Raw genomic sequence first — 72089 nt, 5'->3', positions numbered from 1 at the left:
CACCCAGCAGCATCTGTCCCCCCCCATCCTTCAGACCCATCCACCTCTGCCTCTCACATACCTACACAACATACACGCAAACGCCACCGGTCAGACACACCCGGCACACCCACACACCAGAAGAGACTCAAAGCTCCACGCACACAATCTCAAGGGGATGTAGGCACACCCACAGGGAGAGGGGACACAGCTCACACACGCATCCACACACCCAGAAGAACAGACTCACAGCCCTCTACCTCCACCCCCAATGTGTCCCCGGGTTCAGGTGGTAGTTTTTCCGCACTGGCTGAGGTGTGCAGCCAGGTATTTGAAGCTACTTTCGGCGATGCACCAACCAGTGTGGATGGATTTACTACACCTGCACCCACTCCACCTCTCATTCCCTCTCCTGTCCCTGCGGTGCCGGAGGATTCCACAGATGGTGCCCCCATAGTTTCCACAGCGGATTAAACTCCATGTGCAGGCAAGTTTGGGTGTGAGCACACCCATGGAGGCACAAACTGTTGATCAGACTTTTTGGGACTGGCCATTGGCCTTTTCTGATAAGGACTCTTATTTGCTTTTTCTATTTTGAACAAGCTGAATAAAGCTATTTATTTCTTTTTCTGAACATTAGTTTGTGTTGTGATGTCTGTGACTGCTGTGTGCCTGGGAGCTGGTGTGATGTTCACATTTGGGTATGTTAACATGTGTCTATCTCATGATGGTAATGAGGTTAACAATGGTATGTTTCTGATTTAACGGCTGGTCACCGGCGGGCACTGGTGGGGGTCTTAGCCACACACACACTGTAATGCTGGGCACTACTGGGCAGTGGTGGGGGTCTTAGCCACACACACACTCTAATGCTGGGCACTGCTGGGCACTGCTGGGCATTGGTGCGGGTCTTAGCCACACACACGATCTAATGCTGGGCACTGCTGGGGGTCTTAGCCACATGCACACTCTAATGCTGGGCACTGCTGGGCACTGATGGCCAGTGGTGGGGGTCTTAGCCACACACACACTCTAATGCTGGGCATTGGTGGGCACTGCTGGGCAGTGGTGGGGGTCTTAGCCACACAAACACTCTAATGCTGGGCACTGGTGGGCACTCCTGGGCACTGGTGGGGGTCTTAGCCACACACACACTCTAATGCTGGGCACTGCTGGGCAGTGGTGGGGGTCTTAGCCACACACACACTCTAATGCTGGGCACTTCTGGGCATTGGTGCGGGTCTTAGCCACACATACACTCTAATGCTGGGCACTGCTGGGCATTGGTGGGGGTCTTAGCCACACACACACTCTAATGCTGGGCACTGGTGGGCAGTGGTGGGGGTCTTAGCCACACACACACTGTAATGCTGGGCACTGGTGGGCACTGCTGGGCACTGGTGGGGGTCTTAGCCACACACACACACTCTAATGCTGGGCACTGCTGGGCACTGGTGGGGGTCTTAGCCACACACACACTCTAATGCTGGGCACTGCTGGGCAGTGGTGGGGGTCTTAGCCACACACACACTCTAATGCTGGGCACTGCTGGGCACTGGTGGGCAGTGGTGGGGGTCTTAGCCACACACACACTCTAATGCTGGGCACTGGTGGGCACTGGTGGGCAGTGGTGGCGGTCTTAGCCACACACACACTCTAATGCTGGGCAGTGGTGGGGGTCTTAGCCACACACACACTCTAATGCTGGGCACTGGTGGGCACTGGTGGGGGTCTTAGCCACACACACACTCTAATGCTGGGCACTGCTGGGTGTGTTTTCTACACACCTCTTACACTTACATAGCAGACGTATGTCGCACACGTCTATTACACTGTTGTTGTGCGGTGACTTACCGTACCCCGAGGGCGATGACGTAGGTGCGGCACGTCCCCGTATTACACTGGTGTTGTGCGGTGACGTACCGTACCCCGAGGGCGATGATATAGGTGCGGAACGTCCCCGTATTACACTGGTGTTGTGCGGTGACGTACCGTACCCCGAGGGCGATGACGTAGGTGCGGCACGTCCCCGTATTACACTGGTGTTGTGCGGTGACATAGCGTAACCCGAGGGCGATGACGTAGGTGCGGCACGTCTCTGTATTACACTGGTGTTGTGCGGTGACGTACCGTACCCCAAGGGCGATGACGTAGGTGCGGCACGTCCCCGTATTACACTGGTGTTGTGCGGTGACGTACCGTACCCCGAGGGCGATGACGTAGGTGCGGCACGTCTCCGTATTGCACTGGTGTTGTGCGGTGACGTACCGTACCCCGAGGGCGATGACGTAGGTGCGGCACGTCTCCGTATTGCACTGGTGTTGTGCGGCGACGTACCATACCCCGAGTGCGATGACGTAGGTGTGGCACGTCTCCGTATTGCAGTGGTGTTGTGCGGTTACGTACCGTACCCACAGGGCGATGACGTAGGTGCGGCACGTCTCCATATTACACTGGTGATGTGCGGGAGTGTGTGGCGCAACGTACCCAGACATTACAGTCGTGCAACGGAGATGTGCGCATGTGGCAACACGTACAGGTATGTTGGACTTCGTTGTACTCACCTTCTGCGCCATTGTCGGTTTCTAAGTACGAGGTGGTGGCCGTACAGGATTGGGATGAGACGGACGATGGCATTCATGTCCTGCTTGTCGCGTACCGGTGTGCGGTTCGTGCCGGACTGTGGTTTTACGGTAGTTTTGAGCTCTCGTAGAAAAAGAGCCGTACGGAGTGTGTTCAACATGGATCGTACTTCCTGGTTCGAAAGTCGCGGTCTATTTACGTTCGGACGTAGCGTTGAGCGTCAGCCGGCAGCAATTAGTATGGACTTCCGATTTGTACAGCGTTGTTGACGAGGACGCTTACGGGTACGATTCGTACGGGGAAAAACACTCCGAACGGCAATTCGGAGCGCTTTTTTCCGGATCGGAATCGACGCCATATTGTCACTCACATTTGCTGGATGTTTATTCATCAGCTTGTGTAAGCTTTACTTCCTTTTCTTGTGTTTGACCAACCTCTGGAGCATGGACACATTACTTGTGTCCTTCCACTGCTCACTTTTGAAGGACTACTTTTTTCTTTTTGGTTTGAGTGAATTGATTTCTAGTTGTCTGCTTCTTGTACTGCTCTTGCCCCTGCCTCCTTGCTCATCATTGATCGCTCTTGTCCGTGTGCTTCTCTTCCACGATGTGTTATGCCCGACCTTGTGTGCTTTACCCGTGTTGTGTTCTCACCCCTGTGGTTTTCTTTCCCCCGCACACTCCGCATTCCTCTTTCACCCATGTTGCTTCCCCCCATTTCCTTGATGCTTTCTCCCCATGGTTCTATGCTCGCGTTGCTTCGCCCCTTGCATTACTTGCTTCCCCACTTGTGATCACTGTGCTGCTTACCCCACCTCCAAAATAAATGTAAAATGCTTCTTTTAACTACTGTTTTTGCATTTTTTATTTACCAATCCATCTCTCATCAGTAGATAAAAAGACAAAACGTATTTTGTCATTTTGTAGGCGCGCCACTCTGTGTTGCGTGCGTCTACAAAATGTCATGAAAGAAGGCGCCATTGTGCTTTTTTTTGTTTATTCATTAGCCATGCCGCACAACATTGGGGAAGCTGTACAGAATAGCTAGAAACTACCAGCCCATAGAAGAGAGACCTATCGGCTTTGCCAATGCTTGCTTTCTTTTGGGCAGTCAAATGTTAAACAGCCCAGTGAGTGACAGGGCTCCGAAAGCCTTTCAAATGCAAATGTGAATCATTAACACTCCTTGAAGAAACAAAGGGCTACTTCACCAAACCAAAAAAGTTGTAGCTACTGAACATGTTCTAAGCAGGGGCAGCAAGTGCTGTGGCACTGGGGCATAGAGGCTTGATTAGTGCTTCTTTTTAGAGTTCAAATAGCGGCCAGGAGCACAATTCCTAGGCAAGTGGAAGCCCAGTGGCACCACTGAGCTTGTGTATCCATCAGTGAATTCTTCAGTAAACATGCCACCCCCTCCTATAGGTCCTAGGGGCTCTGTCCGACCACCGCAAAAGGTTATCAAAGATTGCATCCACTAAGACTCATTGTAGAGGGAACCATGAGCTGCATTAGTGAAACCTCACAGGAGTATAATGTCTTACACATGCTACCATTTACAGCAGCAGGTCACAGGTACGCACACCAAGTGAGCTGTACCATAGGAGACCACCTAAAACCCTCTCACAGCTCACTGATTGTGAATTGCAATCTTCTGCCCTGTCAAGAGACCACAGTTTGAGGTCTGGCTGTCAGCAAGGTTTCTTTCAGAACCTGTTCTCGAAATAAAAGATGTCCGACCAGTTCCCTTTAGAGGAGAGCTGGTACATCACTATGAGTTAGTTGCAACTTTTCTTGCCAATGCTGCACCACAAGCACACACGCAGTGTTGTAAAAAGTAACCCGTAACAGACCATCCATCAGTGGCAGCTCCTCCACTAAAGCGGAGGAGCCTCTCCCCACTGCTTTGCAGAAGTGAGATAAAGGAAAAATAAAATGATAATAACTCGAGGTTATTATCATTTTATTTTGTCCTGTTGTGGCAGCTTTGCAGGTCGGGCGGGGCTGCTCTCACCACAGGAGCAGGTAGAGTGATGAGCACACTTTCAAAGTACACATGACTGTTTGGCGGCCGTCTCGGGCCGGCCAAATATTCATGCGCACTTTGCATGTTCCACCACCCAGGCTGCATTACAGCTTGGGTGGAGAACATGCCCAGGCTCTCATTCCCTGGTTGAGCGCCGAACCATGGCGCTTAGACCAATCACACCCTGCATCGCAGCATGTTGATTGGCTCAGAGGAGCATGGATGTGCTTCCTATTCCGGCAGTGCGGAGGGACGAGGAGGAGAGACGTAGGAGAAAGCAGTGGTAAGCACATTTTTTTTCTTATTTTAGATCCCCTTACCCTCCAAACCACCCTGCAACCCTGATCCATGCCGGCCACCACTGCCACTCATGTCTTACCGGACAAGGTACTCAAATTTAGGACAATCCGTGAAAAATGCAGACAGGTGGTAACCCTAGTGTAAAAATGTCTCAAATGCTACCCTAAGACGTCCATGAGTTTAGAGTCCTCAAAATGTAGCATTCTATGGTTTCCTCTCTGTCACCCCCTTCTACCTATACTTTGTCTAGGGCCAGGATAACCTATCCCGTTGAGTGGGTCTGTGAAAACCTCATGGCCGGCAACTTAGTATATTTAGGATCATGACAGAGGCAGAACTGCATGCGTGTTATTTGGAATGTTTCATGCAATGTACGTAAGTTTATAGATTTGTTTATAGCTATTTCCTTTCAGATCATCACTACCAATTGGAAAGACACTTCAAAAATATCATATATTGCCTGGTGGAATTTGTTATGCCATCATCATAGACTTGACCGTACTTATGCCACCTCTGTACCTCTATTAATCAAAACGGATTTGTTATGGTTACCACTGACTGATTTTCTCTCCAGACATGTTGTTTGAATGTTCTGCCCTTTTTCTTTATTTGCTCACAGCAGTTGTTACCATTTAACTTTTTTTTACCATGATGTTCTTTACAAGTACCTCATATTGATTGTATATGATATGTTGCTCTCTTTCTTCTTCTCTTTCTCTTTTTCTTTTTCTTTCTTTTTTCTCTTTTCCTTTCCTTCTTAAAAACGAAAAAAACCACGCAAAAGCTTTTTGTACTTGGTATAGCTTTTATTTTCTCTTTAAGGATTCAACTTATATTCAAATTTATCACAACTATGTTAGAATTTTCTTCTGTATTGATGTTTTACTATGTATAGCATATTCAAGAAAGCTTTCTAAACTAAAAAAGATCCGCATGCGTGGTTGGAGATAATGGAAAAACCTTGGTGACAACACAAAAACAAAGTGTTCCCGTTTTTGACAACTTTTTATGCGCAGTTACAAACTCACTCACCCCATCAAGTGCCTAGTTTGTAAAAGAAAAGGTGTAGAGGCCCAAAGGTTTACTTAGGAGCTTGTCGCTGGTGCTGACGATTGCTGGAATTGTCGAATTCTAAGGCTGCCTAGCCTTTAATCAGCCTCATGCTTTTTTTCTACCACCTTACACTTCTAATCAGTTTCTCTCTCTCTCTTGCAGATTCTTTTTCATACCTATCTTCTCTCTTTGTCACTGTTTTCTGTCTTTCTCTTCCTCCTTTCTTCCTTTTCTGACTTTCTTTCACTTGCATTGGGTTCAAGTTTCAAGACTAAAAACCTAGCTATTCCCATGACCAGACTGGCAACAGAAACCAGCTCTGGCAATTCCGTCCGACCGGCTGGGGGGTGGGGGATGTACTACAGAAAAGCACCCGCTGACGGGGGACGTGGGGGGGTGTTAGTGTCAAGCATCGCTGCCGCTTTTGTTACTGTGTGCGATATTGCATCACTGCTGCAGAACCAGCAACAAAACTGGCCCCATGGGTCAAAAATTGCCCACCACCCTTCCGGCCCATCAGGGAAACGTCTGGTGGTCATTTGGCTAGTCTGGTCTTGGCTGTTCCCAAAATAGAGTGCTGGTGCCTACCACCTGCAACCACCAGCATAAATTAAGCATTGCCCCTAGTTCTGGGGTGAAAGATCATCTTATTGTAAAGATCTGCAATTTCTTTGTTTGTCCCTCATCCAAGAGAAACTTTCATACAAGGTCAGGCACCACAAAAGTGATCAAGAAATTTTCTGTGTCTTTGAGTACCTACAGCTTGAAATCCAGCAAGAACTAGAAAAAAAGAGGCTTGTGAACAATCAATGATTGAAATTGTATGTGTATGAACAGACACTAGAAAATAAAAAATTGAGTACATAAAAGATTTCCTCAAAAGAACACAAAACTGTTTTGAATTCAAAAACCTTTGGAGAACTAATAATGCAGTTCAGGGATGAAATCGGCCTCCTTTAGTTTATCGTGTGTTAAAATGTTCTGATTCAAAGACAGGATCTTCATGCAAGAGTCGTGAGCCACTCATGAGGACTCAGGGGCATATTATCAAGGACCGGTGTTAAAATTATCGCTGTTTTATAGGCAGGAAACTGCCGATAAAATGGGGATAATGGGCTTGATAATACACCCTTGTTAATTCCTAAACAGCTCTAATTATACATCTTTATGAGCTACTGGGAATTTTTCAGCGCCAAGACGCCCTTGGGCATTCGCGCGCTATATAAATAGAAAAATCAAATCAAATCAAATTCCCATAGAAGCCCATGTTCTGATGTTAACATGGGCTTCTATGGGAATTAACAAGGGCGTTTTATCAAGCCCATTATCGCCGTTTTATCGGCAGTTTTCTGCCGATAAAACGGCGATAATTTTAACGCCGGTCCTTGCTAATATGCCCCTCAGTTCTTTATTTCATGTTAGGCCTTAGGCGACAGCCACATCCTGACAAGTCCCGTTTAACTCTGAGTGAAATTTGTGTAAAGCCTGTGTAATTAACATAATTTCTCATTGTATATTTTAAGCAAAATTCCGAATTTATGCTATTGCACCACATCACGTAATTACATGCTGTCCTGGTAAGAATGTACCGTGAATGTGCTGTTCCGCAAAATATTTACCATGAACGCAAATGACGGGGCGCATGCAACTGTTGTTCGTTGTGCTTTTGTCTTTTTGCACTATTTTTCTTAGCACAAATTGTATCTTTCCACCCAAAGTGGAGCATATGCAAGGACGCAATTCATGCAAAAAAAAAAAAAAAAAGATACGGTGGGCGTGGCCAAGGCAACAACCAACATGGCCGCACGGCATTAAAGCTTCGGCAGATGGTGCACTAATTCGCACTGAAATGAGCTCCATATACCCATCCAACCCCATCCGAGCCGCGGGCTTGAGGGCCATGGGCATACATTTGCTATTCTGGTGGTGAGATTTTCAACCAGATGGGGAAGCGGAATCCTGGTGTGGTGTGTGACCTGGCCTTCCTCGGAGGCCCCCGCTGATGTTGACATGGGCGAGCCTGAGGTGCAAAGACCATTCGGCCTCGCTGGGTTTCCGGAACAACACCTGCGCCAAACAACACTGCTACATGCCAAGACTGTTCATCTGGGGAATCTACCACATACCGCACAACCCTTTTGGCTGCATCTGCCCGCATGGGCCACAGTGGAGATGTTTCATCCCAGCTGTTGGAGGTGCTGGGCAGCGCTGGGCGAGTCCACTACATTCACCCTGACAAAGTCTTCTCAGGGTGCTGTAGCGGCATTGGTGACCTCCCTGCCTGCCTGTGCTGTTGCGGCAGGGCTCAGTCGCGCTACGGGGACATGCGGAGAGCGGTGGGGGTGGTGCAAGAGTGAGCCTCCAGATTCACACAAGGTAACGGTTGGCCCTGATACTCTTCAGAGGCTTTGCTGCAACAAGGGCTCCGGGTGAGCCTGGGGAACCTCGGCCACCGGGCAGCGCTGGGTCACCTCCATTACTTACGCCATCTCCATCGCCTTCTCTCCTTCGTTCCTCCCCTGACTGCCTCGCAGATTGCTACGGTGATGTCCCATCTGCGGTGCGCTGCAGTGCTCCAAACATTATCGTGGTCACTGCTTGCAGTAGATACATACCAGAAAACACCCTCTATCCTGCTTGGGCTTGATTGCTGTGCCCCACCATCAAGCTTGTTATTGCAACTGGCTAGCACCATTAACTGACTGTTCGGAGTCTGCTGGGGAAGACTTTGTTCCCAGAGCTACCTCTGCTCCTGAACTAATATTCATTATTTGAACCTCACTTACCACTCCAGGTGCCCATGGCCACATGCCTGCAGTTCACTGCCTTCCGATCAAGCTGCACCAGGTGTCATTAGCCCTCCTGCAGGGAAATTGTTTCCTTCCTAAGCCTGTTCTCCGTCCTTACCCATTGGTTCCCTGGCTGCCTATCCCAAGGTCCTCCTTCTCTGCCTCACCCTTTGGACTGTATGTTGGCCTTCGCCTCTCCCTGCACCTCCTTCTTAGCCCCTCAACAGTGACGCCTAGGATCCTGTGGCGGAGGTCACGCTGGGGAGTTATCCCTCCCCTTCAAGGTCCAGACGCCACTCATAAGTCTGATCAAATGATTCAGCCCCTGGAAGCAGGGCCGGCTCTAGGCTCATGGTGGCCCTGTGCAGGGAGCGTAGGCGGGGGCCCCGGCAGATGACGGTAAAGGACATGATGGGCAGTGGCGTCACTAGGGTTGGTGTCACCCAGTGCGAGTAAGTCATGGTGTCACCCCCTCATGACTTTTAGCACCACACAAACTTCTAGGTGTCAAGAGGCAAAATATGATTGCCGGAGAATCACCTTGGTGGGACTCTGCCATCATGTGGGCGGTCCAAGAGCCCACATGACATGATCAGCTGACCTGCCCATGTGGTGGGGCCACACACTTGTCAACTGATTCCAGCAGTGTCGCACTGTCTTTAAAAGACCAGCGTTTGAAGATCTGACAGACTCCTCTGCAGCCTCCATTGATGACCATAGACTGTCGTCGCAGAGGGCACCAGTCAGTGCACTCTCCCCTGAGACCCAGGCCAAGTCTTGAGAGGAGCCCCTGCTACCTACTTAGACGCTAGCAGCAGAGCTCCATTAACTGAAGCCTCAAATGGGTACTCCAAGCTCTGCAATGACAACTCAAACTCTAGACAATACTTGCAGTAGCCCAAAACTATCAGAGCCTAGGACCCTACCTACAGTGCAATGCAAGAGCACAGCAAGCATCGCTAAGTCACCACGCAAGTCCTGTCATTTGAGACCTATGCGTTATCAAAAGAGGATACCCCAGCCCTTATGGGAAGTTACTGCCTAATACGTTCATGTCATTTGTAGCACTTTCTGTGGATAACTTTTTATCCTTGAACACGTTTATTGCGATGGGACATGTAGTTTTCTTTTATACGTCATACAGAATGGGCACAATACAAATCCAGAGCAAACACAAGGAGAGGATGGACGGAGAACTGAAACTTTTCAGACACCCCCACTCACAGATCTGGGTTGAATCCATCATCATTCTTTAGCTCACTTAGCCACCTCAGTTCAGACCCAATTATACGCAAATTAGTCTTGACCCTGTGCCTCATGGGAACAATCCAGCCTTAACTGCCGAGGAAGGTCGTCCCTGAACCGGATACAAGCATCCTGGCCGCCACCTGGAAATGCCACTTGTGCTCAGGGTTGCTCTAAGACGTTTTAAAAGACTTGTTTCTTGGTTTATTTTGAGAGAACATTTCATCAGTTCCTAGCATCAGGTGGAACATTTTGAACTGAATACCTTTCCGTAACTTGATTACAAAAAATTTGATTGTCGACTGTTTTGAATTCCAACATGTTAACGCAAACCGCTGTAGAAAACCATAAAGGAAACCAATAAAACAAGAGCACTTCTTGTTAGATTTACGAAGAAACTGAAAATGTAGGAGTGAAATGACTAAACTAAGGAAAATGCACTCTGGCTGCCCAAGGAGGAGGAGGGAAGAGGCCGAGGATTTAAGACATCTGAGAAAACACGCTTTTAATGAACTAAGAAAGAACCTGGCACGTGTGTGGGGCTAAATATGAATGTATTGTGGACACCTTGCCTACTAAATTCTACTTTCTATTGTTTTAAAACAGAAGTACACAACTACTGCGCGCGACCCTGACTCGTGTGCTGCCAAACATGCGTACAAGTAATCTCTATAGTGAACCAAATACTAGTTGTAACTTGGATGCAGCGCGCAGTGCTGAAGAATTTATCATACAATATAACTCAATTGCTCTATAAAATTGTTCAACACATTAGTCATTTAATCTCTGTTATAAACACCGAGCTTATTTTTCAATGCTATGCACCGGTCTTTATTTGTATAGGGAAGTGTGTGCCCAGTTGAGCTGCATCCCCGATTTGTGTCAGTGGCCCTATATTTTAACATCACCTTGTTGGAGAGCCTGGGAGCGGATGGGGTGTGAGTGACAGGGGGGGGCTCACAGAGCCTTACACCGCGGAACCAGGCTGGGCTTCCGTGTGAGTCACTCCTAATGCATGCAATTACATTTTGAAACCTGAGGCCGCAGCCCCGCTCCCAGGCAGGGTCACTCATGCTTTCTGCAGACCGGACAGACCCACGGCCAGACCAACCCACCGGATATTGAGTTATTCAGTGGCCCCCCTCGTCACGGCAGGGTCTGCTCGTGCAGACTGGTCGCTCTTGTTTATTTCATCACGGTCACGGACACGCTTCCAGCTGGTTCTCAAGGAGGCGGGAATCTCGGCGCAGGTATCTCCCTGTCAGTGGCCCTCGGCACACGCCACGAGGAGGAGGCGCTGCCTTCAATTTTGGTAGGCACGGGGAGATTAAAGATTTGCAGAATCACAGAGCGTGGAGTCGTCCCGAGGCTCGAACCTTGGTGTCCCAGCTCCAAAGTCTGCAGTCTAGCCCTGAGACCACATGCATGCACCTGGGGACCCGTATGCATACACATGCACAGAGTGCACGCAGTCTGGATTTCAAGACATGGGGCGGTTTATGCGTACAAGCAGTGTGGAGCCGACTGCATATTCTTGGAGAGCCCCGTTCTCTGTTCATGTGTCCCCCCTCCCCTCCAAATCTTGCACAGAGACCTTTCTACCCCTTTTAACCGGGTCTATTTTTATCGGGAGTGCCTTATGTCACTAAGGGTTCTCTACTAGACTGGGCACTGTTTATGGGGCCTGCTGGGAAAAGTTGGGTTCGGTGTATACTACGCATTGCGGCAAAACTCGTCCCGGGACCCGGCGGCTGCAGTATTGGCTAAACGGAAACCTATCTTCATTAATCGCTTGCTTGCCAATGCCACATGTGACGCGGTGATTACTGTACCCACAAGCACTGCTGCTGCAGAAAATAAATATCATCATTGAGAGATCACGGAGAATGGATCTGCCCTTACCCGGCAGGTGGGTTCTTCTTCACTTTATTCTCTCTCAGTCACTAGTCTGAGCTCACTCAGGCTCAGCTTTTGTCCGACAGACTCGACGACCACCAAATAATGGCTGGCAGCGGCTGCAGAGAGAGAGTCCTACGTCGAGGAGCTGGAGTACTAGTGTACGACATACGCCACGCCACCACAAGTTACGCACGTCGCGGGGAAGCAGGGTTAGGTTGAGTCTGCGCAGCCGCGCAGATCACTCTATCCTGGCTGGTTTCCGGCGTCTGTGCGTGCCAGCTGAGCCAGCCGGGTGACAGTCATGATTTGAAACACCCCGGCGGCCTGCTGCCCAATCAGGAACGTCGAACGAGGTCGGTGCGGGCAGAGCCGCCAGGGAAGTTAAAGGGACTCGGGAGAAGGGGGGTGACTCGTCCTGACTGTCAGGGCTTGGATTGGATTTGGAACTACTCATGTCGTCGTCGGAACTTAGTATTGGAAGCCGGGAGGCCGCCAAATCCTGCCAGGGGGGCCGCCAGTGCCACGAGATCATTGATCCTCCTCGTCGTGGATCCGATCCGATCCTTGTCGTGGCGGCCCCTGGGGTTTGGCGGCCCTGTGCAGTTGCACAGTTTGCACATGCCTAGGGCCGGCCCTGCTGGAAGATAACCACTGACACCAGCTGAGCCATTAATCTTCATTTACTTCTCAGGAGGCCTCAATCTGTACATATTTTGTCTACACCTGTCGGCTTTGCAGCAGTTTTGCAAATAGATTATTTTCATATTGACCTCTTCCTGGTCCAGTCATGACAACTTGCAAGCCTCGCATGTCTTGGGGTAGTTCTCTCCCCTCTCCATTTCGTAGCATAAGGTTCATGGAGACCCAAAACAGAGATGCCTTACCTTTGAGAAACCGAAGCAACCAGACGCTGAACAACCTGTACCTATGCCGGAGGGTAGGTTCAAAGGAAGCTCGGGCCCAGAACAACTAACGGGCCCTGACGCTATAATGTCTTTATTAGAGCAGGCTTCTGAGCCATTGACAGTAGATTTGACACCCTGAGGGGACGGTGACAGACATGGAGGATGGGGCTGCGCAAACCATGAAGCGATTAGAGAGAGTGTGAAAATTGCTAAAATCTGTGGCCATCAAGAATGAAGACCTGGAGGTGAGAGGTAGGTGAAATAACCTGCGCTTTTTGCAGAATTTACCAATACAGGACGCCTTGATCAGTTTGTTCAGAGACTAATGACAGACATGTTGGGCAGACAACACTTCACTTCCACCTTCGTGGTGGAACATGCACATCGTTCGCTGGGCCCGCGCTCCAACCCTGTCTGTTCCCCGAGAGTTATAATAGCACGCCTGCTGAATTTCAGAGACCATGATGTGGTTTGCAGCTAGGTCTGGTACAGTGGCAGGGCTCCACCATCTCCCTGTTCCCTGTCTTTACCATAGTGGTACAAGAGGCACGTCAAAAATTCGCAGATGTCAAATCAACATTGCGAAAAATGGGGTAGCGTTATGGCACGCTATATCCAGTACCCCTAAGAGTTGATGTAAACGGCGAAACCAATTTCTTTGACACACCGCAGTAGCGCACAGGCAATTTGCAAATAACACTCTGGTGAACTTCTGCCATCCCAACATTTTACTCTGGACAGATCCCCCGGACCTTCACTCCTGCACCAGTGCCGATCTATTTTGTACAGGTTAATGTCTCCACATCTTACCTGCCTCCAGTCCATGCCACGCATTGGCCCGTGGCCCTTGTTCTCCAAGTCTATACTAATATGTCTGTTCAAGCCTACAGACATGTGTCCTTCAGACCTAGTGGAACTCGTTTCATCCCTCTCCATAGGATCCTCATGTAATCGGGTGTCCGCCGTAACATTACCACCCCCAGTACACACTTATGGTTAATGTTTTGCTGTTTTGTAGAAATGGGGTCATTTATTTGAGGTATTGTTGGTCTGTCATTTGCCTGGTGTGGGTGGGGGGAGGTGAGGGGTCAAAGTGAATGTTTGATTTCATGTTTGCTGTTTTCCTTGATACTCCATTGTTCACTCTAGTCGTAAGCCATATTCACTTTCTAGATCTCTTAGACACAACTCATGGTCTGGTCTGTACATGCCCTTTTGAGCCAGGCTCTATTAACCTAAGGCTCATGTCTTGGAATATCAGGCGTCTCAATAATCAGCGTAAAGGCAAACAAGTTCTGCAATACACAACACACCACGGTGCACAGATCGCTTTTCTTCAAGAAATGCACCTCTCTCCTGGGAGATCACACACATTTGCGTCCACATGGGGCCCACACCATATTTTTTCCAACTACAGCACTTATTCAGAGGGTTTTGTACCCTAATTCATAAAAAATGTGCCATTTTGCCCCACAAACTCCATCATAGATGATAACGCCAGGTATGTACTAGTCGTGGGTACGCTGGCAGGCCACTCTATACTGTTAGCCAACATCTATGCCCCTAATATGGACTCTGCAGAATTCTTCCTGATGCCATATACTACGATTGGGGCCACGGAATTTGATCATCTCATCATGAGCAGAGATTTTAAACTTCTAATAAATCCTACCCTTGATAGTACTGCGTCTTCTCTGGCCAGTAGGCAGGGACCACTCCACATACAAGGAGACATTTATGGTACTCACACATTAAGAGATGCCTGGTGACTGAAAGGTACAGTAGCATGTGTGTTCACCCACTATTCTGTCCCCCACAATACATGTTCACGTATTGACTATTGCCTTCTGTCTGTGACCCTCTGCCTGTGGTTGGACTCAACCCAACACCTAACTTACACACTTTCCAACCACTCCCATCTATAAGTAATGTGCAGTGTCCCTTTTGGTGGTTGCCAGGACAGACAATGGCACTTTCCCACACTGGCGTTACAGGATGAGCTAGTCCGTGTCGTACTGCATATAGTTTTTTTGTTTTTTGGACTATTTTCATCTCAACGGGGGTTCAGTGGATTCCCACGCTACCCTCTTGGAGATGTTTCAATCTTACAGCAGGGGCATTTGCATATCCAAGCACTCTAGAGTGTTGAGTGACATACGCAGAGGATTCCAACACCTTGAGAAAGAACTGACCGACCTGGATTTGCATACTGCACATCACCTTGGTGAACCACATCCGCATACCCAAGCCTAACTACTGACTGAATACATGGGACTTGGATGAATGCGAGGTCCTTTTTCTAGGTAGACATGCTAGAGCACATAGATATGGAGAGGGTGAACGCCCCGGGCACACTCTGGCCTGACTTCTTCGCACCCCAAAAGGTACCTCATACATATCCAAACTAAGAGTGGATGTAGGCATGAAGATCACCTCCAATGATGAAATATTAGACACCCTACTTCAATACTAAACATACCTCTACAATACCTGACTCTCTGGAGATGCTACTTCCCTAAACTGTGTACCTTGATGAGGTGACAATGGTATGACTCTCCAATCCACAACGCCAGTTTGTCAGCGAACCTTAATATAGTGAGGAAATCATACAAGTCATTGATTCCTCGAATGGCTCCCAGGCCCCTGGCCTTGATGGTTACACTATTGAATTCTGTAAGTATTTCAAACATCTCCTTGCACCGGGTTTGCTTGCTATCTATGAGGAATACCTCTGAACTGGCATTCTGACACCCACCCTAAGCGAGGCCATAATAACTCTTTATTAAACCTGGCAAGGACCCCAACACTGCAGATCCTATAGGCCCCTTTCGCTTTTAAATTTGGATAATAAAATGTTAGCAAAGGCACTTTTCGACCATCTTGCGCTACTATTGGAGCAGATCATTTTCCATACGCAATCGGGGTTAGTTCCACATCGCTCTACATCTCGGAATCTCCGTGCAGTCTTTTCCGTACTCCATAGAATCTCCCCAGATGTCCCTGCCACAATAGCTTTATTAGACGCTGAGAAGACATTCGACTCCCTGGAGGGGCCTTTCCTCCATTGCTGCTTTGCAAATTGGGTATCCCCCTTGGATTCTCTTCGCTGATAAATCTCTTGTATACACAATCTATGGCTCATATCAGGGTTAACATCTCAAACACCGCTCCGTTTCCTACTATGAGGGATGCCTGCCAGGACTGCCTCCTATTTTTTATAATAGCAATGGACGGTCTAGCCAGACATTTTTATATGTGCCACATCCATCCTCCAATTCAAACCTGGCTCTCTTCTTATCTCACTCTATGCGGTCGAAATTTTGCTATTCGTTAGACACCAAGAAGATAACTTAGCCTCGATTATCCATGAAATTAAACGATTTGGGAGCCATTCTGGCCTTTAGATTAACTTGGTCCAAATCTAAACTCTTTCTCATTACTCCTGCCACAAAACATAACCAGAGCGACTTTCCATTAACCTGGTGTGAATGGGCAGTTGCATAACTCGGCATACTGCTCTACCAAGACAGGGAAAAGGTGGTGTGGCTAAACTATGGCCCTACTTTCGATATGTTATCAACACAAGTAGACCGATGAATCCGCTTACTGCTATCTATGGCTGGCATGATTGTGATAATAAAAATGGCAGTTCTTCACTGGTTCCTTTATTTATTCCTCAATATTCCTCTACCACTCACCAACTTATTCTTTATTACGTTATGTGGCTTACTCCTCAAACTCGTTTGGCTGGCAAGTGACCTCGCATCAGCTGGGACACATGGGTGCTCTCATACGACAGAGGTGGATTTGGAGTGCCCCACCTCCACCTATACTATCAGGCTGAGCAATGTCAATACGCTCATCATTAGTACCATGCGGATGCCAGACTGATGTACACCAAAGCTGAGGTAGATCTGGTTGCACATTCTCTGCTTGTTTCCATACTTTCTAATAGGATTCCTCTTGATCCCAAGGACATCCAAACCATCTCCACCACATGCTGGGCATGGTGGAAAATTCAGAAAATTCTGGGTGCTATCCTCCTTTACTCTCCTACCTTAAACCTAGTAGACAACCCTTGGCTCCCCATAACCTGCAAAACCCTGGTCAAGCGAATCTTGTTGCGATATGGCCTGCATACCTTTGGAGACCTCTTCCCAGAGGGTCATGCACTAACGCACTCCACAGACACACGCTTTGCTACAGCTCCACTTATGGACTGTTTCATTCTACACTGCGTAAACAATGCATTGAGAGCTAACATATTGAAGTATTCAGTAGTGCCAGACGAGTTTCCCCCATAGCATTATTAATTAACGACCCAGATGGAAGACAATTAGGGATATATTTACAAGCCCCTAACACCACCGGAGCGTCACTTTTTCTGACGCTCTGGTGGCATTGCTCTCTACCTCATATTAATGCCACCTTCAAAATATGCCCCTTACCGCAGCAGTCCACGGTGGCAAAGGGGTGGCCAATGGGTGTTGCTGTGGGTGTTCCACCGCAACACCCATTGCTTTTTGATGCTGCCCCAGTTTACAAAGTAAAACCTGGATTTGGAATGGCAATATGAGGAAAAAGTATTAATTTCTCCTCATATTTTGCTCTTTCTATATAGAAACAGTAAATAGCCTTTGAAGATTGTTTATGTGCAGGAAGATGGCTCTTCCTGCACATAAACAATCGCCCCTGCAACATGGTGCAAGGGTGCCTGCGCTGGCGCTAGGCTGCTTTTTTTAGTGCCAGCGCTAGCGGAAACGCAAGGGTGCACCCTAATTTTGTAAATATGGTGCACCCCTGCATTTAAAAAATGTCAGAGCACAGCTTTACCAATATTGGAGTAGCACCGCGCTGCGACATTGTATTGCAAATATCCCCCTCAGTAGCCAAATTGTATCATGACAGCATAGCCCTGCTCCCGTCCCAAGATGCAAAACTCAGAACCTATTGGGAAAAAGACCTAGGAAGACCCATAGCAGATAAGATGTGGGTCGCATGCTGTGCACAAACCCTGATGGTTTTGCCTAACCATTGTCACAAACGTATTCACTTCAAATTGGTGCAGCAAGCCTACATCTCTTCTAATGACCAACAAAAATATGACCACTCGCGATCATTGGAATTTCCTAAATGTCGCATCTCTGGTGCGGATTGTTTGCACTTCACATGGACATGCAGGCATATTGCACTCTACTGGTGTGAGTTCTTTGCCCGATTAATGCAAATGATAGGGATTGACCCTGACGCTCTACTCATCCTGCTGGGTTATGTATAAGACCTCCCAAAAAGTACCAGATGGTTCACTGCAATGGCCCTGCTGCTGGCCAAAGGTGAAGAAGCCTTGCATTGGGGTAAACATCTGCCCCCCACCATAAAAAAACTGCCTCACTAGCATGATGTACTGTAACACTACTAGCGAGCTTTACACTTCTCTCCCGCCCCCAAATTCAAGACCAAAGGAAATCTTGCAACCCTTGTACAACTATCTACTCGCAACCACTGACATGTCCCAAGATGGCCGCACCGCCATGTCGGAGCATACCTTTCATGACCAATCACCTAGTTCATTGACACCACTCCCTTCCTGCACTTACTCTGGCTCTCCACGGACAACACATACATGATTGCGCCCCAGGCTCCCCTGACATAAGCCTTCACTTCCCCCCTCCTTACCCCCCCCTTCAACTCCTTCCCTGTCTCTTCCCGCCCCAGACCGGAACACCGACTCGAACGCTTCTTTTATCAAAACGCAACTGTATGGATTATACGGGTCCCTGTATATGCTATAGATCACAATGCATACACTGGTTATAGTTTACCTGAATGCGGCCATTTTTGTTTTTGCAGTATTTATCCACAGTCTCCAATCACTCTCCTAACTTCACAATAATGTTCTTACATGATGAATAAGATATTGCGTCTCTTTTCACCATTGTATGCTATTACATGATTAACACTGGTTGATGCTTTTTTGCATGTATGCTCACTCTATGTTGGTAATTTTCAAACTTAATAAAAACAGTTAAAAATAAATAAATAACCAGATACCAGTTTTGCATGTTGCATAATTATGTTCAATTATGCAATTTTTTTCCTAAATATTACGCTATAATGTAAAACAAAATCATGCAAATTTCACACACACCACTCGTCGTGTTAGAGCTCCTTCATCCCTCCGAAAGTCCATACCTGCTAGCCTTCACCCAACACACAGACCCCCAAATTTTCTGTGTTGTCACACTCCCAAAATCTGTACTTAAAATGTTGCATGTCCACTTTGTGTATGCATACACAGCACTACATGTCACTACATCACCCCCTTACACAGAGTTCAAATGAGACCCGGCCGGCATGTCACTATACCATACTCTTTCCTTGCTCACAAGACAAACAGTACACACCATCTCCATCTTCCACAAGCATCGCACACATGCTCACAAGGACAGCGCACTCCATCACATTCTCTTGTATGCTCACTAAAGACCACATTCGCACTTCACTATGCCCCACACGCAGTCACACAAGCAGGCCAAACCAGCAGCACCACGTGCCAGGTGGAAGAAGGCATCCGAGTCTGCACTCAGCACCACGCCCTCTGAATCCTGAGCAAACATTAGAAATTATGTCTCCATATGCAATGATGACAGCCTCCAATACGAGCAGACTGACACTTCTGGAAAAGAGCATCCAATCACCGGGGCATTCCAGTATTTCCACCTCAACGCCAGTCCATGTGATCACACCGGACCAACACCCTACGGTGCCAGGAAAGGGTAGGGTCCACGTACTACACCCTGCATTTACACCCTCTAAAGGTAAAGCAGACCCTCCCATCCAGGCGTAATCATGACTGACTGCACTTCAAGCAAGCTGAATCACAGGCTCGAACCAGACTTCACCAATGCACTCTGCCCCTATACCGCACAATGTCAATTCTTCACATTGCTCTGAAATGATGACCTGTTCCAGAGCACATATAGGTCAAACGAAAACGAAAACTTAGAAGACATCAAATGCACACACGACACCTCACACTGATGTACTCTGCCTCCAGTACCAGGCACCTGCAGATAATTCTAATTCATTACAGTGACAACTGGTGCCAGGCCACACTCAGGCAGGACACATCGCTACACTTCTCTTGTGACAGGGTACTACTCTTTCCCGGTGCAGAGACAGAATATCGAGTAAAAAATATCAAATTGCACAAATATTGTGTAAAAAATATTGTGGGTCAAGAATATCGACGGACAAGTTCTTGTGGTCAAGAATTTAAATTTTAGGTAAGTAATATCGATTTAAAAAATATTGAAGTGTTTAATATAGTTTGCAAAAATATAGATGTTAAAAATATCGATTTTTGATTAATGTTAAGTATTTCAGTATATATTTTATATGTGTGTGGTGTATGTATTTTTTTGTATAAGAATTGTTTGTATTTTTATTATATATATGGTAAAATGTTAGTAGTTATTTTTTTTATTTGAATTTTGCATTTTTAATTCCGTAGTGGGTTGTGGGTTTAGAGGGGAATAGGGTGGGAAGTAATTTAATTATATAAAATGTATCAATAGTTTTCAGTATTTATAAAAAAAGATTTATTCAAATTTTGCGCATTTATCTCCGTAGCGGGTTGTGGGTTTATGGGGGAATAGGGTGGGAAATAATTTAATTATAATAAAATTATTGAATAATTTGTATTTATTAATATTTGTTGAATTGAGGTGTTATAGAGTTAAATGTGTAAACTAATTTGATTAATTATTTAATAATTCGTTCTTAATTTTAATTAATGAATTGGCAATTAATTGAGTTAATTTTGTAATTATTCTAGGTGCGTGTTGTGGTGTTTATAGGTAAAAATGGTGGGAAGGGTGGGAAGTAATTTATTTTTAATTGATGAATTATTAATGATTTGTTAATTAATTTTAAATAATTAGAAATAACTATGGTAATTATGGTAATTCATTTTAGGTGTGTGTCGTGGTGTTGATAGGTGTAAATGGTGGGAAGGATGGGAAGTAATTTATTTTTAATTGATAAAATAATAATTCTTTGTTATTTAATTTAGATTAATTATTTAGTAATTAATTATGGTAATTGTGTAATTCATTTTAGGTGTGTGTTGTGCATATTATAGTGTTACAGAGTGTGTATTCAATTAATATGTATTATTTATTTTTATTAATATGTTATTTATTCATTCATTATTAATTATGTTAATTATGGAAATAAATGTTGAAGTTTTTTTTATTGGTGAGGTGTTATGGGTATAAAAGAAATACATTTATGTTTTACATTTTGTTTTGTTTGTTAATATTGGCTTCTTTTAAATAAATAGTATTTATCAATGTATTTATTAATTTATTTTAGATAATATTTGTATCTTCTTGTTATATGTAATCAATATATTTAATATTAATGTTTAATATATTTAATCAGGTATTTTTAAAATATTGTTTACTTTTTTTAAAGATTATTTAATTGTTTTTAATTGTTTAAATGTTATTAGTAATTTTTGTTTCTCTGCTATTCAACATTTCCCCTACTGTTGCACTCACTGGAGTGGGAATAGTAATTTTTACCCCTTTCGCTATCCAACACTTTCCCTACTGTTGCGCTCACAGGAGTTACAATAGTAAATTTAATTATTCGCTATCCAACATTTCCCCTACTGTTGTATTTATTGTATTACGAAATGTACGTTTTACTTTTTTTTAATAGTTAAATGTTTGAAATAATTATAGGATGGTTATTTTTTTTATTTTAAATTATTGATATATGTATATATTTTATTTTTATATTATTTATAAATTTAAAAATTAAAGATAAGAGTTTTAAAGAAAATATATGTATATGTATAAATTAGTTTGTGTGTTTATTTTTTTTAATTAAGTATAGTTTTGATATTTAGTTAAAATATATATTAAATGTAATTAATTTTGTTAAAGATTATATTAATATTTTATATATTTAACATATAATATTTTATTTTATTTATATTTTTAAATCGAAATTTGTTACATCTATATTTTTAACTTTGATTTTTTGTACTTACCTATTAAGGTATTGTAGTCGATATTTTTGTAGTCGATATATTTTTTTCGATATTCAGAACATCGATATCTTTAGCATCAATGTTCTGTCAGTGAACCCTCTTTCCCACCTTCACAACACTCTAATGCATACCTCCCAACAGTTTACTCCTCTTCTCCAACTCTGCATCACATTATGCATACATTGTACTCTTCTTCCCCACCTTCTCATCATCATACATAAGTGTACTACACTTTCTCAAACACTGAAAAAGTTTAATCTCCTGAGACAGGGTACTTCTTTTTGACAACTTCGCGACAAAAAAAACTAGGCTACTGCTGCACTTCCCCCAATCGCACACCAAACCCCAAGTGCTCTACTTTTCTACATTGACAACACCAAGTTCACACAATGCATCAGGTTACTCCTCTTTCCCACACTTGCACACTAGTATAAGTGCACTCAGTATGTAATTCCAAATTAACACTTATGGCCAGATTATGAGTCTGGTGGTCCAAGGACTGCCAGACTCGTGGCAGCGCAGCCGTGGCGGATCTAGCCACCACCGCACCTAAGGTCCGACCCCCCGATTGAGACTTGGGCAGTCGGGCCTCACTAGTACCACCGGGTCTTCCATTCCCTCGCATAGGAGCTTCAGTCAGAGGCTGCAATATGCTTGACAGGACCGCCATGGTTCCGCCAAGCATATTACGAGTTTCCACTCTGCCAGGCTTTTCATGGTGGTTCCACCGCCATGAAAAGCGTGGCAGAGAGGAAACAAAGAGGGCCCTACAGGGCCCCCAGTTGACTCAGACATATGTGGCTGCACACATGGGGGCATAACATGTGCACTCCTGTGTGCATGCACATAGGTTCCTGCACAGCAGGGACTTTTGAGTCCATGCCGTGCTGAAACCTTGTGAGGTGTTCCCATTGCGGTGTCCTTTTAAAAGGCATAGCCACCTTTCAAAGGGCACCGCAAGGGAAACCGTCAAGCTGCCTGACTACCAGACCACTGTAAAGTAGTGATCTGGTAGGCGGGCGACGACGCCCTTCAGCGGTACAGTGGCGCTCTGCTCTGCTGTAAGGTCCTAATGTGGCCATTAGGGGGTACCACTTCCCTAGCTGCCCACCAGGCTCTCACATACCACACATAGGGCCTAAATCCGACCTCGGCCGGAAGGGCTCCGAATCAGATTTGGTTTTACCTAAATTGATCGGGAGTCCTTGTTTCCGACCGACTCGTTCCCTATTCTGAACAACCAAGTACGAAGTCTGGAAACCCCTGGAGCTGACCGAATCGTTACCGGAAGGTATCCCGAGAGATATTTTTGTAGTCGATATATTTTTTTCGATATTCAGAACATCGATATCTTTAGCATCAATGTTCTGTCAGTGAACCCTCTTTCCCACCTTCACAACACTCTAATGCATACCTCCCAACAGTTTACTCCTCTTCTCCAACTCTGCATCACATTATGCATACATTGTACTCTTCTTCCCCACCTTCTCATCATCATACATAAGTGTACTACACTTTCTCAAACACTGAAAAAGTTTAATCTCCTGAGACAGGGTACTTCTTTTTGACAACTTCGCGACAAAAAAAACTAGGCTACTGCTGCACTTCCCCCAATCGCACACCAAACCCCAAGTGCTCTACTTTTCTACATTGACAACACCAAGTTCACACAATGCATCAGGTTACTCCTCTTTCCCACACTTGCACACTAGTATAAGTGCACTCAGTATGTAATTCCAAATTAACACTTATGGCCAGATTATGAGTCTGGTGGTCCAAGGACTGCCAGACTCGTGGCAGCGCAGCCGTGGCGGATCTAGCCACCACCGCACCTAAGGTCCGACCCCCCGATTGAGACTTGGGCAGTCGGGCCTCACTAGTACCACCGGGTCTTCCATTCCCTCGCATAGGAGCTTCAGTCAGAGGCTGCAATATGCTTGACAGGACCGCCATGGTTCCGCCAAGCATATTACGAGTTTCCACTCTGCCAGGCTTTTCATGGTGGTTCCACCGCCATGAAAAGCGTGGCAGAGAGGAAATAAAGAGGGCCCTACAGGGCCCCCAGTTGACTCAGACATATGTGGCTGCACACATGGGGGCATAACATGTGCACTCCTGTGTGCATGCACATAGGTTCCTGCACAGCAGGGACTTTTGAGTCCATGCCGTGCTGAAACCTTGTGAGGTGTTCCCATTGCGGTGTCCTTTTAAAAGGCATAGCCACCTTTCAAAGGGCACCGCAAGGGAAACCGTCAAGCTGCCTGACTACCAGACCACTGTAAAGTAGTGATCTGGTAGGCGGGCGACGACGCCCTTCAGCGGTACAGTGGCGCTCTGCTCTGCTGTAAGGTCCTAATGTGGCCATTAGGGGGTACCCCTTCCCTAGCTGCCCACCAGGCTCTCACATACCACACATAGGGCCTAAATCCGACCTCGGCCGGAAGGGCTCCGAATCAGATTTGGTTTTACCTAAATTGATCGGGAGTCCTTGTTTCCGACCGACTCGTTCCCTATTCTGAACAACCAAGTACGAAGTCTGGAAACCCCTGGAGCTGACCGAATCGTTACCGGAAGGTATCCCGAGAGATAGAGCCCTCCGCAGCCGATTCGTATAGTTCTATGGAGTAGGTTTTCCAAGCGAGCAAGTACGATGAACGATTTGGACAGCCTTTATGAGTCGTTGTGCCCGGATCGAAAAGGCTGCTGGAATTGGTCTTTGGGGGTCCAGATCAGGCCCCCTTCACCCAGGGCTCTCCGTATCGTGCCTGTGGGGGTACCCATTGGTCCCCCCTTTCAAACCAGGCACAGTGTGGCAGGCAACAAGGGATGACCGCCACAGGGTGCACGATTTTTCCCAGTCACTCCTTTCTTCAATGCGAGCCTGTTTATGCGGTCGGTACACAGGCTCCCATTGAAGCCAATGGGAGCCCGACCGAATCGTATCAGGGATGCATTCCAACACATTGTACTTTTTCGGTCGGACTCCCCTGACAGAAGTCGTACGGAAAGCCTTCCAGACACGCGTTGTTCGATTTGCTTTTTGAACGAGATTGGAATCGGGCCCACAGTGTCATAGTACTCATAGGCAATGTATGCGTCCACACATTAACCTGCAGGAGTGCACTGCCCGTACTTCTTGAATCTATCACAGCAATGTATAACAACGACTATTCCCACACTCTAAAACAAAGAGAAAATTCCCAAAATAAAAATAACAACACTTTAGCTCTCCCAACAGGGTGACCATTCACAATGTTTGCAAAATCCAACATATTTTGTCACATTGACAAGATGTACAGAGCTCTATAAATACAAACGTATTCATTTCAGCGTTTAGAATCAATACATTTCAATTTCCTCATGATATTGTAGAAGGGCTCAAAATGTAGAAAAATACAAACTTTACCAAGCTCTGCTGCTCATTGTTATCTTCAAGTGCTCCACTGTCCATCGAAACACAGAAGAATTGACATGGCTAAGGAAATTTATGTAGTCTTTTTTCTTTTCACCATATTTAGAAACATGAATCCTGTCCTTAATCCTTCTTCTGAGCAGCCCCCCAAGAGTGCGTACAACCACATTGTTGTTGGAGGGTTAGAGTCCTCATAGAAGAGTCTGGAGCTACTCAGGGAGTAGGCAAGTTCTTTAATTCATGTTAGGCCCTTATATTACAGCTACACTACAGTCTGATAGGTCCTGTTAGGGCTCCTACCTCCCTCCAACTGTCTTTGACTGACATCTAACACACAGACCTCCAACATTCCTTGCATAGTCACATTCTCATAACATCCATACTCAACATTATGCAGCATTCTGATGCCTATGTCTATGCAAATACAGCCACATCATGGCATTACAGGTACACCGTTCTTTTAGGGAAAAGAGTATTTTTTTAGTATTAAGCTTGGAGTTTTATTTATTTCCAGGATTGTGGCTCTAATAAAATACTGTTTTTCCTTCTGAGTTGCGCTACCCGTACAACTCTTAATCTTTGTGTGTTACCTATGTTTTTCTCTTACGTATTTAATTGTGGCTGAACACCATAGGCTTATTCACACATTCTACTTTGTAGTACTCTTAGTAATACTACAATATCTCTACTCACATTCTTCAAAATGCTCTTCACAAACCTATGCACGGAGACCTCTGCCTCTTTACCGTGCTGAGTTCTCTGCCTTGGTTGCAGAGGTCTAATTGTTAATATTTAAAATAGCTTTCTTACATACCCCACCCTCACCATCATTTTTTTATTTACGTATTATTTAGTACATTTTATTAAAATGTATTTATTCAATTTTATTCTTTAATGAAAGGTTGTAATATTTTTACACAAAATGTAAACCCTAGTTTCTTTATTTTAAAAAACATTTAAATTGAATACAACTTTTATGGCATAAAATTGTACATATGTATATTTATATTTTTTATTATATATAATTCTCTTCAACAGTTATTAAACGTTATTATTTTTCCCTGTACGTTTCCATTGGGAGATCTCCTCCTGGTTGGGTAGATCTCCAACTGTGTGTGAACATTTATTGATAAGCCTTGATCTAACAGGCTCCACTCTAACAGGCTCCACTCTCTATTTTGATACATACATGTCCTGGTTGTACAACCTCTTGCAACCTCAGCCGAGGGACCAAGCCTAATCTATGACTGCTGTGCTGGTAGGTAAGCCCAACCAGTATGATGCTAGTGCCGCTGTAGCATGGATGGTTTCCAGCCCTGATGATGTACACTAATTTCACACTGCAGTTCTAAGGCGTAAAATCACTGTTTACTTTCTGCCTTTGTTAACTCCTTGGTGACCTTATGCACCAAAAACGATGTTGATAACCTAAAGTGCTTAAATACTACTAACTTCTTTTTTATCAATTTATTTAACTGAATTAGAATGAACGCTTCAGTAATTTCCCTGGCAAGTTTACTGGCATTGGTTTAAATATTAAACCTGGCGTAAAGGCAGAATTTAATTGTAAGTATATCCTCTCTTCCAACAAGATACAATTCTTAAAACTGTTCGCGAGGACCACCTGAGAGATCTTGATGGAGCCTCATCAACAATCGGGGAGAGGCATGACCTTCCTGGCACTCCTCCACTGGTCTGAGCTCTGCAGCCCTTTGGAACTCCTCGGCTTTAAGTAACTCATAAGGTAGTCTGGCCCCATGGAGCCATCCTCTGCTTCACACTCTGACGGCTGCCATTTGACCCGCTAGAGCTCTGCAAAGTCCACCCTAGAACACCAACTGGATGAAGCAGCTCTGAAGATCTGACAAACCTGCATGGCCCTGCATTATTCAAGTTTGCTTCTCTGAGGGTCTTGCAGAGTCTATCCAAGGCCATGTAACTGCATTGGGACGGTGCCTGCTGCCTGACCATGTTTGAGATCTTTTTTGCTCCAGAAAGACTTGAAAGAGCGAAGACACTTCTTCAAAGCGTTCCATTCTGGCTGAGCACATTTGCTAGCGGCCTCGCCTCTCCGATGGCCCTGGTCCAACTGAAAATACTGCATTAAGACTTGGTTCCATGGTCCCCAAAGATTTCCAGTTTAAAAATGAACCCCTTCTACACTGCACTGACTTTAATATAAATAGCAGCCACGGCCGGTGGTAGGTGTAACTGCAGGGCAGTGACGTAGGGAGGGGGAGGGGTAGGGTGGGGGGTTGTAATGTATGGATTAGGGACTTTAACAGGTAAGTAAACATGCAGTCACACTCAGGGCCGGACTGGGAACCACAACCAGCCCTTGCAAAGTGCTCGGCCGCCCCCCTCCCCCACCCTCCCCACTGAGGGGGTGTTGGAGGTGCCGCCGAGCTCTTTGCCGGGGCCCGTTTTTGGCCGTTTTTGTTACAGGGCCAAACAGCCCTGTCGAACCGGCCCCCACCCGTGCGGCGCACCAGGGGATTGCCCAGTGCCCGCTATGGCCAGTCTGTTCACACTACCCTCTGAAAAGCCTAACTGCTCGACCACACATAACACAAATAGAGCTTTTAGTATTATCTACTTCAGCCTCTGTAAGCCTTTGGGGATTCACTGGACTTTCTACACACTATACCTTACTTTAGTATAGTATATATAGAGCCAGCTTCCTACAAAGTCAAAACGACATTTCACCTTAAATTATTCCTATATAGAACTAAATGAAGGTAAAGCTAACTACACTATTTTGACATCCTTTCACCTCTTAAGTGAGGCCACAAAGGACCCAATTGACTGCCTCAAAGACTCCCGAAGAAGGAAGTGAAATGCTTCTTGTTCTCCCGAAGACAGGCACCACAAAAAATGAGTGAGTGAGATTCAGGTTCTTCGAGCCCCCATATAACGTTCTGGACTATATATTGCATCTCAAGACCATGACAGTCCAACACGTGAAGAAAGCATCAAAGATTGCATTGACGAATTTTCAAACCATTAACAGGTTGATCAACCATGGGTAAGATCAGAAATTTACTCCAACGAGTATTAACTAGGCCAGGACCTTTTAATAGTTTAATAGTTGGGTCATTACAACCAAAGAGTCCAGCTCTTGTACTGTCCTGAAGAATATCAAATATGTTAAGTACTTAATTGACTTAAAGGCCTTAAAGCAAGTCTTTCCTGCCAAATGGGTGGTACATCATTGTAGCAGAAAAGACATGCCACTACCAAGGATGTGCCTCTGACTACTGTGAGGCGTTTGATACTCTCAGAGAGGGCATCTATGAAATTCTCATGATCAGGTCACCAGACTATGCTAAAAAATATAGTGACCAAACAGATGGATTCAGAACAGGAGTGGGGTAGCGTCTGCACAGATGACACAGAAGAGTGAGGCCTGGCCAGTGGCTTTCATCAGCGGGGGACTGTTGCTAAGAGAAGATACCTGAGCAGCAGTGGAGAAGGAGTGCTCTAAGATCAACTCTTCTCCTAAGTCAATACCTATTTGGCAATTCACTGACAGACAGTAGGCTTATAAAGATGCTGGTGAAGATTAAAGGAGAAAATCTTAATTTATCCAGTTTGGGCATCTTCTCCATGGAACCGATGGAGGCAGCTGCAAAGATAATGCGGATGGGCCCTCCCATTCCATCCACTCCACGTACATAGTGAAATTATACTGTGGCGATTCCCTCTGCTAGGTTAGAACTTACAAACTTTTCTTCTTCGGCCTGCACCTGCTTTTACATCAATCAAGTGCGCAGTCTGAGCTTAGGCCTACCATACATGTTCTCCGGCATGCCTAAAACAATATTCACATAGTAGTACTAATTGTTGCAAAACCTCAACATACCCAGTGATTTTTACTATTTTTCCAAAAGATTACAGAATGTTTTTTCTTTTTCTGCCACTGGCTGCCCCTTATGAAGGAAGCCCAGAGACAACCTGAATAGGAACAGGTAAGTGGCTTTATTAACGCACAACAGCAAGGAGCGGCTAGATCCCTTCCTGGCCAATGGTAAACTGCCACTCCGGGAATGTCCACAAACAAACACAGCTGTGGAATCTCACAGCAGTGAGATTCCACCATTACAACATCAAGTGCATGCACAAAGCTCTTCACAACGCATCCCCTTTCCTTACCACATAAACTGAAGACAACTGGAACCGCCAAAAATAAAACCAACTAATTCAGGGGAACCTGGATCATGAAAGGAAAAATGAAAAGGGAATACATTGCATCACAAGAGAAGTGTAAAATCCTTGTGAAAGGGAGATACAGGAAAAGGAACACGTATAACAAAAATGGGATAGCTAGTGAGATCTTTCATCGATAAGAATTAACAAATGTAATCTTTCAAATACTCCGGAGTCCTACGGTCCCTTGTCCTTTTACCTTCGTCACAATTGGGCACTTCCACTATAATCTTATCACTCCCTATGGGGTGGGTCACAACTTCACCCTTCTCTTTCTCTCCTCTATTATCCTGAGGAGCCAATACACTTTCATTATGTTTGAATACCACATCTTTCATCAACATAAATCAATTATTTTCATCTCCTTTTTTTACTGAATGCTCACTGCCTTTTTGGTACAAGGCAACTCTATGTCTATTCCACCACTCACCATTTTCTGACATGACGTGAAACTCACACGCTAGTTTTACTCTAAACGGACCCATAAACTTGGACAATCAAGTAGTTACCCTGCCTTTCTTGCCTTTGACCCAATCACCATCTGCAATTGCCACTTTGGGAACCATATTTCCCTTCACTAAAACTTTGTCTATGACATTGTCTCTTTCCAACCAATCCTACAACCAAGCGGGTACTGTCTTGTGACCCGGGATTCTTCCCCTCATCACCTCAAAAGGTGACTTCTGAGTAGATTCCTGCTTGTGGGTGCAGTAAGCCCAAACCAACTCTTCCACTGCTCTCTCAATACTATGTCCTGATGCACTTCCCAACTGAATAAGGCCTTTCACCAAACGGTTACCTCTTTCAACAATACCATTTCTCTGGGACTTGTAAAAGGAGGTAGTGATGCTTGATACCATGGTCAGGGAGAAACGTTTCCATGTCCTGAAAAATCAATTGTGCATTATTATCCATTATAAGAATAAATGGAACACCCTCTAACAAAAACATTTTCCTTAAGGTGTGGATGGAGGCCAAGGGGGTGATTTCACTCATGAATTCTACCTGCAGCCACACTATGGCAAATGTACAATCATTCCATATTTCTGACATGGGCCCAATGAAATCGACACACACACATTATGCCAGGTTTTTTCAGGATTTGTTATGCACCCCATGGCTGTTTGTACACCTGCACGATGTCTGTTGTCACCCTCTTTGCACACACCACACCTCACAACCCATTCTGTGACTTGGTCATCCTTACCAGGCCAACACAACGGTGCCTTGAGAGGCTGCAGTGTCAAACTTTACGCCAAATGGACTTCATGAGCCATTGCTATAAGTCTAGTTCTCACGTTTATTGGTGGCACAAATCTCTCGCCCCTCATCACTAAATTGTCTCCACACATAGACAACTCCTCCAACAGGTTGATATAAGGCCGCACAGAGACTGAAACACAACTCTCTCTCCTTCTCCTATTTACAATCATGCACACAACCTTCTTAAGGACCTCATCAGATTCCATAGCTTGACACTACTCATCTTCAGTGTACGTACCAGCACCCTCCATAACAATATACTGCACAGGAGCACTGACACCACAGTTTAATTATTAATTACAGCTGGACCATCCACCAACTGCAATCTTGATAGACAGTCTGCTTGTAGATTCTTCCAAACCTGAATAGGCTCTATTGCATACTGGTACTCTTGAAACCTGGCTGCAACCCTAGGCAACCTTGTACAGCCCTTGCCAGCCCGACCAGGGAGCAGTATTCTGACAAGAGGCTATGGTCTGACCTAAAAATGAAGTGGGTACCCCAAACATATGGTCTAAAATATTCCATGCTCCATGCTGCAGCCAATGCTTCTCTCTTAGTCACCGAATAATTTCTTTCAGCATTGGTTAGTGTCCGAGAGGCAAAAGCCACATTTTTGTCACCACCACTGTGCTTCCGAGAAAGTACTGCACCAATCCCAGAAGCACTCGTATCCACTGTCACTATAGATTTGAGTTTGATGTCAAACGGCACAAGGATGCCAGCCTCGCAAATATTTTTTTTTACGATTTGAAGCATTTGTCGTGCTCTTCTGCCCATACACTTTCCTCGGTAAAACCCTCAGCATCTCAGTTTTATCAGCAAACCCTTGAACAAGCTCTGCATAATATTCGATAAGCCCCATAGGGATCTTAATTGATCCTCATCTCGGGGACTAGGAGCCAACTCAATTGCTTCCAACAAGAATTTTTTGGTTTGGCTCCATTGGCTGACAGAGTATACCCTAACTCAACATGCTCTTTCAAAAAACAATATTTGTCTTTGTGTAATGTGAGCCCCACTTCTGCAATCCTATCTATGGCTTGTTTTAAGACAGTGTTATGTTCTTCAATAGTCTTACCAAAAATTAGAATATTGTCCTGAAAATACAAAATATTTTATAAACCTTTAAACACTTCAAAAATCATATGTTGGAAAACACTTGCAGCCGATGAAAGACCGAACAGCATGCGAGTAAACTGGAAAGTTCCGTCCATCGTGATGAACGCTGTGAGTGACTTCGAATCATCATGAAGATTTATCTGATGGTAGGCATTCTTTAAGTCCAAATTATAAAAATATCTTCCTCCTTTTAACCAAGTTCATTGATGTTAGGCAAACAATACGTGTCTGCCACAATGTTCTGATTAAGTGATCTTAAATCTACACAGACTCTCATACGCCCATCCGACTTCTGTGTAATCACTACTGGAGATACCCAATTGGATGCTTCAACGGATGCTATAATCCCTTCTTGTAACATTTCACATATTAATTTCTTCACTTCATCACGCACAACCACTAGAACTCTTCTGAGCTTATGCTGGATAGGCATAGCCCCCTTCTTGAGTATTACTTCATGAGCATACGTCTTCAACAGACCCAATTTTTCACTAAAAACCTGCTTCACTGTGTCCAAGATGTTGGTGATATATTCACCATCCACCACCATCACCTCTGATGAAGCCCTCTGGTTAACGATGATGTGTAGATTGTATTATTGTACCCTCCCCAGGACTGGTGGACCATGTGCTGCTATGTAAACCTTACCCTGTGTGGTCCTTCCCTCAAATGCAACCTGGGCATCCATACACCCAACAATATCAATACTTTCCCCTTGGTATCCACCCGGTGAGATATCTTTAGGTTAAAGAGGACTACCAACTCAATGTTGTTCAAACATAGACCTGAGAATTATTGTGTAGATATACCCAATATCCACCATGAACTGCACTTCACAACCATTTATGGTGAATATCGCTTTAGGTCAATTCCTCCTTTGACTTTTTTCCACACCTTCTTCTTCATCACCTACACTAAAAATCCAGTTGCATAATTCCGTCTGCCAGAATTAATCTCTTCTACTGATGCTACCTTACCTCGGCCCCCCGCTCTACACATCCTTGGAAAATGACCGGTACGGCCGCATCTTCTGCATTCCTCGTTTTCGGCAAAGTAATATTTTGAATCTGAGGTATGAGAGGCACTCCTAGGATGGTTGCCCACTTTACTAACCTGTTTGAAAGAGCTATTGTTCCTACTAAGTTTAGTATTCACCTTTGGCGTAATAAGTGTCTCTACAGTTTTACCTACAGCGTCAACTTCAGAAACTTTATTTTCCAGTTTTTTCCTTTCCAATTCTCGCGTACACAAATCTGACTACTCCAATACCTTAGCTATGTCGATGGCATCTTTCAATGTGGGATTCTAAGCTATCCACAACCTCTCCGTCATGTCTCCAAACCTACACTTAGTAAACAACTCCTGTGATCTAGGTATAACTTCATCTATACTCTCATCAACCCTTTGAGGTTTAGTATAGAATGTATACCTAGTCATAACAAATTTCCTTCTTTATCAAATCTCACTTCTAATCTACGTTTAGCTTCTTTAAATGCATCCTAAATTCATATGCCATTCTGCTCAAAGGCTTGTGTTAAATATCTGAATATCCTCTGGCCCCCTTTCCCAAGTGTACTCAGTAATAAAGCTTTTTTCCTGGAAGCTCGGAACTCCTGTCCTTCAAGAACCTCTAAATAATTATCAAATATCACAATCTAATCCTCCCAGAGCTTTTGAAGTGATCCTGTCATATAGATATGCTTTGCCTATATGCTGTGTTAAGTTAGCATGAGCTTATTAGGAGTTTAAACGCCATTTTTACCTTTCTGCTGCTTCTGCACACAACACATAACTGTTATTGTAGCTTTGAGCCTAGTAGAGTGTTTTGATTCACACACGAATAATATGTTGTTACTCTGATATCAGCTTTGCTTAGTGAGCCGTGTCTGTACAGTGAGTGCTGAATCCTTCAAGGATATCTCGATACAGTTGTTGTGAGGTCTGATCTTCTCACCTTCCTAGACATAACATACATGCAGATGCAGCCAAATTCAGGCTTTAGGCGCGTTTTATATGGCTTTGCACAGAACATACAAACACACTTGATGGTACTTCGCATGCAGAGAGCTGGTGGAAGATGATGTGATCCCTTACCACTAAGATCTGAGGTATGGGCCCGCCATGCTAAAACCCAAAGAGTCCTTCTTAGATATAATATAATATGCTAGCTAGGGAGGGTGAGAATTAGGTGTTGTTTAACCCTATTCATTGTAGCATTTTAATATGCTTTCACCTTTTGTATTCTATGGACTAGTAACTATGCTGATTACTTTGTTTCTTTTAATGTTAGCTTGTATTAGCTAAGATACTGCGTTTGAGAACACTGCATTAGTAAATAAACATTTCAAATGTGCACGCGTCCTCTTTTACTCCTTGTTCTGGATTGAACTGATTGTACAACGAAAGAGTGTTCATGTGTTCCACGTTACCTGAGGTATTCTAAGTCCATGTTCTGGTTTGTCTAAACATTGGGAGTTTGTAATGACCAATGAGACACTGTAGCTAGTCTTGTAGGGGATTTTGGGTACTAAGGTGAGTTTTGGCACACCCTGAGGTTCCAAGTCTCTATGCACAGGTCTGTAGGAGAATGGTATCCCTGCGACATGGCACCCAAAGTTTTGGTGGTCTTATTACATGACACTTGAGTAGTAAATCATTCAGTCCTTAACCCCTTCACTAAACCTACCTATTTTTTATATAGGTCTTTTCAAGCTTGAATCTTTCTAAACGGTTTTCCTTGAATTACTACCCAGTTGTGCTACAAGGTTTACTTTGTACCTTATTCTTTCTGTGTCGTTATGGCCGCGGTGAATATTCCGCAGCATAGTCGCATTGCGGTGCGCAATCATTTGCAGAATTATAATGTTCCCGTGAAAGGCATGGCCGTGATTATGGTGGTGAGTGCAGAGGTGGCTTTCCCTTACGAAATCTTTTACTCGTGGGTTACCTTCCCAGCTGCGAACGCAAATACTACTGCGTTCAACACATACACTCCCACTACTGTGCCGCAAGAATGTACTCCATATAGGGCACAGGAAGTTCCTATTGATGCTTGGCAGCACCGCGTTTGGTTTGATGGAGCACTCCCCCACTCTTTGACAGCTCCGAGGTTGGGTCCTTTGTCCATTCCAGGCGCAAATTGGCCTGTGTTGGTTGGATTTACACCTCATCCTCAGCACGGGGCATGTACCGTGGTTGAGTTACGACTACATGTAGTCGCAATTAGCGTGATTAGGTCGTTAGTGCAATACATAACCCGTAATCTCCCGGGCGGGGCCCCGGGAGGTGCGGCGCTTCCAGCTGGACAGGGCGGTATGAAGCTCAGTCTTGTGATGATCAATGCTGTGATGGGCAAGCGCCCCCAGGATAGGGATGATTTTCCTTTCTGGCTTGCCGAGAAGTTTGACCAGCTGGAAGCAGTATTTCCTAACACGACTCCGGGTGAGAAACACAGGATTCTGACGATTAGCATGCCGACCAAAAATTGGCCCCTGAAATCGGTGACTGTGAGACCTGGGGTAGAGCATTTGCGGCAGTCTGTGCGAGATGTTACGGCACACCGTCTATGACTATTTTGCCAACGGTCCTTAAGCGTGTTCAGGATGAGCACGGACCTGAGGCAGCTGTTGAATTGGGTATGCGCCTTTGTGGCTCCTTTGATGTAGTTTACGATCTTATTCTTGCTAATGTCAAGGGGGATGCGGTGAACTTTCAGGTAGCCAATGCTTTGCAGGCGATACCCGAGGTCGAGAAACCCCGACAGTTAGCACGAATTATTGTGGCGGCTTATAAAACTGTGGGCCGCAATAGTAGGGGTCTCAAGCCTTTTTCTACAAAAGAGAAAAAACAACCCCAAGGGCAAAAGTCAGAAACTGACGAACAGCCCAAGACCAAAAAACAAAATTGGCCGAAAAAGCAAAAACAGGGTAAGCAACAACAACAGAGACAGGAGTCTCGTCCTGCGTCTCCATTGCCTGCACCACCAGAACGTGTTTATGACTTGCGCGATCGCGCGACGATAAAATCACCTGATCGATTTCAGGTTTCTGACCAACGCTCTCCTCGTTCTTTTCAGGAAGCATCGGCCTCAACGACCGGTGGTGGAGGAGGCGGCAGGGGTTGGGGTGGCCAGCAGGGATGCGACCTGCCCCGCCCGAAAGACGGTAAAGGCAAGCAGGACGATTCTATACCGAGGAGACCCCAGTTTCAAAAGAAGAAAGTCACCGCTTTATCAGCGAGATATGCCACAAATAGTGAGAACGCAGCTTCGGAATCAGACATGGGCTCTGACCTTGCTGGACAGCGCGTCGGAGATCACCAAAGTGCGAGAGGCCCTGCGTCCACTACTGAAGGTGACAGCGACTGACCGTTATGTTGTTGTGGAAACAGCTGACACTAGAGTTGCTCCCCCTGACAGAGTTTACGAAATAGTCTTATTAATTGAAGGTGACATACAACGTACCATAAAAGGGGTATTTTGGGAAAATCTTACAACTACCTATGACATTTTGTTAGCGGAGGCTGACTGGCCCCCACCTTTTGTTCTCGCAGCTCCAAGAGGGGAGGAGGTAATCCTCCCTAGTTTCACGCACACAGTTTCGAAAAAGCATGCGCTGAATTTTGCAGAAGAGTGGGCTAGAGCCCTTGTGCCGGCTCTGTACCGTACACACTGTGGTTGGGATACATATTCCCCACACCACGAGATTCCTTTGCGGTCACAGCTACAGCCTCAACCCCAATATCCCATCAGACGTGAAGCTAAGGCTTCTGTTGCGGAAATCCTTGAACAATTGGAATATCAAGGTGTGATTGAAACGTGTGTGTCACCGATGAATAACCCACTTTTTACTGTAACCAAGCCTGACGGATCATATCTTTTGGTATTGGATTACCGGCATTTAAACTTGAATTGCCGTACCTGTGCAGTACAGAATACTCACGGCTCTGCCTTGGTGGATAGTCTTGTGCGTAAGCGGTTTAAAACCGCGCTTGACATATCCAACGGTTTTTATGCCCACCATTTGGATGGTCTAAGTTCCCAATGGACCAGTTTTACATGTGGCGGCGTCCAAAAACAGTTTCAACGTTTGCCGATGGGCTATATGAATAGTCCTGGAGTGTTTACTGCCCGCATAGTCTCTCTCTCGGAGAGAATCGACCGAGATGCATGCTCGTATGTGGATGACATTTATCTCACAGACGACGAACTTTGGGAGCATCTGTGTCGAGTTGACTGCTTAATTTGTAACTTTGCAGACTTCGGTAACAAATTCAACTTTGCAGAGTACACAGTGTTGCTCCTGGGCTACGAGCTCAACAATGAAGGTAGAGGATTGGCTCCTCACTTCTTGGAGAAATGCGCACAACTGCGCGCTCCGACAACTCTGAAAAAATTACAGTCTCTGCTGGGATTTTTGAACTTCGGGAGAACATACATTCCTGAATATGGCCAGCGGATCAAGCCTTTATATGCTTTGATACAACCTACTTTTACCAAATCATGCTGGCTGCCGGAGCACTCGGCAATTCTGCACTCTTTGCATGCTGATCTGCTCGCTTCTAAATACTTACTGACTCGGGATAACCACACCAACCTGGTGATAAGAATCGTCCCTGGGGCAGTGGGTTTCACTTACCTTACTGTTAACGAAGGAGACACAGTACCTATTGCCTACAAGTCACACTTGTACACTTCGGCTGAAATGCGATTTTCCATTGTGGAGAAAGTTTTGACGGCTGTACAGATGGCGATTCTTAAGGAACGTGCTCTGTCACAGGGAAAACGCAGGTTGGTTGTTACCCCGTGTCCTGCTTTGGAAGCAGTTACGAAAGCCAGTGTACCTAATTCTAAAGCTTTGCACCCTCGGTGGATACAATGGGCAGCATCATTGACGTCTCCGGATGTCACATTTATTTTTGATGCCTCCTTGCGGTCGCAAGAGTTTTTGCAATATGAATTTGTTCATCCTGCACCTTTGGCTATGCGAGCTTTGGAGGATTTCCATTGCATCATATACACTGAAGGTTCAGCGCAGGTTGCGCATGGTTCTAAACACGCCTACGTGTGGCTCACTGGTTAGAGGCAGCAGACCCGGAAGCAGAGAACGGCCCGGGACCAGGGTTCAATTCCCGACGTGGCAGGGTCGTGGACCAGGGTCAGCGGACTCGACAATTCTCACCTCGGTGCCTACTCTAGCCAGGGATCACACTCGGCAACTCTGGGCATTAAGCTTGCCTCATCTCTACAACGGCCCCCCACAGATGCCGGGGATGCCTGGTTTCACCTTGGAGATACCCAGAAGGGACCATCTCACAGGGAAAGCCAGGACGGGTTCCCCAGCGGTCTTCAGCGCCGGGACGCTTACGGGCAGCTGTGCGCTTTACAAGTCCAACACATTTACACACACATTACATTACGTTTCCGCATGCGCCATTGTGGTTGGTGCCATGGTGAACAATGAGTTCAAGTCCAGTGTCGTGCACAGGCAGACTCTAGGGGACTGCACCGCACAATTGGCAGAGCTTCATAAAATGATCTGGGTCCGAGTGGCTGAGCTCAAAGAGCAGTTGCCACTCGTGTTTGTAATTCATACTCTTGGTCATCAGCGCGTTGGAGTCCACGCTCTTGGCAACTCGCTTGCTGATGAGGCAGCGAAATCAGCGGTATCGACATATTTAGTTGCAGCTGTTACACGGTCCAAAAGTAAGATTGATGATGAAATTTTAGCAGCTGTTACTGCAACTGAGAAGGGAAGTAAATATTCTGAGGGGTTCCCTTCTAAGTACTCATGCCACTTAAGTCCCAATAAGGTTCCTTATGTGAAAATACCTGACGTTGGGGAGAGATTGATTCCCAACTCGGATCGCAGAAACACATTGATCACAGCGGCACATGAAGGTGTTGCATCTGCGCATACGGGCGTTTCTGCCACTGTGTCTCAATTGCAACAACGTTTTGGTGACGGGGACTGTACAAACAGACGCACGATTAAGTCCTTCAATATGACATTTGCCAGCAGATTAAACCTTCAACTGCTGCGCGTCCGCCCCAAACACAGTTGTTCATTTCTAATAAACCACTAGGTTGTGTTTACTTAGATCACTGCGGTCCTTTTTCTTCTGGTACTGCATATAAGTATGTCTTAGTCGCAGTTGATTCATGCACACGCTTTGTATGGGTGTGGCCGCAGCGCTGATTCACGGACTGTCATAAGGGATTTACGTGTCTTTGTAGGGATTTTTGCCTGTGGTACCTTCCAATCAGATCAGGGTCCTGCTTTTGCCTCTAAGGAGTATAAGGATGCCATGGATTCGTTGGGGGTCCAAGTCAAGTTTTTATCTCCATACAGGCCTGAGGGCAACAGTGTAGTGGAACGAATAAACTTAATGACTTAAAGCAATCAATGACAGCTCGAGTTATAGGCACTGGCAGGAACTGGCTGGCCCATCTTAATGGTGTGCAGCATGCTCTTAATAATCTCCCTAGAAGGTCTCTGGGTGGGCGAACTATAAGTTGGTGGTAAATAACGAATACCTTTGAAAAAGTGAAATCTGTGCATTTTATTAACTGTGCCATGTGGCAGACATACATGCCCGTAGGGCATGTGTGTGTGCCACATCTGCACACAGTATGAACAACGAAGAGTTGGCTCCAATCAGTTAGGCTGAGCACTTATTAACATTAGACCAAAAAGACATGCCTAAACTGATATATAGATTGAACAGTAAATTTTACTCTATAAGGTAGAAAAACTCATTTCAACCTGAGATGTTGCTAACAAATAGCGATTTATTCATTCAATTTTAAAGTAGTTTTTTACAAGAATTTTTCGTTTTATATACAATACTACACCATTATTTCATATAAAAACACTCATTCAACTAGTCATCCATATCACAATCATTCAAAGTCAGACATCAATATATACACAAAACTAAGGAACGAAGGATTACCAGGGGGAAAAAAGAACTTAGTCGTGGGAAGGAAAGGACAAAGGTTGCTCAAACAATAAACATCTGTGATATACCATATATATATATATACACTAGGAGATTACTCACAACCAGCTTAAATGATGGAACACACTGTATATACACAAATTAAAGCATTCAAGTTATCACTTTTTGAATTTTTGAATTTAATTGGAGCAACACTTTGTGCAAAGGCCTACGCGTTTCGAGTCCCAAACAATGGGGGGACTCTCATCAGGGCCAAAGGAAATATCCTACTGGTCTGCAAGGCCACTTGGAGGATGTAGAATTATGTCTAATATGGAGGCGCGGCCGGTGGCGCTCTACCTTAGGAATGGCGTGGTCACACTCGCTCGATCTGAGCGGACCCACAGAATCAGAGACAGGGTTGTTCTCCACGGTTAAGTTGGAAAAGTAGGAACAGACGAGGTCCGGTATGGTGGCCTGCACAAAGGCAGCACCGGGGCTCAGTTGATGTGCGTCCCAACCGTTTTTTGATGAAATACTTGATTCGTATGATTGACTCCTAATGACAAAAAGTTTCCTCGTCTCGTTCGTTCTGGCGTCTCCGATGCGCTGATCCTTCGCGCATGCGCCGTGAATCCACTGTACAAACAGACGCGTGATTAAGTCCTTCAATATGACATTTGCCAGCAGATTAAACCTTCAACTGCTGCGCGTCCGCCCCAAACACAGTTGTTCATTTCTAATAAACCACTAGGTTGTGTTTACTTAGATCACTGCGGTCCTTTTTCTTCTGGTACTGCATATAAGTAAGTCTTAGTCGCAGTTGATTCATGCACACGCTTTGTATGGGTGTGGCCGCAGCGCTGATTCACGGACTGTCATAAGGGATTTACGTGTCTTTGTAGGGATTTTTGCCTGCGGTACCTTCCAATCAGATCAGGGTCCTGCTTTCGCCTCTAAGGAGTATAAGGATGCCATGGATTCGTTGGGGGTCCAAGTCAAGTTTTTATCTCCATACAGGCCTGAGGGCAACAGTGTAGTGGAACGAATAAACTTAATGACTTAAAGCAATCAATGACAGCTCGAGTTATAGGCACTGGCAGGAACTGGCTGGCCCATCTTAATGGTGTGCAGCATGCTCTTAATAATCTCCCTAGAAGGTCTCTGGGTGGGCGAACTATAAGTTGGTGGTAAATAACGAATACCTTTGAAAAAGTGAAATCTGTGCATTTTATTAACTGTGCCATGTGGCAGACATACATGCCCTTAGGGCATGTGTGTGTGCCACATCTGCACACAAGCACAATTCAGGGGTGCAACAGGGTGTCAAAGTGACACCCTTGCACCCTTGAATGTGTCCCCATTTTACCGAATCGATATTTACCGATTCGGTAATTGCCGAATCGGTAAATACCGATGCGGTAAATACCGAATCTTACAAATTCGGTAATGTTTACAGATTTTTTTGCTACAGAGCATTTACCGATTCTAAAATACCGAATCGGTAAAATTCGGTATTTTAGAATCAGTAAATGTACTTTACCTACATCTGGCCCTAAGTGATGTGCCCAGAATCACAGGATGTTGAGTGTCGCTGCCGAGACTCGAACCCGGTTCCCCAGCTTCGACGTCGACCGCTCTAGCCGTAAGGCTACATCCTCTCCCCAACGTTATTGTCATTTTATTTTTCTTGCTCTCAGAGCAGTGGGGCGACGCACCTCCCACCTTAGCGGAGGAGCCGCCCCTGCCTCTTCGGAAGCTTGTAGGCAGAGGTGCATTATAAACCATTTTCTCATACCCTTCTGAATATATTCTTTTCCAGCTGGTTCAGTTCCATAGCAACTCTTAGGATGCAAAAGGTGTTGCCCGACCAGGATCTGCCTTGGCTCCCCAGCCAGGCTTTGCCCTTCCGGGCAATAGATCTCTGCTGTTGCTGCTGTTCGTGTGAGGTCCTGCCTCACTCTACCTGCTTGCTTGAACTTTCTGTCTCATTCGATCCCTTTTTTCTCTTTTTTTGTTACATTTTCTTTCTTTTTTTCTGAGCCTCTTAGAGCCTTTTAGCAGCTTCTGGCACACATTCACTCATTTGGACCCCCTCTGTCCGCTTTCACTTGCTCCATTTTTCTTCTCTCTGTCCCTTTGTCTCTAAGCACCCTTCGCTCCTTTTTGTCCCACTCTGCCCACTTTCACCCTCTCCCATTCTATTTCCTCATTTCTTTTGCCTCTCTCTTGTCACTTGTCCCAAGACTTTTCAGTGCTTTTTTCCCCTCTTTCTTTACTGCTTTTTTGCTTTGCTCCTCTTTGTGCTGCCCATTCTTGCACACTTTGTCGGTCTCTCTCACACACTCTTAACCTTTCCTTTGCCTCTCTTTCCACCTTTCTTCACCCTCTTTTGTGCCTTTAGGATCATTTTTTGCCACTTTTTGTGGCATTATATTGCCACATTTCCCTCCTCTGACTTTGTTTTTCTGCTTTTCCGCCTTGTTGACATTGCACTGCATCTTCACCTGCTCCTTCCCGCCACCCACATCTCTCCTGCCACTTGCCCCGACCCCCTCTAGCTCCACCCACCATTCCCAGATTCTCTTCCCTGTCCCTCACCTTATTGATAGCAGCAGCAGTGCAGACATGCCGCTTGCGTGCCAAAGGCAACCTGAAGGCAAACCAGTGTGCGCCCTTCTGTACCCGGCCAGTACCCAGCACAATGACTCTTGCTCCTCTGCCACCCTAGCACAGCCCCAAATGTTACCTCGCCTCATCCCTCTGCACCCTAAACCCGAGACGCATCTTCAGGTAGTGTTGCAGGACTGCCTCGACCAACAACGTTCTCCTGTGTCAGCTGCTGCTCCTCATGCGACCCGACCCGCGAACCGGCAGCACTCCGATACACTTGCACTACCACCTCCCCCACCCAATGACATGAACCCTCTTTCATTAATCATGCAGTCGAAATCTGGGACCTGGTTCAAATCTACTTCAGCCCCCAACATTGCAACAACCGTCACCATGGAATACTACATCAACAGGCCCAGCAAACACAGTGAAGGACCAACAATTATCTACAAGGAAACCTATCCAGCGCACCCTCACAGATGTCAATGCCAGGGACAAACTGGAATACCCATCCTTCAAATTCAACATCTCGAATACTACCACCCAGAGAGGAGCCCTGCTCTACTGCCTACTGGAACCAGGATCGAGTTTGGAAACTCCTTTGCAGTAATCATTGCCCACCCTTATACTCAACTCCAGATCCTTCATTCTGGTTGGCAACCACAAGTTCCACTTTGGGGACTTTACTGAACTGAACACCACCAACCTCTTGGGCAGCCTGAGCACACTCAAACTCTCTCAATGATTTAATGACCCCACACACATGACCGACGATCTGCTGGTCCCAATCTTTAACTATATTACAGTCAACATACCAACCTCCCTCACTTAGACTGGCCACTCACTCATCCACTACGAAGTCCACTTCAACTACCACCAACGAACATCCTCTCCCCCAAAAATCCCCATGCCAACTAGTACACTATCTCAAAGAAACACTGAAATTCATAACTGACGCTCGCTACACCAAGACAACTTCTCCCGCTCAGTTGACATCTTCAACCGATATATCATCACCTGCGCAGACACCTTGTCCCCCTCAAAACCAAGACCTCTGCCAGGACGAGACCATTTGCCAGCTGACACAACAATGACCGCTGATGCTCCAAGCTCCACTGCAAGCAACTTGAATGTAGATGGAGACACACCCACAGCGACAGAGACATTTATCAGACCTACAAATTCGCCCTCTGACATTACCACCATCAACTGAAAGCTACCAAGGGTTTAGCCCTAACAAACCAGTTAGAAAACAGCATCAACAGTGCCACGGCGTTCTTCCCCACTGTAGCCAGCAGCCACCCCCATCACCATTGCCCCCTTGCAGGAACTCTGTTTCCAATATCGCTTTACTTTCATGACAAGATTAATGCCATCTACGACCACTTGGAACGCCAACCAAACACTTCCTAACCAATAGCCCTCCTCATGGACAATGACAGCTTCTAAGGAACCACAGTGACCTTTTTCGCCCACCAACACCCTTGAGGACACCACCATCGCCATGAAATCCATCCACGCAGGTACCCTATTGAACCCATACCCACACTCTGGCTTTGCAAGAGGACTCAAGCCCATTTGCACTGCACTGAGCCCAATTCTCGACTCCCTTACTACAGCTACCTTCCCCGACCCCTGGAAACACATAACAATCCTGTCTCTAATGAAGAAACTTACAACAGACCCAACCTCATCAGCGAACTACAGGCCCATTTAATTTCTACGCTGCCCAGCAAAGATCCTAGAGAAACTGATCAACAAGAGATTAGCTACCCACCTTGATGACTGCTACCTCTTCAATCCATTCCAAACTGGCTTCAGACTGAACCACAGCTCAGAAACTCCCCTTATCGCCACACTTGATGATTTTCAGATCATCATGAACCAAGGCGACACCGTAGCCCTCATCCTCCTTGACTTCTCTGCAGCATCTGACACTGTCTGCCTTGATATCCTCATCCAACAACTCCACCATTCAGACATCTGTGGAACAGCCCACCAATGGATCAACTCATTTCTCTCAGAGTGTACACAGTAAGAAAGACTTCTTCCCTAAACCTCTGAACCTACCGAGCTGACCTACTGAGTTCCACAGGGGTCATCACTCTGCCTCATGCGCTTCAATATCTACATTGTCCTTCTTGCCAACATTGTTAAATTCTTTGAAATCAACATCATCTCTAATGTAGATGAAACTGAATGACTGAACATATTCTCGAGCTCACCAAAGACACTGCCAACACCCAAGCCATGTTCTCAGAGGGTATGTTGCCCGCTGGATGAAATCCATGTGCTTCAAACTCAGCTGTGACAAGACGGAGTTAGTATTATTTGGAAAAGACCCCACACTTGTGGCCATCAGAACTTAGCCACACCTCAGACCTTCTAGCCAAAGCAGAAACCTGGGAATCATAGTCGAGAACAAACTATTAATGACCAGCCAAGTCAACTCGACCACCTCCTCTTGCTTTCAGACCCTCAAGCTACTCAGCAAAATGTTCAGGTGCCTTTGTCACGATACTATACAAATAATGACCCAGGCACTCATCACCAGTAAGTTGGACTACCGGAACACACTCAACGTTGGAGTCTCCACCCATCTCATCTAAGGCTCCAGATCATTCAGCAGCGCAACTCAATCTTGACCATATCTCCCCTCACTTCAGAAACCTCCACTGGATCCCCATACACAAAAGTGAACAGTTAAACTACTCACCCATGCATACAAAGCACTCCACAAATTAGGCCCAACCTACCTGAACAACTGTATCGGCTACTACAACCCCACCAAACATCTCCACTCAGCAAACCGCCTGCTTGCCCATGTCCCTGGCATCCTATGAGCCAGCCAGGGCTGGTGGCTGTGCATTCTTGTACCTGGCCCCTAACGTCTGGAGCAAACTATCTCTTTGCATCAAGGCCACCAGCTCAGTCCTAAAATTCAGGAAGAAACTTAAAACATGGCTCTTCACATATCAGTCAGACAGGGCTCTCAGCAACACCCCTTGCACTTCAGTGCCAGGGTACTATCCCGGTGAGATATGCGCTCTACAAATACACTATTGCATTTCTGGCAGGACGTCAGTCTGATAAGTGGGGTGTTCTGAAGCTCAGCAGTGGCGCCCCTCCATTGCCCCATGTTCCCTGAGTTTATCGTTCTACTGAACTTTAGTAGGTCTGGGGTACAGCTGGGCCTTCTTGCGGGTTCTGCCCCTCGTGGCATTCCTGACAATTATTAAGTCTATAAAGGGTGAATGCTCACTTTACTAATTTTTCCTGACGCTGAGAAAATGGCATCTGGTTCAAAGCATCCTGTCAATGCGACAATGCCACGCCGAAGCCATTGTTGTAAGAATACGATAAAGTTATATCGTCGCACATCGAAAAAGTGTCAGTAAATGACTACTGTAGCTATTTTCGGCTAGTTTGGCATGAATATGAAATGAAACACATGTACTCAGAAGTTTCACAGCATGCTTTTATGTAATACATTCTATGTCACTTTAGTGAGGAGAGATTTATTTTGCTGGGAAAATATCACAAACGCAATTTAGGCTTCGCGAGCAAGTCTGTGGGAATATTTTTATTGCCATCATCAAATTGGCCTGCGTTAGTGAAGCCTTTAGAGGTCAGTGTAATGGGAGGTCGTACACTGTTGGTCCCCATTGAAAAGGGCGTGGGTGGTGATGCGATACCTGGGGATGGAGGGTGAGATCACTGACATGTGGAGCCTGTAGCCGCGCGCTCACCGGGGGTGCTCACATGGGTGGTGATGGGGTACCTGCGGATGGAAAATACACTCAGAGACACTGTCGGAGGAGGCTGGACTGCTAGACATCAGCAGCGCACTCAAAAGGACTAGCACACCTGGAAGCAAGTGCACGAAGGGAGGCGGAGTAGATATGGAAATACTAGCAGTGCACAGAGGAGGACCTCCTGCTAGGGCTGTAGTCCACGGAGGGGTGGGCTGTAAACACAAGGGGGCACGGAGACTGGCTGGGCATTAAAGGATGTCCTGGTGGTGCACAGGGGCTCTGGGTGGAGGGGTATGTGTATTCAGAAATACCCCCTCCGTGCAGCAGTGCACAGTAATGAAGACAATGAGAGAGAGTGCACGGCGAGGATTGGTTAACAGACACTAGCATAGCAGAGGGCGGTGAGCCGACACCCACAGCGCAAAGACTGAACGGAGCACGCCTACACGTATGGACGTGATTCATCCCTGTGCCCCAGTTACAGCCTCCTTGTCGCCGAAGAGTCACCTACTCCACAGCCCTTCCTGTTCCACATTTCCACAGAAGACGGGGGTCTTTGATCTGGGGCAGCATCTCAACCCCCGAGGAAATGCACCGCCCCCTCGGAGGGTAGCAAGGAGAACCCTTCTAGTGAAGGCTCTGTGCCGCGAGAGCAGGGCGGCCGGGGCTCGCGTTCTAGTGGTTGAGGTTGCAGAGGCCTACGTCACGACGGAACGCAGAACGCACCTGACAGGCACAGTTCGCACCATCGAAGGCATTGGCTCTACCATTTCCAGTGCTTTTTGAAGGTGCTGACATCCACAATTCAACAAACCAACAGCCAAGGCAGGATTTTATAACCAACTGACCTCCTGTGTTTGTAGGATTCTAGACAGAGGAAATCACAGCTATTCAGTGAAATCTCCAGTCTTATTTCAATCCAAAGGAGTCAGCGCTCTAATCTTCTGCTGCCTCCAAGCGGAATGTTGGTTCGTACACTTGTGATCCCACCGGCACCCTGAACAGTGCTGATCCTATATGGAACAGGACGGCCTTCCAGATGCCACCTTTCATCTCATTGCTTCCAGAATCTACAGAACAGAAACTTCACTCCATGGTGTAACCCTCAGAGGGGCGGGACCTCCCACTCTGCCCCCACTCAGGTGCCTCTCCTATAATTCGTGTCTCCTGCTGATCCCTACAAGGGATGTGTTTTGGCTTGGAGCACACGGAAGCTGATGCCTCAGCCCACAGACCTCGGGATGGTTGTCACCAGAAACTCACCTTCGGTAGGGAGGTCACCTCAAGGTGGGTCTTGGGAAGGTGATTCTCTGTAGCTGAACAGCCTATGTACTTTTAAAGTCGTGACGTTAGAAGCTAGCCTTTGTCCAGTAGACAGTCCCTCCAGCAATCAGTACCAAGGGCCTGGCATCAGCAAGTCACCAGCTGGTGCAAAACATACAGGTTCAGTACAGTGAGAATTTACAATTCAAACGGACTGAAACTGACCCGGACGTCCCCTAAAACACGCCATGTAACTTTAGTGTGCATGTGCGGAGAATCCTTCTCATTGCAACACCGCTCTTCTGTGCATACTCAACCTCAAAGAAAACACGTGATTGTCATCTTATACCTGTATTAGTAGCTGCCTTTCCACGGCCATCCATCAGCCGACCCAACTTGGAGACCACGTGGACACTCTATCTCCTCAACCTTGTGCCCATCCCTCTCAACCATGCCATCTTGGATTGGGTACCCTGCTTCATAACATCACTAAGACATTCTGATCTCAAGAACCGCCTACAGCTTCCTTGGACACCATGACCTCTAATCAGGGCAGCAGGCCAGGCAGGGGTCTTTGCATGCAAGAGCAGCACCCAGTGATTCTGTTTAATAGAGAGACCAAGAGCCTGATCTGCCTCAGAGCTGTCCGTCAGTCCAAGTGACAAGAGAAACGAGCAGCAGTTCTCTGACCAGGACTCGGCTCATCCACGGATTTAGCGGGAGGCGCGTGCAAAGAGGTTTTTCCAGGGCAGAGGTTGGCCTGCGTGGGGCACAGGAAACAACAAGTTAACTATCTAGGCACCCCACCACCTACCCACCCCTCCCCCCCAAAAACCCATGCCCAACGGGTTGGCAGGGTTTATATTTGTAGTCCAAGCCAGGAAACTGAAGACATTGGATTGATTAGATGTCATGGCCCGAGGCTGTCAATCAGCAGAAAGCTGACAGCGTTCTGAGGAGGGGCCCTCTTTTGAAGGCCGTGCCACTGCGTGCTCGTTTTTAGTGGTGTTTGACAGGTTTTAGGTCATGTCACAGTAGATACCAACAAGCAGAGGGACAGGAGAGGCACCCAGAAGCGGCCGAACGTGGCTCAGGTGAGCCAGCTATTACAGTGGCATCCAGTGGGCTACAGTAGCGCATCCAGGAAAATGGTTTCTAAAGTAAATAAAATGGTACAGTTGTCTATGGAAGGACTGTGTATCGGAGAGTTAAGTATAGGGTGCTTTACCACCAACACATCTTGCTGCCTACAAATGTGGTTCACGTGGTTGTGTGAGCAGTAATTCCTTATATGTGAATTGAATTCAATAACGTTATACAATTTTTCGAAAAAATCATTGAAGCGCATATTATAACTGATAATAAAACCACCTATCAACAAGATACACAATTCAAATGCATAAAAATCATCTAAAAGACCACAAAATGCATGGGAAAAAACATAAAAAAATTAGCAGGAGAATAAGTAACTGATCAAATAGATCCACAGCATAAAACTCCAAGGATCACAAAAAAAATCCTTACATGTGAATATTCTGATGCGGTGACGCCCATAAATTATTTGGCATAGAGTCCAATGTAAATTTATACCAGGATTATATTACTAAATCCAGTGCTCAATTTGTACTGCAATAAGGCCAAACTTTTGGTTAGCAGTTCGTGATGAAGGCTATCGAAGGTCAGATTGCCACCTACCAAGGCTGCATAACACTGATTCCACCCCCTACCTCTTGAAGCCACCACAAGGCCCTCCCTCCATCTTTAGCTCCTTCTTTCTGCTTTCAATTCCTCCTTCTTTCCCCCTTGTGTATTTTTCGCTCTCCTGCTCTGGGTGAAAATCTGAGGAGAAAAAAATAAGGGCAAGTCCCCTAAAATACATGCTGGTGGGCCCCACCTGCACCCACCGGCTCAAATTAAGCACTGACTAAGTTACTTTTATTTACGATTCAGAATGAAATTTTAATTGGAGGACATTCATAGATATTATAATGTCATACAGTTACTCTCACAGTTTCATAAATAAATATTGTAATTTGCAATGCAGTGTCATTGGAAACAAAATCTATATTTTATAACATGATTTCCTTGTATGATTGGGAAAGATAATTCTTCATTGATGAACAGGCAATATATATGATTCACGACATCATTTTATTGGGAAAAACAGCCAACACGTTTCCTCTTCCGGACTTGGTCAGGGCGATTGTGTTCAGATTGATGGTAGACTTGATACCAGCACAATAGCAATTTCCAGACAAAACAGCTTCTTTTGCCCTTATGATGTTTTTTGAAAAGTTGTTGGTAGTATGTATCCTCCGTGTCATCTAATCGTGAAATAAGTTGAATTGATTCAAACCCGGTATACGGTAAGTAATTGGTTGTTGGTGGGTAGTGGCATGACTCTCGTTGGTGTATACCGACAATGGGTGAGTCCTCAGCTTTTTTGATGTTATAATGCCAGGGACCTCAGAGGGTGGCATTGCATCACTAACTAACCTCCCCGCACTCCCTGCTCACACCATCAACAACGTCAATAGGAGGCCTGAGCGAGCTGCTAAAGTATACACAAAAGTGAAGATGGATGGACGTCCCAGCCCATCGTTATACTTCATTGAGGAGCCCTAACTAGGGGGAAACTGGTCCTGGGTGGCTTGTGTTCTGGTTCATGGTGAGCCTGGCAGTTCTGTCTGGACTGTTTTTATTGGAGCAGGGTCAAGACTGATTTGCATATGGCTGGGTCCACACTGCAGTGCAGGGTCGGATTGGGACAAAAAATAGGCCTGGGCACCCCGCAAAAAAATTGGCCTACATTTCCGAACTGCAATCTTTTGTGGAGCATCAATTTTTTCAGTATGAGGGGGATCATTTTAGGAAAACATAGGCCAATAACAGTGGTCAGGACTGAAAATTACATTATTCCACTGAAACTCACTCACTCTTCTCCTGACGCTCATCTTGAAGTCCATGAATTTCCATTATGGTGTCCCGGGGGTTGGAGTCACCAGGACACCAGAAAGCAGCCAGACCCAAGGGATGGAGTCCCCAGGACCATACAATGGCTTTGGGGAGGAAGGCCACACGCCGACTTTCCCCACATATGATTATGGACCCCAGGAGATAGGGTACTAGGAGACTGAAAGTGACAGAGGAGGGGGCCTCACACCCTCTCCCTTTATTTAAAGAACCAGCCCTGGGGGAATGGGTGCCCAGGACCTCTAGGAGGCTGAGGGAGGGGGGGCAGCACGCCTCTTCCATTGTGAAATATCACATGAATTTTGAAGTCTCCCTTGGCACTAGCCCACCCAGAGTTTTTTTTTTTTCTTGTCATGGCTCCCCCGCAAATTTGTGGCGATTTTTTTTTTAATTGTGTTTTCCCCCCAACAGACCTCAGGGCGAAGGGTATCCTTACCCTACCCCATACCTTTTTTTCTTTTTCTCAGGACAGGGGATTGAGTCCCCAACTCGTAAAATGGCTGCCGCCACATCTTTGTTGATGTGGTAGCAGCCAGTGAGGGGGCAGATTATCCCTTCCTTGCCCCCCTATTTCTTTTTTTCCCTTTTTCTCAGAACAGGAGACTGAGTTTCTATAGAACTTGGGTAGGTTGGCACAGCTTGCGCATCTGAATTCCAAGAAAGCTCCACAGGCAGATTTGGGGGAATAAGGAAACCTCTTTATTCAAATAGGGACCATAAAAGAACTGACCATCGGACAGGCTCAGGGACATCAGTCAACTGACTTCCACCTGTTCATTCGAGAAAGAAACCAGCACTCTGCACAGCCAGAATTTCAGAACGGAATAATACATGAATAAGAAATAGAAGATATTCAAATACATCAGATGCATTCAGGAATACTTCATGAATAATGCATGAATAGTAAATACTACAGTCCCCACGTCCTAAAATGACTGCTTTTGTTGATGTGGTGGCAGCCAATCAGATAAATCAGATGAAATCTTTTGATCTCTTTGATCCATGGATCCTCTGCAGCATGATATATACACTTATTTTTTAACTATAATCTCTGCAAAACTACTAAATGGATTTACAACAATTCGCAAAAAGCACGCTTTATAGACCAAGGTCTAGCTTTCTGCCAAATTTGGTCTAATTCCGTTCAGCAGTTTTTGTGGTATTGCTGTTCAATTTTCTGATGAAAAAAAGGAATGGGGAAAAGCATTTTGGGATTCCGCCCCTTTTTCTCTGCCCCCGCATGACGAACCAATGTGGTGATCCATGTTAAACACGTCTACAATGGTGAGTAAACAGGAAGAAGTTTTATTGCTTACAGAGCTGCCTGTGACATTACCCCATAGCTCCAGCAACTGACATGGAACCATCCGATAGAATCCAATCCCAAAGCTCCATATTCCTACGGGCACTGTATGTGACAAGCAGTATTGTGACAGAAACAGAGTCAAGAACACTACATTGTACTCTTCCCCTTGAACACAACAGAAAGCTTTAAAAGTTGCCACAATGCCTCCCCCAAACATAAAAAACCCAAAACAAAAACAAAACTATAAAAGGAGTAAACAGAAGAAATAAAAGAGACAAAAAAAAAACCTAAACAATCAAATATACATGTTTGCTTCATACAAACAAAAACGAATGAACAGATCATGAACCCAAGATAATATCCTGAGAATAAATGGAATAAAGAAAGTTACTCCCTGAACCTCAAGGGAATCCATATAGAATGGTTACTTCTACACACCCCAGGTTCCACTGCTCCCTCCTTCAACTCACGTACTTGATGTGCTTCACTAACCATCCGCTTTTCCTTCAAATTCTCTGAATTCAAACCCTATGAGAATTTGACAACTCTTACTACATTCCGCCAATTGGACCCAGACACTCTCACTGCACTCCCACAAACCTTACCAACCACAAAATGACGATCAAACTTCCTGTCACCCTACCTAAAATAACCCCCTTTTTTAAGGAGTATGGTATCACCAACACCCACCTTGCTCATTTTGGCGCTATTGTGACAGTCAAAATTATCTGTTAGCCTCACCTTCGCCTCTTCTTCGCCCTTGTGTCTAAAACATCAACATTCACACCCAACTTAGCCCACTTTCTCATCCAACTATGGCATAGTATGGCATGTCCCTCAGAATTTCAAATGATGACACTTGGGAAGTAGAATGAGGAGTGGTCCAGTAAAAACATAACATAGACCTAATAGCATAAACTACCACACACATCTTGTTAACTGCCCACTGAAAGCAATGAACTAAAATTCGGTTCATGTGTTCTACCTGGACATTGGTTTAAGGGTGATATAAAGACGTTCTCAAATGCTTGACATCACCGCCCTGATAATCCTTTCTACCTCTCATTAACAAATTGAACTCCTATTGTCCGAAATCAAGAGCTGAGGATAACCTTCCCTGATAAAAAATTTCCCTGAGGAAATCAATGCCAGCACTGACATTGGGTTCTGGCACAAACTTAACCTCGGGCCACTTTGAATATAAGTAAACCAACGCAAAGCAGTACTGCCCGGGTAACTTATTAAACACGCCAACCAAGTCAGCACCAATTTTTTTCCAGCTCTTACAGGATATTCATAAGGCGACAGAGGGGATTTCCTCACATTCAGCCCCTTCTATGAAGAAGGACACATCGCACACTCGCCTACAATTGATTCAACCTCTCTGTCCATAGAAGGCCACTACAAAGTCAGCCTCAATCTTTTTTGGTCAACGTGGCTCCCATGTGTCCTTCATGAGCGATCTTTATGAACTTCAGTCTCAACCCCACAAGTGGTACCAGCTTATCACATCTGAGAAGGAGGCCATCATCCATCAACATTTCATCTACAGCTTTCCAGAAAGGTTGACATGAATCAGAGAGAGACCTTTCACTAGGCCACCCCTTAGCAATACAAGTCAACACAGTTTTCATAACTTCATCTGAAGCCATCCCTTCTCGCCATTCACGTACTGTAACAGCACACATTCCCAACAAATCCACCAAAGCAATAAAGCAACTTTCTTCCATGCCCTCTACATCCTCCACAACATCATCCTAAATGGCAAACTGAGGCCAAAATCAGCGCAGACATTCTTACCCCCTTTGATATGTACAATATCAAAGTGAAATTGTAGCAATTTGGACGACAATCTTAATATTCTGGGTGTTTGTTCTTTAATTCTCACCAAGGTTTAAGGCAACCAAGGTTTTATGATCTGTTTTCACAGTAAAGTTGGTACCCAAGACACATGGTTCGAATTTATGTATCACCCACCTAAAAGTCAGCAATACTTTTTCAATGGTAGAATAATGGATTTCTGCCTTCCTCAACACCCAGGAAGTATAACTAATGGTGTTCTCCACTGACCCATCTCCTGAGTCAAAATGGCACCCAAACCCAAATTAGAGGCATCCACAGTGATACAACATGCTAGCTTTGGATCAAAAGGTTTCAAACATGTAGAACCTGCCAATTGTTTTTTTAATCCATACAAATGATTCTTAGCATGAACTGTCCCAAATTAACTTAATATATTTTCTTAGGAGTTTAGTTAACTGTAAAATGTGGGAAGCGTAATCAGGAATTATACGGGAATAAAATTCACACATCTCCATGAAAGATTTAAAGTCTGTCTTATCATTAAGAGCTTGTACTCAGGGCCAGCTTTAGGGCAGTGAGACCGGTGCAGCCGGACTGACCTCAGGTGGGGGCACTGTTTTTAGCAATAACTTATGATTGGAGAGATGAGGGGTGCTTTTCCTGTTGGTAGTCAGAGAACCCGGGGAGGTGGTCATGAGGTCTGGGTGCCAAAAATGATTGTTGCACTGGGCACCACCAGCGCTAAAGTCAGCCCTGCTTGTACTTTGATGATGGCATCACCCAAACAATGCATGGGTTCGATCCCATTCTCTGAGGCCACATGACCTAAGTATTCAATTGTGTTCTTGCAAAGTTCACACTTCCCAAACTTCAGAACAACCCCTCTTTCCTGGAGTATACCTAGAACCCGATTAAGAAAGGTCTCATGTTTTTCTCAGTCTTAGCAAAAATTAGTACGTCGTCCTGGAAGGCGACTACACTGTAGTGTAGTTCCTATATTCCCAATAGGCTCTGCTCATTGGAATAATATATTCAGCAGTGTAGACGTAGGACTGAGGTCGACTAGGTCTCTACTGACTATATTAGACTTAAGGTTTGCCAGCTAGCTCAGAGGTCACTAGAAACTTTCTCGAATAAACGAGGAGGAGTTTTAACCTCCCGGGATAGACAAGAAGGGATTAGCTTCCGACAACCATATACCATGAAAACTTTGCTCCCTCAGAATAAGAGTGTATCTCTAGAGTCGTGTGAAAACAATAGACAGCTATTTCACTCAGTCAAATGTGCGTACTTAGTTTCACCAGAATGCAGAGAAAAGAAAGACGGGCGTTTTCAATAAAAAGGTGTAATTTATTGAGCAGTCTTCTTCCTCATACAAGAGAAATTAATTGCCACAATTGCAATACTCATAGTAAAGTAAAGTGCGTACAGTAAAAGGAGGATTATAAAATAATACTGTAAAAGCATTGATATGGTTTCTTAGCCATATGATACTTTAAAATAGATAAAATATATATACATATATACATTGACTAACATACTCAACTGGTGCTTCTAAATACGCCTACCCCGGTGTACCTGACCTAAGCCTAATACGTGGGAAGGAGTAAGTAATTAGCAGTTTAAGTTAAGTTGGTTTTGTCAAGAATCTGACTCAAGAATTCTCTTTAAGGGTTTAGTCAGCTCCGTACCTGGGTAATAGAAAGCAGAAGGTCTTGTATCTCTCTCTCAGGACTCGATATCCCAGTAACCCGCAAAGGTATCTGGAAACACCAGAGCTGGATTTCTCGGCAGGAGAAAAGACAGCGTCTCTCTCAGTGCGTCAAAAGGGAGGGGCAGCGTCCGTGGGCTCTCGCATCAGCTGGGCTCTCGGGCAAGTAGATAGCTGCTCCCAATACCACCACTGTGTGTTTGCTTAAGGCAACGTTGGTATATTTATACCTGAAAGGTGCCGGGTTTGACGTAAGGTTGGACATAAGACGTCAATAAAGATGTCACTAAGAACTGGCCGTTCTTACAGTGCTTTACAGGAGTTCTAGGATGAAATCAAAACAAAGGCAAGGGGGATTTCCCAGGTTGCTGGAGGTTTGGATTTGTTTAGAGAACTCGTTGTGCATTCTAGGGGGCCGGGGAAGTAGCCTTGCTTAATGTGACAGCATGTGCTACGACTGAATATGGATGTGATTATTATGCTGTTGTATGGATATTATTGATTATAACCGGACAAGGGCATAAAATAGTAATATCGATTTAGGCTCCTGGATAAAAACACAATACCCACTCCACGATCTAATGTCCATCATTACTAAAACTAAGCAATAGTAAACATATAAAAGTGCATGTGTATTTCAACCCACCCCAAAATACATTTTTAGCATTTGAAATGGTGCATAGATATACACGAAAATTGAATATAGGTACTGTACGCTATTCAAGCAGTGTAATCATTCAGTAAAAAAGATGCATATATATATCAGCATGAATAATTTGCGAAATTTACACATGAAGTGGCTCTTAATACAGAAAAGAAGGTCGAGTCCATTCCATCACATATAAATACAGTTGCTGTAAATGTGCTAGAGGCTGACGTGATATATTGTCTTTAAAGTTCCTAAAATAGAAGCTCTGTTCTCTAAGAATAGTTCTACTTCAAGCAGAGTACATGTGCCAGAAAAAAAGGTAAATATTTTGGAATCGGGAAAATAAATAATTTCGCTTTCAGGGGAGAGAAAAAATATAGTTCCAAATATGTTCAGTAGCTTTTGTTTATTAAAGCCAAAGGCCGAATTCAGAGTTCAGGGAACGCTGTGTACTAGTTTGCTTAAAAAGTTATTCTTTTTGTTCGGGGGAAAACATAATTTCAGACAGACTCGCAAAAAAGTTGTCTACGGCTTCAGGTGAAAGTTCGATTAAGTTAGAAAATGCCGCAACTGAGCAGTCTCGAGCATGATTGCTATCGTCGATGTCAGGATCAGCAATGCTCACAGAAGGTCGTACCTGGGTGATGTTGCTCTCATCTCGTACTTCACTACCTTCTAATCGCAGTGGTGAAGTCTCAACGAATGCCGTCATCAGAATGGGTAGCCGCTGGGGACAACACGATGCATGAGCCGTTACAGGACTTAGCAAAGTATCTGTATTCAATGATACTGCTGATGGTAGTGTAAGACAGACGTCCAACATGCATTCTTCTCCGCATAGCATACATCGAAGCACAGGTAAGATGCAATTCTGCCAGATGGGTCTGAATTAAAGAAACCAGGTCATATTCAGATCTCTTAGCCGGGCTAATCCAAGGACTTTATTTATGCGGTCCCGATAGCGTATAGCTAGGATTGTTTCTTCCATCGTTGCTGGAGTCTTGTCTGCGACTTGGCTTGCCATATCGGAGCAGAAGTATCAAAAATCTAATTCCTGCTACGAGACCCAATAAAAGTGGTAGGCCGCCAAAGACAGAATGGACAAAATTAGGAAAAATGCCCAGAACTGTTTCGAAGGGTGTTAACAGTCCCGAAAAAATTGTCTTAAATATATGTGGGATACCACTGGTATCAGACATATTTAGAATTTGGCTTAGCATTTCTACGAAATGCACTGGGCAATTTGATGATAAAAGGGTATGTATCTCCGCCGTTGTCCTTGCAACTTGAAGATCATACGTTTCTTTTGATGACGTCAAGGGCACAGTTGTCTGTAAAAGAACAGACTTCATTCTGCTCAAAGTATCAATTCTAATAGAAGAGATATTAAAAAAGGCCAAATCTTCGCCTCCGTGTCCGGAGTGCTGTTTGGATACAATACTTGCATACAGCAAGTGACCATGGAACTAACGCTCATGAGATAAGCTTTTCCTGGCACCATGCCACAACATCTGTGGTCCACTATTAGAATATAGCTCCCGTTAGAAAGCCGTCTAAAGAATGGCTCTATTCGAGTTGCAGGTGTGCCATGCTGGTGACATGAAAGGTTATTTGAAGTCCCCTCACAGGCCCCATGCAAGTTAATACCTTGACAAAGAAGTATACCACTTAGTGATCGTTTACAATTGTTACCACTAAGAAATACATTCTGTTCCTTTGCACTATAACATGTGTGTGTGTAAGGTAATTTCCATGATGACTTAATGTACCCTTTACCCAACCTTTCATACTGGCCTGCTGGTATATACTCTTGACAGAATTTAAATTGGAAAGTTGTTATCGGAATTGTTATTATTCCGTGTATTATCCATTCAATGACAGGTCTTTCTGACATTGTCAATGGTAATCTCTCAAGTTTTTCAATGCTCAGTATTGTATACTCTGCTCCTTTTTGTGCCAAACTGATTTGTGTATCAGTAAGGTTAAAGATAGAAAATAATGACGTTGTGTTGATTAAACGCCAGGGCACGTAGCCTGAACGCAGATTTTGCAACGTCCAGCCAAGCTGTACAATAGAACGCAATTGGGACTGACCGTGTTGTAACATTAGTAGGTCCTGCTCTATTATATCAATAGCAGATGATACAATACTGTCCAGTGAATATATTCTGGAAGACAGAGTCATTAACCCATTGTCCACAACAGAAAGTGATTTTTCCAAATTGATACGATCAATTTCTCGTATTTTTTCTGCTGTTTCAATTTGCATTATTTTCCAAGCTTCGTTGTATGCAGCGTATACACCGGCCGCTATGAAACGTTTTTGACGCTGTTTGCGTGGTCCCATTATGAAATCACGCAAGTCCGCACCGTCTTTAAGTAAAGTCAAGTGTTGCTTAATTTCTGCCAGTGTGGATGTGTGTAGCCATTCGAGGCTGAGTTTTCCTACACTGTATGTTGTAACTATCCCTGGATGTTGTCTCTTGGAGTATCTAGGGTCTGGCCTGGTCAATTTTGACTCCTGTAATTTGTTCAGGAATCTATCTTGACAGCTATTTGTGTCTGTGGGCCAGATCAACCATTTTTTCCAATCAGGATGTGTTCTGTTTTGGTTAAAAATATGGGATACGTCTATCACAACGTCTGTAGTGGTATTACTGTCAGGTGTTGGCTTTGGAATAGACGGTTTGTTTAAGTCTTTAATTTTGGCTAGGCCAAGACAGGTTGTCTGTTGAATGGTGTCATTCAAGAATATAATTTGTTCTGGGATCATACAGGCTCTAAATAATGACTCTAAACCTTGGACCTGCCAATCTTTGGTACCCCAGATGGTTTTTGTTTCAATGTTGTTTTTCCAGCAATCAAAACCAAATATAGTCATTTTCTCATAAAAAGCTTCTGAATAGATTAATTTAGTGTTTGTCAGCATTGTTTTCATTCCTGTCTTATTTAACTTTTTAAAATAAAACGTTTCTGCATCACTTGTGTTAAACCCTGAGAAGTATGGGAATTTCTCGCAAAATGTTTTCGAACTGCCTTTTGGTGGAGTTGCACAATGTTCCCATTGATTATAATTAAAAACATTTCTAGGTTGAGCAGATTTATGCAAATAATGCTGTGCAAAGTGGTTGTAGCAGTACATTTCTTCATAATTCGATGAACCCTGCAAGTAATCATGTTCTGTAAATTTTGCTGACATAACTAAATCTGACATCATATCATTAATACTTTCAAAGTCCCAATCATCAGAGAATGTGCTCGGTTTTACAAAGTCACTTAATGAAACCTTAAACTGGTGTGGATACTTCAAGAGCTCGACCGGGCTATAGATTTCGTAATCTGTTTTGTCCCAAGCTACCCCACCGGGTATTGGATTGGCTGTGACATTCACGGACGATAGTTCTCTTTTCTCGATGTGAGATGACTTGTGTGGCTTTAGGAACAAGTTGATGTTCTGACTTGCTGTGTCCATTGTACTGTATTTTCCTTCAATAAAATTTCCCAAACAAAGAACCATGATGAGCCAAAGCAGGAGGAAAAGTACACCTAACACAATCCAAAATTCAATCCATGGAGAAATCAGATAGGTTTGATGAAAGAGTTCTGTTACTTAGTCTTTAAAAGTTTTTGTTGTTAGCTGTTCTTCAGGCTCGCTTGGATCCTCAGAAAAGTCATCGAAATTGATGAAGTAGCCAGATGCAGTTCTGTCAATTGTTGGAATCGCTTCTGGATTTTTATTTGCTTTTGCATCTTTTGTTTCATTAGCATAGTCTGAGGCTACATCGTTGTAGACAGGTGTTTCTTGACGAACTGTTGAAATTTGGGTTTCAAGAGGCACAAGTTCCATGGCATTGTTGCATAGTCCTTTTTTATTCACTGCAGGTTTATCAAATGAGATTAGTCTCTCAGTTTGAACCTCTTGTATTGTAGCAAGTTTTGGTGTTCTGCTACATCTTCGGAGTCCACTGGGCCTACTACTTATTATTGGCCACATGATTGTGGTTTTACCAGGTCGATGGATACAACTCGGTTCTCCTTTTTACCAGCAAGGGGCGGTAGTACTACTGATCTTGTCCCGCTGACAGCTAAGACAGGTACTGCTTTTCTGTAAGAAGGCCCAAATTCCTTCTTCACCGCTATTTTCTCTCTGACTAGATCCCCAATCTTTGGAATCCAGACAGGCCTTGCTGGGACAGGTGGTTTCTCTTCAGTGGCTGTTGGCTGCTGTTTTAGCTTTATGTTGCTCAGGTCTTTTCTTGTTTCATTTAAGCCCTGTAAAATAGCCAAACGATCTTTGATATCAAAGCATTTTTCTTCTACCACTGAAGTCTGACTATCTAAGTCCTGAATATGCATTCTAGTACCGAAGAATAGTTCGTACGGGCTGACACCTTTTAGAGAATTTCTTGGCAGATTATTAAGACTACGTTGGACACTTGTTAAATGTTGGACCCACCCATCACCCGAACCTAATACCCTCGCCGTTATAGATTGCTTTATGTCTCGGTTTTTTCTTTCCACAATCACATTTCCCTCAGGATGGAAGGGACAAGAGTACCGCAATGCAATGCCCATTCTGGTCATGGCCTCCTTATAAGCTCGAGAGCTAAAAGCAGGACCCTGATCAGAATGTAGCATGCCAATTGTGTATGTGCCGATATAGACTCGCAAATCTTTTATAACAGTTCTGGCATCAGCCGAGCGCTGGTGTCTACATTTTAAGTGAATCTAGTCTTAAATAATATACATTGGGACGCATTTTTCCTGTTTGATTTTGCGTATAGATCGCCTTATGCTTTCTAATAGGGGTCCTGGCACTACTTCGGCCGGTTCGCCACTGCAATCTCTGTTGCAGTTTTGACAGTTTAGTGCAAATTTGTGATTATGCAAGCTTATTCCCGGCCACCAGTATTCTGATTGTAATTCTGTCAGAGATTTTTTGATCATCTGATGCCTTAGACCTAATCCCATATGTGCTTCTTGTATTAAGAAGATTCTCCTGTTTGGAATTACTCTATCCCCCACTCCAGGGATTCGAGCAAAAGGAAAGTAGTTTGCATCAATTATGTATGTATAATTGAGTGGATAGTTCACGGGTAATGCTGCACAGTCGCCTTTTGAAGACGTTTTTACCGCCAGCATGGTTTCCCCATCTTTGTATTTTTCTGAACGCTTTTTCGTGGCTACGGAAGCCGGTCTAGTTGCTTCCGCTTTGGCTGTGTCAGCCAATGAATTCCCTGCAGCGTGAACGCCATCACGCTGATGACTCAGTGTATGTATCACGTGAGTCTTTTGTAGTTCTTTCTGCAAAAGAACTACCTGTTCCCAAAGCTTTTTATGCTTTATTGTGGCACCTGTGTCATCTTTGTGATCGTTTTGAATCCAGTTCTGCAAGTCATTATTGTAAGATTTGACGCAGTAATGCGAATCGCACACTATTAGTGTGGGGAATTCGCGATTGGCATTTTCAAGCGCCCTCTTTAAAGATCTTATTTCAGCTCGCTGAGTTGAACAGTTTCTGAGTGATTCAGTTTTGGTAATTAACGGTCTGAATTTACCCAAGCGCCAGCGATCTTTAACAATCGCGCACGCTGCGTTGTAGGAATTTTTCTCTACATCGTAGTGTTGTGCAAATCTGTCCATGTAGATTACACATTTGTATTTTTCGAGAGGCAGAATGTCGATTGGCAGAGGATATTCTTCTTCATATTCTAGATTTTCTAGTTTTTTCATTTCCGGGTCAAAATAGTATTTTACTTTTTCTGTAGCAAGAGAATTTTCCCATTCTATCCATTTTGGATCTAATGCCACGGTAGTTAAATTACGTGGGCTTGTTAATGACTCAAAGGCTGATTCTGCTGTTAAAACAGTTATTCTTTTGCCTTGTGCTTGGGCTCTTTCTTTTGCTACAGCAGTTTGAACCGCGTTTACAATGTTTTCCGCAAGACTGAATGATTTTTCAGCTCGTGTGTACAAATGTGATTTGTAAGCTATTGGTACCTTTTCTCCCTCATTAGAGGTCAGGTACGTGAATCCGCATCTTCCTGGGATGACTCGGATTACAAGGTTGCGTGTGTTATCGCGAGTTTGCAATTTTTTTTTAGCTAACATGTCTGTTTGCAATGATCTCAAAATTTCTGTGTGTTTTTGAGTCCAATTGATTGGTTTAAAATCAGGTTTTATTAATTCATAGAGAGGTTTAACTCTCTCCGCATAATTACAAATGTAAGTTCTTCCGAAATTCAGGAAACCTAGTATTGATTGTAAGTTCTTCAGCGTTTTAGGTGCTTGGAACCGCACACTTCTCTAAGAAATTGTCTGCTAGGCTTTTGCCTTCACTTGATAATTCATATCCTAAAAACAGGACTGTTAGTTGGGCAATTCGTGACTTTTTAAAGTTGAATTTGTAACCCTCTGCTGCGAACCCAAGTATTATGGTGTTCACTCTTTTCAAGTGAGTATCCAAGTCATCATCTGTGAGATAGATGTCATCGACATAAGATAATGCCTCATCATCATACATTTGTAGTAATTCTGTTACCCTTGCTGAGAATAAACCTGGGCTATTCTTGAATCCCTGTGGGAGTCGACAGAAATTTCTGCGACCCCATTATTGAGAAAGCGGTCAAATACCTGCTTTCAGGTGCTATGTTTTGACAAAAGAAACCATTAGAGATGTCTAATGTTGTTTTGTATTTTTTGCGCACGATGTTATTCATTAGTGCTGCACTGTGTGAGTTTTGTACTGCAAATGTCTTGCAACATGAGTTAAGGTGTCTGTACTCCAAAACTAGACGATACGAATCGTCCGGCTTGGAGACAGGAAACAAAGGATTGTTCATTTGTGAGGTGCATGTTTCAATCACATGTTTCAATCACCCCCTGGTATTCAAGTTGATCTAAGATCTCCCTGACCTGTTTTTTAGCTTCTTGCTTAATTGGGTACTGTCTTTGTGCAGTTGGTTGACATTTTAACTGGATTTTGTGAGGAGGAGAGTCCTCATCCCATCCTACATGATTTTTATATAATGCAGGAGCTTGGGCTACTGCCCATTTTCTTGCATATGTATATTTTTTATGAATTGGAATATGATTTGAGAAGGCAGGCATAATCATTTCTTCGTACTGTAGGAGTGTGGGGAGTACCCACACCGAATCCTAACGGTGCTCCTGAATAGGTATTATCCTCTAAATTTTGCGCAATTTATTCAAGTTCAGTAAGCCAAAAATTGTAGTTCAAACGGAGTTTTTATTGCAAAGTCATATATTCAAAGCATATAGACTAAAAGAATGTTCAGCGATGATTCATCATAATTATTATTCACAAACATATCTTTCAGAATCCCAAATCCCAATGCATTTCGGGACAACGTCCCTTCCTCAGGGGATATGTAGGTGATACGGTCAAGTAACCACGCTCACAACAGAGACCCGCCGTTTTGAGCGTGGTTACTTGACCGTATCACCTACATATCCCCCGAGGAAGGGACGTTGTCCCGAAATGCATTGGGATTTGGGATTCTGAAAGATATGTTTGTGAATAATAATTATGATGAATCATCGCTGAACATTCTTTAAGTCTATATGCTTTGAATATATGACTTTGCAATAAAAACTCAGTTTGAACTACAATTTTTGGCTTACTGAACTTGAATAAATTACGCAAAATTTAGAGGATAATACCTATTCAGGAGCACCGTTAGGATTCGGTGTGGGTACTCCCCACACTCCTACAGTACTAGTTTTCACTTCTTGTCCCTCATCTGCCGGAAGGGACATTCCTGCGGCGCCCAGAAACGTCACACCTGTGCCTAGGATTACTGATTGTAAAGTTTCCATAAAGTTCGGTGTGCCACACCACCCCCTTTTTTTTATAATCATTTCTTCGCCATGAGGGCACTCCCTGACAAACTCTGGTGGCCAGTCTTTCTCAGCTAAAAGGATGTCATAGTCTTTGGAAAGGTTACCCCAAAATAGACCCCTTACTTTCCTAGTCTTATCTCCCTCTATACGTAATGTTATCTCGTATATTTTATGAGGTTTGCTAACTCTGGTATCTGCAGTTTCCACCTGAATGTATTCATTCGTGTCCACTGTTTCCAGATGATTCATCAGGATCCTGCGAGCTATGGTCACTTCTGCTGCGCTGTCTAGCATTGTCTGGGCCCACTCTCCGTTTTTCAGTTGTGTCCTCAGTATCCTTGGCATGTTTAACTATTTTAATGCTGGCTACCTTCTTTCTTGGAAATTGTAATTTTTTACTTTGATGAGCAGGTTCCTTGTCTTTGGACTTGACGTGCTCCTCCCTGTGTTCTGACCGTCCTCTTCTTTCCGATTTCTGCGAGGAAGTCTGAAAAGATCGAGAGGGACGTGTATCAATGTCTTGATATCTATCAGGTTTCTTCAGATTATCCCTATTTCTAAGGTTGTATCTTTTCTCAGAGGGCTCCCTCTGGGGAGACTTGTGTCCTTGGTCCGGAGATCTTTCTCTCCGCCGAGGAGACCTTCCTCTGGACTGGAATCTTTTTTCTTTGGGAGTGGATTGTTTATTTCCATCCCAGCTCTTTTTTGGAGTGTTTAGATTATTTTTAATAAATATTTTTTCAGGATTTTCAGTTAGTTGGGGTTTTACTGGTTTCCCACCCAAACTATCTCTACCTAGTTCTTCATAGGATTTTTCTATGATTCTGGCAAGTTCAATTGGTTGGTCTGCTATATCTGTTTCTTTCAATTTCTGGCGGATCGCCACAGATGCTGCTTCTCCTTTTATGTTGGCTAATAATATAGCCGAGACCTGCCTGAAGTCTTTCAGTAATTTCATAGCCAGAGTTAAAGCAGGTTCTGCACCGTATTCATTTTGAATCTGTCTTAGCACATCTGGTATTATCGCCATAGACGGAACACCATGTGTTTTTGTGTAAATGGAAGCAAAGACTGTGCCCCAAGTGTCACAGTCTTCCACGTGTGGTGTGATCCCCATTGGAAGACAGATAGTCAGAATTCTGTGTTTCTCAGTAGGGGTAGTATCCGGAAATACTGCCTCTATTTGAGTGATTTTTTGTGCTAACCAGAATGGAATTTGTTCCCGTTTTGCCGGTACTTTACCCAGACATGATTGTATGTTCTGTGGTGTAATTTTGTTTGTGTTCCCCTGATGAGGGGTCAGCTGTGGAATGTTAATTGCTGGTTGGACCGTTGTAGTCCGCATTACATATTGGACTAATTGTCTATGTATTTTAATTAGTACTTTTAGCTGGACTAAAAGTTCTGGTACTGACATTTTTTCTATGTCTGGATGTAGTGTGTAGCTGGCTAGAACTGGCCACGTTGCTCCTGGTCTACCTAGTGGACCGAGCCTGGTGATGTGATTATTATGTTTTAGGGCGGCTTTAAACCAGAGCAGGTGCTCTTGGTATTTTAATGGGATTTCCACCTCTTCGAAAGGGGTGTACTCATCCGGAGGTTCCTCTATTTTGTAATAGTGGAAGTCGTGTGTTACAGCGTTTGCTGCTGGAAAGTTTATCCATGTGTAGAATACCTCTATCTTCAGATATTCATGGGCCTCAATTACGAATACGACTATTCCACCTCTTGGTGTTAGTCCATTTTCTATAAGTTTAAGAGTTATAGTTTTTCTTATGTTGACCGGAATGAGTACAGCATTCGGGTCATTGTCTTGGAGACTTGTGTCATCCGCTAGGAGTTGAGCTGCTATTCTAGCTGCCTCCCTTTCTTCTTCACTTTCCGTCATTTTACTGGCAGAAAGGTTTTTGTTTGCAGATCAAGTTTCAAGGAAACAAAGATTAGGTGCCCAATATTTTGGAACACTGTATCCTTCAACGTTGACTATACCAAAAGCTATACATATAAATCTCTTTTACTAAGTTCCGGTGGATTTTAACCTTTTACCCACTCCAGACGTCTTTTGGAGTATTTACGGGAAAAGGGTCTGTGTGAAAAAGCACGACTGAGTTACTCTAAAATCTTGCGTTAGATTTATCGCCTTACCAAACGTTGGGCGCCATGTAGTGTAGTTCCTATATTCCCAATAGGCTCTGCGCATTGGAATAATATATTCAGCAGTGTAGACGTAGGACTGAGGTCGACTAGGTCTCTACTGACTATATTAGACTTAAGGTTTGCCAGCTAGCTCAGAGGACACTAGAAACTTTCTCGAATAAACGAGGAGGAGTTTTAACCTCCCGGGATAGACAAGAAGGGATTAGCTTCCGACAACCATATAACATGACAACTTTGCTCCCTCAGAATAAGAGTGTATCTCTAGAGTCGTGTGAAAACAATAGACAGCTATTTCACTCAGTCAAATGTGCGTACTTAGTTTCACCAGAATGCAGAGAAAAGAAAGACGGGCGTTTTCAATAAAAAGGTGTAATTTATTGAGCAGTCTTCTTCCTCATACTAGAGAAATGAATTGCCACAATTGCAATACTCATAGTAAAATAAAGTGCCTACAGTAAAAGGAGGATTATAAAATAATACTGTAAAAGCATTGATATGGTTTCTTAGCCATATGATACTTTAAAATAGATAAAATATATATACATATATACATTGACTAACGTACTCAACTGGTGCTTCTAAATACGCCTACCCCGGTGTACCTGACCTAAGCCTAATACGTGGGAAGGAGTAAGTAATTAGCAGTTTAAGTTAAGTTGGTTTTGCCAAGAATCTGACTCAAGAATTCTCTTTAAGGGTTTAGTCAGCTCCGTACCTGGGTAATAGAAAGCAGGAGGTCTTGTATCTCTCTCTCAGGACTCGATATCCCAGTAACCCCCGAAGGTATCTGGAAACACCGGAGCTGGATTTCTCGGCAGGAGAAAAGACAGCGTCTCTCTTAGTGCGTCAAAAGGGAGGGGCAGCGTCTGTGGGCTCTCGCATCAGCTGGGCTCTCGGGCAAGTAGATAGCTGCTCCCAATACCACCACCGTGTATTTGCTTAAGGCAACGTTGGTATATTTATACCTGAAAGGTGCCGGGTTTGACGTAAGGTTGGACATAAGACGTCAATAAAGATGTCACTAAGAACTGGCCGTTCTTACAGTGCTTTACATGAGTTCTAAGATGAAATCAAAACAAAAGCAAGGGGGATTTCCCAGGTTGCTGGAGGTTTGGATTTGTTTAGAGAACTCGCTGTGCTTTCTAGGGGGCCGGGGAAGTAGCCTTGCTTAATGTGACAGCATGTGCTACGACTGAATATGGATGTGATTATTATGCCGTTGCATGGATATTATTGATTATAACCGGACAAGGGCATAAAATAGTAATCTCGATTTAGGCTCCTGGATAAAAACACAATAACACCATCTACAACTCTCAATAACTGATACATGATCCTTTGAAAAACCGGCGTCGCTGAGGCTACTCCAAACGGCATCCTGCGATATTGAAAAGTGCCCACGTGAGAGACGAAAACAATGTAATGTCTGGACTCAGGTTCTAACATCACCTGGTGGTAAGCGGAGGCAAGATCCAATTTACTGAACCAGTTCGCACCCGACACTGCAACCAACTGATCAGAAATCTACATAAGAGGGTGAGAATTGACTCAAAAATCCCTGTTCAGGTAGCGTAGGTCTACACAAATCCTGAGTTCACCATTCCTCTTACGGGCAACCACCAGAGGGAACAACTAGAGTGAAAACTCAACTGGTTCAATGACTCCACTGTCACACAGATTCCCTAACTCCCTTTCCAAATCCTCTCTGACAGAGAATGGTACATTTCGCAGCTTGTGTTTGACTGGAATGGATCCCTCCTTAACTTTGATTTTATGTTGAAACCCCTTTACGGTTCCCAAACTATCAGAAAACACATTAGTAAAACTTGCACGGACCTCTTCTACCATACCACCACCCACAGTGCCTTCTCCATCCACATCCACAATAGAAACCCAATCTATTGTGCCAGGTCTTAAAGTCATCTTAAACAGACCCTGGTGAAACCAACCCAGAATACACAATCCTTTGACTGCAACCTTCCCGAAAATCGTACTCCCTCTGAAAATTAACACATATTAAAAAAAAACAGGAAATTCAATATGGCACCCTTCGTAGGATACAGGAGCCCAGTCAGGAGGATCCAATATCATACCAGACCACAAATCATCAAATAGTTCCTGGGTTATCATATTTATTCCTGCACCTGAATCCACTAGCAATTTAACAATTCTATCTCCTATAGAGACTTCCATATACGGGTCCACAGAGGTGGAAGGATCACCTGCCTCCACCTTGTCATCTCAGATCACTAATACCATGTCCTGAAGATCTTCTTGTAGTTTGTCCAGCTGGTTCTCCGAAACGTCATCTGCCAAATTAGCCACTACTGGGTTGTTTCTCCCACCCTGTTTCCCTTGAGCCTGGCACACTTTGGTAAAGTGCCCTAACTTACTATAAATTCTGCATGTAACATTCCTCGATTCCTTGCTGGGCAAGACCTTCAGCTCTTGAAATGCAAGAGATTGCCACACCTACATTAGTCTGTTTTAAAAAACTCTTATCCATCCTTGTTTCCTGTGGTTGAGCAATGTCTTTGAAAGAACCCTTAACCTTCTGCTTAACAACGATCACAGCTTCAGACATGCAATCTTCCAATTCCCTAACCAACAGTTGTGTAGTTTCAATGCTCTTGGCAATGCATAATGTTTCCTTCAGCGTTGGATTAGTTAATGACAGCAATTTCTGTTGAATGGCTTTGTTAGAGCAATGACAAATAAACTGGTCACGTACCAACTGGAAAGAATTCAAAATGACAGTCCGCTACCAATCTCCTAAGAGCTGAAACATAAATATCAACATTTTCCCCAGGCATTTCTTACTTTAAGGGCAGAATCTTGAAGCTCCAATAGCCACTAAATAGGTTTTGAAAGCATCAAACCAGTTTTTCCATGGTATTGGTGGGTCTCCAGGCGATTTTAAAAATGATGGTGGGGGATTTACAGACTGTATTGTAACCCTGAATTCTAGAAACAGAAAATTGCAAAGTTCACTGTAAAAATACTGTACATGCAGCAATAAAGGTACCACATGTTTAAAGGAATGAAAAGAAATGCTAGAAATATCACCTATAAGTAATTAACATTAAAACCGTGCGTATCGGTGTGAAAAAATTATGTATACGCAAAGGAGAAAAGCTATGCGTATCGGCGTTAGAAAACCTTTCCTCGGAATACATACGAAAAGCCTTGTGTATCAATGTATGGAAGCTTTAATATTTTGCACACGTGATGTTGCAGCTGACAGTAGTAGGTGTGACACACTGCCACAAACAGTGCGCTGTAACCAGGGACCGAGTTGCTAAGGCCGTACATAGACAACAAGACCAGTGCGTGGCATTACCTCCGGGCTTCAAATGGCCGACTGTGGTGGAACGCATCTGAAACACAGATGCATCATGACAGAAAGCGGACGAAAAAACTCCAATAAGGGTTGGCCGAGCAGAAAAAGGAGGCTACTTGCTAGGCACCGCCAGGAAATGAAACACAGAATAAAGGACTTGCAATTAGTTCTCCGTCTGTTGAGAGCGCAATTGAAACGAAGCCCAGAACACTGTGCTTGAGGTTAGCTCTCCGTCCGTTGAGAGCGCGTCCGAGACGTGGGTCCTAAGGCAGCTTTGCTACTTGTCGCCATCAAAAGATGTGGTGATCCATATTAAACATGTCCACAATGGTGAGTAAACACAGAAGTTTTATTGCATACAGAGCTGCCTGTGACACCACCCCATAGCTCCAGCAACTGACATGGAACCATCCAATAGAATCTAACCGCAAAGCTCCACAGTTCTATGGACCTTGTATGTGACAAGCAGTAGTGTGACAGAAATGGGGTAAAGGACACTACAACTACCTCAAAACTTTTCAGGACAGAGCTAAGATGGATGAGAAATATATACACACACACACACACGCACGCATGCACGCACACACACACACACACACACACACACACACACACATATATGGGCTCCTGTGCTTTGTTCAGGGGCATTATGCAGATAAATGATGGAGGCTTGTGGGCTTAATGTGTCCCAGGAGCCGCCACCTCCCGCTGCCTTATGAAAAAATGTGGAGGAGATCCGTATTGCCTCCCCCGCTGCCCCGTGGTCCACCACCTCCCCGGGGCTTCTTTATTTTGTTGATGAGGTAGCCTCTGGGACTCCCCCAGCCCTGGGGACCGCTACCTCTCTGGGGCTTATTGTTTACAAAATGTGTGGGGGAGGGTCAGACCCCCCTGCAGCCCCGAGGGCTGGCACCTCCCCGGGGCTTTAACAGTAATTGATGCGAAGGCCATGTGGACTCCCCACAACCCCGGGGACCACCACCTCCCTGGGGCTTTAATGAAAAGTAATGCATGGGCTGCAGAGGGCTGCAGAGGTATGCACAGGCCCCCTGCAGCCCCAAGGACCACCACCTCTCCAGGGCAAATTAGAACAAAGGAGAGGGACTGCGCAGCCATCCTCCAGGAACCAATAATGGCCCCCAGAGCAGGCTCCTGCAATGTCCCGGGGTGCCCACCCCCAGGACATTGCAATTTTCAATGGCTTAGCGGGAGCACCACTGCATGCAAAATGCTCTTGCGTGCACAAAACGGAGCAGAAGTGCTTTCGGACAGAGTGAGCTGCATGGTAGCAGCTCCTTCTGTCCAAAGGCAATGCCAGCTCCTGCAGGATGTGGGGAGTGGCAGGGACCACGGGGACACTTGGGGATGGGGCATTTCACTTTTGGAGTTTATTCCATGCCTGACTCGTTTCGGAGCTCAGCTCCTTGTTCACAGGCTGACTTGGTGCCACGTATGCCTGAATATTTGGAGCTTAAAAGTGGAACAGCAGACAAGCTGATTTACCGAACCTTCACAAGTCGGAGGCACCCTGAGGGTAACGTACTTTGCTTAAGTCTACGATACTGCGTGGATTCTACTAGAGAAAATATTATAACTGAAAAGTACTACATATCCCAGCATGTAACATGAGTCAACTTACCTGTGTACAACCTACTAAAGGCAACTGAAACAATTAAATGTGGTGGAGAATGCCCTTCAGTCAAACTGCGAGCACCGAGGCAGCCTGTGAACAAGTAGCTGAGCTCCGAAACGTGCCAGGTATGGAATAAACTCCAAGTGAAATGCTGGTTGCTTTGATTCAAAGAATTCATATAATTCGTCTGCTGTGGAGTGTTGTCTTCACTTGGGGCATTTTTTGGTGATTTATATATATGTTCATACATATGTATAAAAAATATATATATGATGTCACTGACGATGTAATAAGTGATATAATATGAGTAGTCATCATAAACAGTGCATTGCGGGGGCATACCTTATAGTTAGCTATGGTATGGAATTCCTCTGGTATTGAACAAATGAAATGTGAGCCTAACTATAATGTCCCTGTAACCTTTGGTTTTTTTCAGTGAATTTCCAAGGTTTTTCTAATTTTATTTCCTAACTATTCCGTTCTTGTAACCATTGGAATTTTCTGTCAATTTCTTAGGTTTTTCAAATTCTATTTCCTAACTATAACGTCCCTGTAAGCTTTGTTTTTTTAAGTAATTTACTAACGTTTTTCAATTTATTTACTAAGTGTAACCTGTAAACTTTGAGAGTGAGTGTGTGAGTGAGTGCATGTGTGTCTCAGTGGGTGTGTGAGTGAGTGGGTGAGTGTCTCAATGGAATGGGCATGGGAGTGGCTCACTGAGTATGTGAGTGGGTGCAAACATGTCTGATTGGGTCTGTGAGTGGATGTGTGAGTGTCTGAGTGGGTGTATGAGTGTCTGAGTTAGTGTATCTGTGAGTGGGTGTGAGAGTGTCTGAGTGGGTTTGCGAGTGCCTCCATATGTGGGTGAGTCAGTCTATGAGTGAGTGCATGAGTGTCTAAGTGAGTCTGTAACTGGATACATGAGTCTATGAGTATGTGCATGAGGGTCTGAGTGAGTGTCTCAGTGGGTCTCTGAGTAGTTGTGAGAGTGTCTGCGTATGTTTGTGAGTGCCTCCATGAATCAGTCTATGAATGAGTGCATGAGTGTCCAAGTTGGTCTGTAACAGAATGCATGAGTCTATGAGTAGGTGTATGAGGGTCTGAGTGAGGGTCTCAGTGGGTCTGTGAGTAGATGCGAGAGTGCCTGAGTGTGTTTGTGAGTGCCTCCATAAGGGTGTGAGTCAGACTGTGAGTGAGTGCATGAGTATCTCAGTAGGTCTGTGATTTGGTGTGTGAGTTTCTGAGT

The sequence above is a fragment of the Lissotriton helveticus genome, chromosome 3_1, assembly GCF_964261635.1.
Source record: "Lissotriton helveticus chromosome 3_1, aLisHel1.1, whole genome shotgun sequence".
Classification (NCBI taxonomy): Eukaryota; Metazoa; Chordata; class Amphibia; order Caudata; family Salamandridae; genus Lissotriton; species Lissotriton helveticus.
Note: the sequence above shows the minus strand (reverse complement) of the source record.